This window comes from Dermacentor variabilis, chromosome 9 (assembly GCF_050947875.1).
Source record: "Dermacentor variabilis isolate Ectoservices chromosome 9, ASM5094787v1, whole genome shotgun sequence".
Taxonomy (NCBI): domain Eukaryota; kingdom Metazoa; phylum Arthropoda; class Arachnida; order Ixodida; family Ixodidae; genus Dermacentor; species Dermacentor variabilis.
Window position 1 is genome coordinate 68288227 of NC_134576.1, and position 72089 is coordinate 68360315.

Genomic DNA, 72089 nt, shown 5'->3' on the forward strand with positions numbered 1-72089 from the left:
CAGGCGCCAGCAGATGTCGCAGTGCGCGCCGATGGAAGCTAGACTGCACGCCTATTTAGAGTACGTGCTTTGGCGGTTGCATTTCTAAGTCTTACAACCTTTGCGATGCTTATTGCACGTACGGCCACGACATCCTACATCACATTAGTTGCATGAAATTTTTTTCAAAGCGAAGCTTTCATTGCCTCTTCAACTTTCCCACTGCTGGTGCTGGCCGTACTGCTTTCTGGCACAGCGCGTCGTGGTGTGGTTCAGAGCGTGTGCATACATGACAGGCGCGTGTCAGAAATGAAAGGCCACGCGAGAAACTCGTTTTGTCTCCACCGTGTCCAATGTGGTCAATGCCATCTGGAGCCCTCTGGTCGTCACCCCTTTAGCCGTCTTACAGCTGTAATTATCCGTGACCCCCCACAAACCTTTGCAGACACGGCAGCCCTCGCCTTTATACTAGCGTGCCAGTCGATAGGGAACGCAGCTATAATTGTAGAAAGCACGGAGAAAAGGCACTTCTCATCCGACGGCAAGAGGAGGTCACGTGGCAAAGCAGCGACACCTTAATATTATACAATAGCGATAGCGGGGAAACTGGATTAACTTCAGTTCAGGTACGGTGCACTAGGTTAATGCAATTTCTGAAAAATAAACGCTATGCACATATGCCTAGCGGCCAAATTTCGCACGGCGTGCAGAAGCACAGCAGCAACAATTATAGCGCATCGCAGGGTCCACGGAAAACGACGGAAGGGGTAAACCGAAAAATCACCACTTGTGTTTGCGCCGCGCTAGCTTGCTGGCTATGGAATTGCTAGAGGTCGTGGACATGATACTGACGGCGGCAGCCGCATTTCGACGGGGGCCAAATAAAAAGCACACACGCAGATATATTTTGGGACACGGTAAACAAGATTACGGCTTCAATACTTATACGGAGAGCACCGTTATGGCGCGTCTTGTAGTACGATTATGGTTTAAGAAGCACAGCCCTATAATCAAATTCAAGTTTTGTACTTCGGCAACGACGCAATGTGATACAATCACAACGCCAATCCCTATCACAAGTTCTGAAATATGGTGCACAACAACCCCTGAAACAAACACCTCTCCCTGTGTGTTCTGCGTGCTATACGCAAACAAGCAGCAGTGGTGCGCCCTAGGTAACGTTTAACAGCAACTCACCACTCCTGCTAGACTAAACGTAGAAGAAATTAAGCTTTCGCCGTCAACGTCACCGCTATTTATTGTGAGTCAAAATCACCCGTGCAGAATGCTTCGCTTACATTTATTATAACACTGCGTAAGATCCACGTCAGTTTTTTTTTACCTGCCATAATTCGTAAAATTTGGAGCGCCTCTATTTATTCTGTGTACTATACCTTTAGCAGATAACGCACCGCCTTCAAATATTCAGTAGTATTCAATGGCTGTTTTCCGTGTGATTATAGTCGTGGCAGCGATGGACAACGTTAGGTAAACCCAATCGCAGGTTGTCTTTTCATTTGTCTTTTGTGTGTGTCTATCTCAATCGAGTAAATCAGGCCTTAACCAGAAGGTTGCGCTCAATTTGCGCCCAAACATTGTTTGTTTTCTGTCGGTCTGTGTATTGCACTTATGCTAGCCAGTAAATTTACTTTTCGTGTTCTTGTTGCAACTATGCGTCTAAATTTAGGACTTGTTTTCGTGGAGTGTCGCCATCTGTGTAAATCATTTTTTACCACTTTGCTGTACATAGAGCAATAAACACTTTCATGCAACATTTGATACGAAGAACAAAAAATCAATGCAAACAACAGCATGCACCAAAAGTGATATCGCTATCAAAGAAGGACGTGTACTTTATTACCTAGAATACACTGGCAGTACTATAAACCTACATAAATCATTTGTTGTAGAAAACAATACCATGTGTAACGAAGCGTAGCTAAATATTACACTCCAAGCATGACACGAGACAAAAACACCTACAAAAAGCACTAGATATCAAGAAAAGACAGATCAGGGTCTTGCACCGGCTCATCCGACACCGTTCCTTCACTGTCGAGCCAGACTGGGAAAGGCGCAACCTTTATTGGGTAAGGGTCATACCCGTCTTGAAGCTGCGGTGAGCTGTAAATGTCCTGGTTACCGCTAGGCTCTAAAGAGGAATCAGAACATTCTTCCTCGTCCACTCTCGGGCGCTTGGACGGGCCAGGCTCTCCATCTGCAAAATTGGGCAAGACTCCTCCATGATCCGCTGAACATTTGTTCGAAAAATGTTTGTCCTCACCATCACAATCATTTCGCCCACGCTTCACGCCGGAGCCAGGGACAACAGGTAAAGAAGGCCCACAATCGTTGTCATCGCTGTCCTCTTCGTCGCTTGAGGTGCTTCTGTGAGAGTCGTCACGCCATGACCACTTTTTGAGCAACTGCTGCAGCAATACCTGACGGTGAAGGCTTACGGACTTCTTGCGGTCTTTTCGACTTTTTACGCCCTTCTTCATTTTCCAGATCTTCTCCGTCGCCTGCGAGAGAAGAGCAGTGACGTTAAGGCACCTGTCGAAACTCATCCTGGTATTTGAGGCGGTACTTACACCGTGTGGGCGCAGACAGCGTGCTCGGCGGCGTCCGATCGGCAGCGACGTCAGCGGACAACTGACCGCCCGACTCATCTGCGAGAGGCGACCTTTCCCCTTCCTAACTTTCCCTCTCCACTTCTTGAAGTGCGCCCCTTCAGGTGAGGGTGTTTTGTTCCGGTCGCTGACCTACAAAATGAATTGCGTTTCTATTCATTCGGAAAAAATTGGTAGCCAGACATTTATATTGAAAAGGCTCATATCAAAAATGCGGAATTTCATCTTCCCCAAAAGGCAATCATTATATTTTTTTAACGGCACCTCATACATTGTTAATTTTTCTTCCCCTGCGCTGGTTTCTTAAGCCTTCTGCTGTGGTACTTTTCTAGCCACACAGTCCTAGGTCTATTATCAAATTTTTCAAGCGAGACACACTTTCCACGTGTAATATATTGTCTTGTTCCTACGCGTCTTTTTTTCTCTCTTTCGAAACAAAGCCAAAATAACAATTTGACAATTTTTCTTTCTTCAAACGGAAAAGCCTATATCGCTCTTACCTCGCAATCTTTTAGGTTGCTATTGTTAAAACTATGCTTAGCCAAAGGCGTTACAAAGTGGTATACCTCTCCTGACGTTCACATTTAAAAGTGTCATGGTGCTTGTCTTGAACATTCTACGCGACTGCGATTTCTCCATAGCCTTTCCATTCTGCCTCGAGTCACAACACAGAACATATTCCTCATCGCCGACGCGAAGCCGCACCCCGCACACAATATTTTTTGGGCCGTTGCTGAACAAAGACTTCAAAGCCCACTCTCATGCTAACGACTTGTTGAATCGCCGAGAAGACAGGACTTTCTGTTGTTAGGTGTTACAGTGGGGCTGATATATACTCCGTGTACATGGCGAACGAAAATTCTAGAAACGCAAGCAAGAACACGTGTTTCCCTTGCCGGGAAGACGGAAGAAACTGTCCGTGACCTCACGTTCCGCGTAATGAGACATCCCCGCTGAACGCTAACGTCGTTAGTTCATTTCTATGGAAGCATTTATATTTTTTACGCCTACACTTCGCGCCGGCGCCAGCAGATGTCGCAGTGCGCGCCGATGGAAGCTAGACTGCACGCCTTTTAAGAGGACGTGCTTTGGCGTTTGCAATTCTAAGTCTTAGAACCTTTGCGATGCTTATTGCACGTACGCCCACGATATCCTACATCACATTAGTTGCATGAAATTTTTTTTCAAAGCGAAGCTTTCATTGCCTCCAACTTTCCCACTGCTCGTGCTCGCCGTACTGCTTTCTGGCACAGTGCGTCGTGGTGTAGTTCAGAGCGTGTGTATACATGACAGGCGCGTGTCAGAAAGGAAAGGCCACACGAGAAACTCGTTTTGTCCCCACCGTGTCCAATATGCTCAATGCCATCTGGAGCCCCCTGGTCGTCACCACTTTAGCCGTCTTACAGCTGTGATTATCCGTGACCCCCCACAAACCTTTGCAGACACGGCAGCCCTCGCCTTTATACTAGCGTGCCAGTCGATAGGGAACGCAGCTATAATTGTAGAAAGCACAGAGAAAAGGCACTTCTCATCCGACGGCAAGGGGAGGTGACGTGGCAAAGCAGCGACACCTTAATATTATACAACAGCGATAGCGGGGAAACTGGATTAACTTCAGTTGCAGGTACGGTAAACTAGGTTAATGCAATTTCTGAAAAATAAACGCTATGCACATATGTCTAGCGGAGAAATTTCGCACGGCGTGCAGAAGCACAGCCGCAACAATTATAGCGCATCGCAGGGTCCATGGAAAACGACGGAAGGGGTAAACCGAAAAATCACCACTTCTGTTTGCGCCGCGCTAGCTTGCTGGCTATGGAATTGCTAGAGGTCTTGGACATGATACTGACGGCGGCAGCCGCATTTCGACGGGGGCCAAATAAAAAGCACACGCAGATATATTTTGGGACACAGTAAACAAGAATACGGCTTCAATACTTATACGGAGTGCACCGTTATGGCGCGTCTTCTAGTACGATTATGGTTTAAGCAAGCACAGCCCTATAATCAAATTCAAGTTTTCTACTTCGGTGAGGACGCAATGTGCTATGTGGTACAATCACAACGCCAATCCCTATCACAAGTTCTGAAATATGGTGCACAACAACCCCTGAAAAAACACCTCTCCCTGTGTGTTCTGCGTGCTATACGCAAACAAGCAGCAGTGGTGCGCCCTAGGTAACGTTTAACAGCAACTCACCACTCCTGCTAGACTAAACGTAGAAGAAATTAGGCTTTCGCCGTCAACGTCACCGCTATTTATTGCGAGTCAAAATGACCCGTGCAGAATGCTTCGCTTACATTTATTATAACACTGCGTAAGATCCACGTCAGTTTTTTTTACCTGCCATAATTCGTAAAATTTGGAGCGCCTCTATTTATTCTGTGTACTATATCTCCAGCAGATAACGCACCGCCTTCAAATATTCAGTAGTATTCAATGGCTGTTTTCCGTGTGATTATAGTCGTGGCAGCGATGGACAACGTTAGGTAAACCCAATGGCAGGCTGTCTTTTCATTTGTCTTTTGTGTGTGTCTGTCACAATCGAGTACATAAGGCCTTAACAAGAAGGTTGCGCCCAAACATTGTTTGTTTTCTGTCGGTCTGTGTATTGCACCTATGCTAGCCAGTAAACTTACTTTTCGTGTTCTTGTTGCAACTATGCGTCTAAATTTAGGACTTGTTTTCGTGGAGTGTCGCCATCTGTGTAAATCATTTTTTACCACTTTGCTATACATAGAGCAATAAACACTTTCATGCAACATTTGATACGAAGAACAAAAAATCAATGCAGACAACAGCATACACCAAAAGTGATATCGCTATCAAAGAAGGACGTGTACTTTATTACCTAGAATACACTGGCAGTACTATAAACCTACATAAATCATTTGTTGTAGAAAACAATACCATGTGTAACGAAGCGTAGTTAAATATAACACTACAAGCATGACGCGAGACAAAAACACCTACAAAAAGCACTAGATATCAAGAAAAGACAGATCAGGGTCTTGCACCGGCTCATCCGACACCGTTCCTTCACTGTCGAGCCAGACTGGGAAAGGTGCAACTTTTATTGGGTAAGGGTCATACCCGTCTTCAAGCTGCGGTGAGCTGTAAATGTGCTGGTTACCGCTAGGCTCTAAAGAGGAATCAGAACATTCTTCCTCGTCCACTCTCGGGCGCTTGGACGGGCCAGGCTCTCCATCTGCAAAATTGGGCAGGACTCCTCCATGATCCGCTGAACATTTGTTCGAAAAATGTTTGTCCTCACCATCACAATCATTTCGCCCACGCTTCACGCCAGAGCCAGGGACAACGGGTAAAGAAGGCCCACAATCGTTGTCATCGCTGTCCTCTTCGTCGCTTGAGGTGCTTCTGTGAGAGTCGTCAAGCCATGACCACTTTTTGAGCAACTGCTGCAGCAATACCTGACGGTGAAGGCTTACGGACTTCTTGCGGCCTTTTCGACTTTTTACGCCCTTTTTCATTTTCCAGATCTTCTCCGTCGCCTGCGAGAGAAGAGCAGTGACGTTAAGGCACCTGTCGAAACTCATCCTGGTATTTGAGGCGGTACTTACACCGTGTGGGCGCAGACAGCGTGCTCGGCGGCGTCCGATCGGCAGCGACGTCAGCGGACAACTGACCGCCCGCCTCATCTGCGAGAGGCGACCTTTCCCCTTCCTAACTTTCCCTCTCCACTTTCCTTCTTGAAGTGCGCCCCTTCAGGTGAGGGTGTTGTGTTCCGGTCGCTGACCTACAAAATGAATTGCGTTTCTATTCATTCGGAAAAAATTGGTAGCCAGACATTTATATTGAAAAGGCTCATATCAAAAATGCGGAATTTCATCTTCCCCAACAGGCAATCATTATATTTTTTTAACGGCACCTCATACATTGTTAATTTTTCTTCCCCTGCGCTGGTTTCTTAAGCCTTCTGCTGTGGTACTTTTCTAGCCACACAGTCCTAGGTCTATTATCAAATTTTTCAAGCGAGACAACACACTTTCCACGTGTAATATATTGTCTTGTTCCTACGCGTTTTTTTTTCTCTTTCGAAACAAAGCCAAAATAACAATTTGACAATTTTTCTTTCTTCAAACGGAAAAGCCTATATCGCTCTTACCTCGCAATCTTTTAGGTTGCTATTGTTAAAACTATGCTTAGCCAAAGGCGTTACAAAGTGGTATACCTCTCCTGACGTTCACATTTAAAAGTGTCATGGTGCTTGTCTTGAACATTCTACGCGACTGCGATTTCTCCATAGCCTTTCCATTCTGCCTCGAGTCACAACACAGAACATATTCCTCATCGCCGACGCGAAGCCGCACCCCGCACACAATATTTTTTGGGCCGTTGCTGAACAAAGACTTCAAAGCCCACTCTCATGCTAACGACTTGTTGAATCGCCGAGAAGACAGGACTTTCTGTTGTGAGGTGTTACAGTGGGGCTGATATATACTCCGTGTACATGGCGAACGAAAATTCGAGAAACGCAAGCACGAAAACGTGTTTCCCTTGCCGGGAAGACGGAAGAAACTGTCCGTGACCTCACGTTCCGCGTAATGAGGCATCCCCGCTGAACGCTAACGTCGTTAGTTAATTTCTATGGAAGCATTTATAATTTTTACGCCTACACTTCGCGCCGGCGCCAGCAGATGTCGCAGTGCGCGCAGATGGAAGCTAGACTGCACGCCTTTTAAGAGGACGTGCTTTGGCGGTTGCAATTCTAAGTCTTACAACCTTTGCGATGCTTATTGCACGTACGCCCACGATATCCTACATCACATTAGTTGCATGAAATTTTTTTCAAAGCGAAGCTTTCATTGCCTCCAACTTTCCCACTGCTGGTGCTCGCCGTACTGCTTTCTGGCACAGTGCGTCGTGGTGTAGTTCAGAGCGTGTGTATACATGACAGGCGCGTGTCAGAAAGGAAAGGCCACGCGAGAAACTCGTTTTGTCCCCACCGTGTCCAATATGCTCAATGCCATCTGGAGCCCCCTGGTCGTCACCACTTTAGCCGTCTTACAGCTGTAATTATCCGTGACCCCCCACAAACCTTTGCAGACACGGCAGCCCTCGCCTTTATACTAGCGTGCCAGTCGATAGGGAACGCAGCTATAATTGTGGAAAGCACAGAGAAAAGGCACTTTTCATCCGACGGCAAGGGGAGGTCACGTGGCAAAGTAGCGACACCTTAATATTATACAACAGCGATAGCGGGGAAACTGGATTAACTTCAGTTGCACGTACGGTACACTAGGTTAATGCAATTTCTGAAAAATAAACGCTATGCACATATGTCTAGCGGAGAAATTTCGCACGGCGTGCAGAAGCACAACCGCAACAATTATAGCGCATCGCAGGGTCCATGGAAAACGACGGAAGGGGTAAACCGAAAAATCACCACTTCTGTTTGCGCCGCGCTAGCTTGGTGGCTATGGAATTGCTAGAGGTCTTGGACATGATACTGACGGCGGCAGCCGCATTTCGACGGGGGCCAAATAAAAAGCACACACGCAGATATATTTTGGGACACGGTAAACAAGAATACGGCTTCAATACTTATACGGAGTGCACCGTTATGGCGCGTCTTCTAGTACGATTATGGTTTAAGCAAGCACAGCCCTATAATCAAATTCAAGTTTTCTACTTCGGTGAGGAAGCAATGTGCTATGTGGTACAATCACAACGCCAATCCCTATCACAAGTTCTGAAATATGGTGCACAACAACCCCTGAAACAAACACCTCTCCCTGTGTGTTCTGCGTGCTATACGCAAACAAGCAGCAGTGGTGCGCCCTAGGTAACGTTTAACAGCAACTCACCACTCCTGCTAGACTAAACGTAGAAGAAATTAGGCTTTCGCCGTCAACGTCACCGCTATTTATTGTGAGTCAAAATCACCCGTGCAGAATGCTTCGCTTACATTTATTATAACACTGCGTAAGATCCACGTGAGTTTTTTTTACCTGCCATAATTCGTAAAATTTGGAGCGCCTCTATTTATTCTGTGTACTATACTTTTAGCAGATAACGCACCGCCTTCAAATATTCAGTAGTATTCAATGGCTGTTTTCCGTGTGATTATAGTCGTGGCAGCGATGGACAACGTTAGGTAAACCCAATGGCAGGCTGTCTTTTCATTTGTCTTTTGTGTGTGTCTGTCACAATCGAGTAAATCAGGCCTTAACCAGAAGGTTGCGCTCAAGTGGCGCCCCAACATTGTTTGTTTTCTGTCGGTCTGTGTATTGCACTTATGCTAGCCAGTAAATTTACTTTTCGTGTTCTTGTTGAAACTATGCGTCTAAATTTAGGACTTGTTTTCGTGGAGTGTGGCCATCTGTGTAAATCATTTTTTACCACTTTGCTATACATAGAGCAATAAACACTTTCATGCAACATTTGATACGAAGAACAAAAAATCAATGCAGACAACAGCATGCACCAAAAGTGATATCACTATCAAAGAAGGACGTTTACTTTATTACCTAGAATACACTGGCAGTACTATAAACCTACATAAATCATTTGTTGTAGAAAACAATACCATGTGTAACGAAGCGTAGTTAAATATAACACTACAAGCATGACGCGAGACAAAAACACCTACAAAAAGCACTAGATATCAAGACAGATCAGGGTCTTGCACCGGCTCATCCGACACCGTTCCTTCACTGTCGAGCCAGACTGGGAAAGGCGCAACCTTTATTGGGTAAGGGTCATACCCGTCTTGAAGCTGCGGTGAGCTGTAAATGTCCTGGTTACCGCTAGGCTCTAAAGAGGAATCAGAACATTCTTCCTCGTCCACTCTCGGGCGCTTGGACGGGCCAGGCTCTCCATCTGCAAAATTGGGCAAGACTCCTCCATGATCCGCTGAACATTTGTTCGAAAAATGTTTGTCCTCACCATCACAATCATTTCGCCCACGCTTCACGCCGGAGCCAGGGACAACGGGTAAAGAAGGCCCACAATCGTTGTCATCGCTGTCCTCTTCGTCGCTTGAGGTGCTTCTGTGAGAGTCGTCAAGCCATGACCACTTTTTGAGCAACTGCTGCAGCAATACCTGACGGTGAAGGCTTACGGACTTCTTGCGGCCTTTTCGACTTTTTACGCCCTTTTTCATTTTCCAGATCTTCTCCGTCGCCTGCGAGAGAAGAGCAGTGACGTTAAGGCACCTGTCGAAACTCATCCTGGTATTTGAGGCGGTACTTACACCGTGTGGGCGCAGACAGCGTGCTCGGCGGCGTCCGATCTTTAATGAAAGCTTGCAGGACCTTTCATTAAAGTTATTCCATTCATCCAATGCTAAATTCAAATACTTCTAACCTGAGGATCTGGGTGTGAATACATTGCTTAATATTACCTGAAATAATGAGCATGAGCCAGTTTCAAAAGTTATGTACTGAAGTGTAAGATGAGTAGGGTTTTAAATAAAAGGTAATGCACTTTATGCGGCTAAACGTATACGTGCAATACAACATAAGGTAAGTTAAAAAGCTGAAGTAACATTAATTTTATGAACACGCGTAGTGCTACGTGCTTTCAGTACAAGCGACATTTGCATTGCTGGAGTTGCAGTACCTCCTTTGATGAAAATAATGACTCCCAAGGTTTCTAGCAAAACTAATGCTGTGGATATGCAATATGCAGGCAGTACAAAAAAAATTACAGGAGGCCGCCTTTTCTGCGTACAAAAGCATGAAATCTACTCACGGATCCACTTCCAACGTCTCGCAGCCGTGGGTACTTGTCAAGGAGCAGAGACGTCATCTTGTTGTAGAACTGACGTGTTGCAAACTGTACGTGTGCATTGCATTTTCAGTGGTACACATAAAAAAGTTATGGAAGACAAAAAACTGAGACGCAAGCCAATATGCACTTACAATGTTATGGATGCCATTGCACCAAACAAGATGTCGGTGATCTGTCTAAAAGAAGGAGTGAGTGCTTCGCCACTGATGACTTTTTCATGGAGGGCACCAAGGCTGGGCATCACTAAATGGACCCCGTCATCATCTGAGCTGGATGGCCTACAAGAGATGACACTTTAAGTTACACATAAAAAAGCTATTATAGCGACGAGATTAGCTTAATGGCAATTAACCTTACGATTGAGTTCGCAAACATTAAACCGAATATTGCACTTAATAAGTCTTTTTGGATACAAACCTAAAATCATTTTTGGCACACATTCTATAAAACTGAAAGTGCCAGATAGCTGTAAACTTCCATGTTTGTGTACTCTTGTCAACAAAATGTCAACCTCATTTGCTTGGATTTATGGTACTGTCCAGGCTTCGACAGCTAAGTGGGAGTAAAAGCGATATTAACAGTGTCAGTTGAGTGCCGCGAGTGTGCTATGTTGCTGTAAAAAAGGTTCAGATGTATATGCCATCACACAAGTGGTTTGTAGAATTGAGGAAGCTGTAGCTGACGGGACTGAAAAATTCCTATGTCATTGCAGATATCCTTCTGAATGAGTACAGTTCGAGCTTCGTCAAGTGTAGCCTTGTAAGTGCAGCTTTGACAGCACCGTAGCTTCTACTGTGCTCCAAGCTAGAAGTATGAACTTGTACTGGTGATAACTCTAGAAGTATGAGCTAATGATTCACTAAACATGTAATCACTGCAGTAAAAATTATCAGAAGTGCAATAACAACTGTACCTAAACATGCACTTAAAGTTCAAGGTGATGAAGGGCTTCACTGGGTCTGCTCTGTTCACAAGTTTCCAAAGTGACCTCTGATGTGCACTGAAAGCAGGAACAAGCCATAAACTTATCGTTTACTCCAGGTAGGCCACATACTCTTGCGACCATTGGCTATAAAATCATGCAGCTTTTGTGAACTGTGGGAGTACGTGCAAGCAATGCTTTGGTGAGCTGGTAAGACGAAACCTGAAAACATGAACAGATGTCCCTCGAACCCATACACGCGCTGTCGCAACACAGGCGGGAAGAGCGCGAACCGAGCGGTCCAAATGTTTATGCTGCTTATGCCTTCAATGAGTCTCCAAAAACCTGAGGTCACTAGACCTCCAGTACTACGGGCGTGTGAAGGCGCACTGCAGATAATAGCCGAGTAGGCGCACCAAGCTTTGTACCTACCGCAGAATTTTAAGATAGGGTGCGGGCGTGCTGCTGGTGTACAAATAACGCGCGCTCACCTGGCCCTCCTAAGCATGCACTTTATTACGTAACCTCCAATATTGAGCGCGCATCAAGAATTCTTGGCTCACCTTGGCTCCCACAACCTACGGCGACAGAACTGCTTGTTGGCCTAGTTGGTGCTTGCTAAAAGACATGCTTTTTGCCGCAATTGAACAAACACAATATTTTTGCCGCATGTCTTTTAACCTACGGCGAGCAGGGCGCGATATGATCTGATGGCACAGAAGCGACAATGATAAAAATTCGCCTGTAGCTTCTATATAACTGCTACCACAATAACAGAGAAAGCGATGCGGACAGCAGTGGCGGAACATAAGAGCCCTCTCTGTGAGTCAGCTGGTGCTGACGCTATGTTGCAGGTACCATAGTGAACAATAGTTTCAGCCCCTCCAACTTTCCATTGCCATTTTCGAGCTTACAAAAGTTTTATTTGCTAATGACGAATTCGTTATTACACAAGCCGTATTTGCGAGCAACTAAAGCGACCATGGATATCACCGCACTACAACAGGATCGCGATTCCATCACAGTATGGCACGAGAATTTGTACATGCCGCTTAACCTTACTAAATGGAAAGCCTGTGCGATACTGGATGAATGTACGGAATAGCCACTACTCCTTTTTGCTCTATCAATCACCGGCAAGCACAGCTTAACCAGTCATACCTACACAATAAATTCTGCTCCTATCAATAATGCCCCGACTTACGACTATCTTTGCGTTCACATGACATCGACGCTATCACGGCAACTCATATTGGCGCCATCTGTTCTAATGCTTGACGCACCCTTGGATATTTAACACGCAACCTGAAAGCCGCATCACCAGAAATAAAAAAAGGCTAGCATATCTAACATTCGTACATCCGCAGTTAGAAGATGCGTCATCTATCTGGCACCCTTCCCAATCATATCTAACCTATGACTTAGAAATCCAGAGAAAAGACGGGGAATGCGGGAGATGGAAATTCAAGACGATGAGCAAATCGTGAACAAGGTGAATGCACGAGCCAAAGTTTCGACAAGTGGACTTGTCTTCTTCAAGGCGAGATACGCTTTCCTCGCCACAGTATATATAGGCGGGGTTTTTTCCTCGCCACAGTATATATGGGTGGCCTTTTTTCCTCGCCACAGTATATATAGGTGGGGTTTTTTTCCTCGCCACAGTATATATAGGTGGGGTTTTTCCTCGCCAAAGTATATATAGGTGGGGATTTTTCCTCGCCACAGTATATATAGGTGGGAATTTTTCCTCGTCACAGTATATATAGGTGGGGTTTTTCCTCGCCACAGTATATATAGGTGGGGATTTTTCCGCGCCACAGTATATATAAGTGGGGTTTTTTCCTCGCCACAGTGCATATAGGTGGGGTTTTTTCCTCGCCACAGTATATATAGGAAATACAGAGAATCATACCTTATCCTAGAAAATACAGAGAATCATACCTTATCCAGAAAATACAGAGAATCATACCTTATCCAGAAAATACAGAGAATCATACCTTATCCAGAAAATACAGAGAATCATACCTTATCCTAGAAAATGCAGAGAATCATACCTTATCCAAAAAATACAGAGAATCACACCTTATCCAGAAAATACAGCGAATCATACCTTATCCAGAAAATACAGAGAATCATACCTTATCCATAAGTTCAAGACACTGCAACCAATAGGCATAAACGTTTCAAAGGGAGCTTTAGAATCTATTCGCTATGTTGAACTTCAAGCTATAGGCAACAACACTTAGTTTGGTTTCTTTGGGTATCTCGCCCCATTTTTTTTCTTTCCCGCCTTTCCTTTCCTTCTTTTTATTTCAGCCGGCTTGTCAGACGCCCTTGACACGCCGGCTAACGCGCGTGTGTTGACAGACCGGGGGGGGGGGGGGGGGTGCCCAGGCTTTGACCTTGGACACAGTGTTCCTTTACTTTCAATTCGACACGCTAACACATTTTCCCTCGTTTCCGCGTCCTCCCCGCCTCACACCCTCTCCACTTTAGAAAACCCCCACCTATATATACTGTGGCGAGGAAAGCATATGTCGCCTTGAAGAAGGCAAGTCCACTTGTCGAAACGTTGGCTCCTGCATTATTCACCTTGTTCACGTTTTGCTCATCGTCTATGACATAGAAGCAACACAAAATCGCACTGCTCGGTTTATAACTTCCAATTACTCTCGTGGTACCACCATAACCGCACTGAAATGTACACTTGAACTACCATCACTTGCTTCCCGCCACATCATCTCACGTCTCTGCTTGCTTCACAACTTTTATTACCATCCACACTCCAGACATTCCCTGTTAAATCCACCCTTACGTACATCTTCTCGCTTAAGCCACAGTCGTCCCATAGCAAACATTAAGACCCGATCATCTGCCATGAGCACTTCATTCTTCCCCGACGCAATAACCCATTGGAACCACCTGCCAGAAGATATCGTGTCATGCACTGACCGTAAAACGTTCTGCGATTTGTTAAATAACCACACTGCTTAATTACCGATCCCACCTACCCTCACTTTAACACGATGTTCCCCTTTTCTTCACAATTGTTCCTGGCTTGTATTTGTTTATTGTTGTTTCTTTAATGTTCTGTACATTTGTTCTAACATTATTCCAAGGATTAAAGCCGTCCCTTATATAATGCCACCGAGCCTTTAAGATGAAAATAAATGAAATAATATAACGCGAAGGGATGCAGTAATGAATGAGGAAATGACGCATAAAATCGAATGGCCGCAGGGCGCTACATTCATCACTCCTGCGATCTACAGTCGCAAGATAATGTAAAAGTACGATTGACTATGTTTTTGTCACGGTTGGTGAGAAGACCTTCAACCTCCCTGGCGCATATCATGGTTATAAAACTTAAAGATACCTCAGATATGGAACACGGGAATGTCCTTCACGTATTACACAATGATGCGCCGCGGAACTTAATGAAGACCACTCACTTAACGTGCCTGAGGAACAGCCTCGATCGTCTTACTCAAGGTTGCAATTAATAGACCATAACCGCAATAAAGTGCTCGGTGGCAACTCCTACCGCGGCGCTCTTGCGCAAGGTGAAGTGCCAGCAAGCACGGCGAGCAGACGAAAATAAAATGGCTTTATATTCGTGTCACTAACCCGAATATTAACGAGGCCCTTTATATGACACTTAAAGAAGAAAGACGCCTCATATTCGCGCAAACACGGTAATCATTAAAACTAGCGCGAGCTCGCGAACGTGTGAAATATTAAAAAAAAATTAGTTAACTACAGTGACAACCTTCCACTAAGAAATTTACCTGTGATGATGAACATGATGGTGCTCTTTCAGCGACACTTTCCTGTCGGGCGTCAACAATGATTTTGGCCATATCAGGTATGTTGTCATCGGCAGCGAGGTCAACATAGTCGTTGAATGTCGGATCCAGCAGCTGAAACCAAGGTCCGCGTAGTCACTCAACCGGCGAACTGCTTAGGAGACCGCATTAAGAGGAAGCTTTAGCTCGGGCCCAACTCCGAGGCGGCCCATTCAAATACATTCAAAAACGCAAAAACGTTTTTCTGAGACAACCCCTGAAACGATTTTAGCCCTTTTTGGGTCAATGACGTAAATATACGGCGCCACAAACGAACTAAAAAATGGTCGATGTCGTACATTTACGGCACCGTCTGTATGTGTAAAAAGCGCGCCAATTTCCCAACTTTTCCTCTTCTGTAATGCGCTGCCACCATGTAGGAATACAGGGAATTTTTTTTTCGCGTCACCCTCTCTCATTTTCCGTTGCATGGTTTGTTTTAGCGCTGGTTCGATCCCGCGCGTCTATATAGTACCGTTCGCGCATTGGCGAGCGCGCAGGAGGCCGGCGGCGGCTCGGGTTTTGTTCCGCAGGCGGTTTCGGCTTCTTGCACTTGCAAAACTGATGGCTATTTGGTTACTAATCGCTCAAAGGGCGACCGCCTGTCTCTCACTCGTTTAGTGCTCACAGGGGCGCGCATAGGAAGGACGCCGCCGTGCATGCGTTTCCGGTGGTTTTTTTTTTTTTTGACACTCGCGGGAACTAATTGCCTCTAGTTGACGATGAGATGACGATTAGCGGAAGTTTGTCACGCGTTTTGCTTTTTTGATGGGCACACAACCACAGTTTTCTTGAGTGTGTTCACCTATGCAGTTCGACAACGCTATGGATGTACATATTCGTGAAAGAACAGGAATATTGGAGTCTTGCGAAATATTCTCGTGTGCGCCTTTTCAAAGCCTTGAACTATAACAATGCTTAAAAGTTTCAATTCTTATCTTTATTTCCTATTTCATTGTTGTTATTCATGAATGAAGGGTACATATATACCAACGCAAAATATGTTTTCCTCACTTTACGGTCACCCTAAAAAACGTTTTTCGAAATAACTCCCTAAAAAGAAAAGGCTTCTGCAATAAACAAAATCGACCCTGGGCGGTCGCATCTGGCGACAAAAAAAATCGACCCTCAGAGAGTTAATGAAATTTGTTGCATTTGAGAGAGCAAGTTAATTTCTAGTGACTGTTGGTCGCGGAATCTTTAGTTAGGTCCGGAATTTTGTTAAAAAGATTTTCAAAAATTTGAAAACTCGAAAAAAAATAGAACCACGAAGTTTACAGATTCATAGCTCTGCATAAAAAAGAGGTATCTCGTTTCCGTAAACAGAATCTATTAGATCATTCAAAGCGGACAAATTCGATACGCCATTTTATATCTTACGTGAATTTTTACGTTGTTTACAAGGGTTCTGTAAAAGCTTTATTTACATATTACTAAATTTTTTGAGATTCATGTGTAACATCAATTTTATCCGCTTTAGACGTACTATTAGATGCAATTCACAGAATTGTATTATCAATTTTAGTTGCGGAGTTACAGAGTTGTAGATTTGATAATTTCGTTTGTTGAAAATTTTCGATGTTTGCCAATTTTTAATAAAACACTGACAACCTAAATAAGCAATCAGAAAATAACATTCACCAGATTTTCAGTTTTTCTTTTAAATTCAACAAACCTTGTCATATCTGGTTCAGTGGTTGCCGAGAAAAACGAATTCTCCTTCCACATGTATTTAAATAGAGCACCTGAACTCCAACTCCAACGCGGCCTATTCAAATACATGTAAAACGCAAAAACGTTTTTCTGAGATAACCCCTGGACCGATTTTAATGAAATTTGTTGCACTTGAGAGAGAAAGGTAAATTTTAGTGACTGTTGGAAGCGAAATTTAGATTTAGGGCTTGATTTGCCTTAAAAATATTTTCAAATATTCGATCGATTGAAAAAGAATAGAAGCACGACGTTTACAACTTCATAGCTCTGCATCAAGAACAGATATCGCGGGTCTGTAAACGGCACCCATTCTATCATTAAAAGCGGAGAAATTCGGTATGTCATTTTACATCTTACGTGATTTTGTTACGTTGGTTTCAAGGGTTCAGCAAAAGCTGTATTTCGATATTACTAAACTTTTTATATTCATATGTAACATATCAATTTTGTCCGCTTTAGATTTACTATTAGACGCAATTCACAGAATTGTGGCATTACTTTTCGTTGTTGAGTTACAGAGTTGTAAACTTGATAGTATCGTTTCTTGAAAATATTCAATTTTTGCCAATTTTTAATAAAACATTAACGACTTAACTAAACAATTCTAAACGAACAGTCCCTAGATTTTAAGTTTTTCTTTTAAATGCAATAAACCTCGTCAAATTTGGTGGAGTGGTTGCCGAGAAAAACGAATCCTCCTTTTACATGTATTTAGATAGGAGCACCCGAGCTAAAGCTTCCTCGTCACATTTTTTTCTTAGTACAGTCACAACTCCGCATGTACTCGTATGAAAAACATCCAGGCAAAACATAAGGCAAAGTTCGGTCTGCTGTTGCAGAGGTAACGGAGCACTTTTATCGTCGCGACGATGGATATGATTTTTTTTTAAAGTGCTAGGAAGACACATGTAACCGACAAACGGAGGCCTCGGGAAAGCACCCGAAATTATAAGTGGATGGCGGAGGAACTCTAGAGCCCCCAACGCTCAGCGCGTAGGTCACAGCTGGAACCAGAACGATCTGTGTGTTCGAACGACCGAGGTCAGAGCGTGCCAAGGGTGCTCGCAACTGCGACATGCAGAAGTCTCGTCGAGCCCCGAACTATTGGGCCAGTCCGGGCTCCATCTTTGGTGCCCCAGTTGCCCCTTTGGTGCCCTAGAGGCGCCGCCAAGTATACTTAAATGGCCATTGTGAAAATAAACACGATTAGGCAAAGAAAATCACGCCGGCCGCGTGGCACGGGCTCGCGCAGCCGCCAGCTTGTAAGTCGATGTCCTGCGCTAGCGCGCACCTCAACTTCGCGAACACCAGCTATAACCTTGTCAGATATAAATGCACGGAGTTATCCACGGCAAGCTCGACCATAGTGCTCCATATATAAACAGAATGCTGCACCTGTCATTGGAACCGTCCTGAAATCGCCGTGTTGGCATATTTCTAAGCGCTTGAATTCGGAACTATGCTGCGAAGAGCTTTTAGAAAAAAAAAAGTGCCTCGCCCGACGTTTCTGTCATACACGCAATTCGACGTAATTCAAATACGTAAGTCCACAAACGAATGCAAAATCAACGTGCACATACCTGAAATTTGCTTGATGACAGTGCCACCAGGCTACCGAGAACTGGACAAGTGGCAACTGCTTGCATGAGCGCGTCCAAGGACCCATCTTGTAGCGTGCACGACCGCTTCGCACGGAGGTGCGGCGCAGTTAATAGGCAACGTACAGGCGGCATCTTCGTTGACACCGTGCACAAAACTAATCGCAAGTATAAATTTGTAGAGCAGAAAACGAACAAGCACGAAGAGACGCCAGCGAACAGCGCAAGTGGCGCAGCTAACGAAACAATGCCCAATGCACGCACTGGCGCGGCTGGCCTGTACAAAGTTTGAAGGAAAGGGGAGATCGAGAGCGAGAGAGCTAAAAAAGCGCCCGAAGGTGTGCGGCAGCTTGAAGGAAGGAGGTGGTGCGCGATGGAGACGGTTGCCAACAGACAGCTTGAGTCAGGAGATTTGGGATAGCATGGGGATAGCCGTCCGGAGCTTCGCGAGTTGTCAGGAGCGTGAACAGACAACAGAATTAGGCGTTATTTATTTCTAGGCAGGGTTGATAATCTGAATAAATTGCGTGGTATATATTTTGCGTTTCTTCTTGCTTATACATCAGCAAAATCACAAAACAAGACATAATAATTATGTTTTCCACAGCGAGGAATAAGAAGAACGTCTATGATAACAAAATTATGCAGATCCCACGCACTGTGGGAATCGGTGTAAGCGAAGCGTTCAGCGCTGGATGCTTTGATTGAGGATAATTAGCGGTGATGTTGACTGCTAGAGCCCAGTTTCTTCAACGTTTAGTCTAACACGAGAGTGGCGGGTTGATGTTAAACGTTACCTTACGGGCACCACTGCTTTTTGTCTGCGTAGTACACAGAACACGCAGAGAGAGGTGTTTTCTTGAAGCGTTGTTGTGCCCCATATTTCACAGCCTCTGAGAGGGTTGAGCACAGTCATTGCCTCGCATGGCACATAAATTGTGTGGTATAGATTTCGCTATACTTCTTGCTTATACATCAGCAAAATTACAAAACAAGACTTTTGTCTTTACAAACAGACATTCTTTACAAACAGACAGTAAATGTCTTTACAAACAGACATTTTGTTTTCTACAGCGAGGAATAAAACGAAAGTCCATGATAAAAAATTATGCAGATCCCACGGGAATCGGTGTAAGCGAAGCGTTCAGCGCTGGATGCTTTGATTGACGATAATTAACGGGGATGTTGACGGCTAGAGCCTAATTTCTTCAACGTTTAGTCTAACACGAGAGTGGCGGCTTGATGTTAAACGTTACCTTACGGGCACCACTGCTGTTTGTCTGCGTAGTACACAGAACACGCAGAGAGAGGTGTTTTCTTGAAGCGTTGTTGTGCCCCATATTTCACAGCTTCTGAGAGGGTTGAGCACAGTCATTGCCTCACATGGCACATCGCATTGCGGCAGAGGTATTAAACTTGAATTGGATTATGGGGCTGTACGTTCCAAAACCACAATCGGATGATGAGGCATGCCGCAGTGGCGCACTATGCATTATTTCTGAAACCGTGATCTTCTTTAACGTGTTCCTAAATCTAAGTGCACGTGAGTTCTCGATTTCGCCCCCATCGAAATGCAGCTGCCGCGGTTGGAATCAAATCCACGGACTCTAGCAATGTCATAGCCACAAAGCTAACGCGGCGGGCACAGAAGTGTTGATTTGACAGTCGACCGCTTCCGTAGTGTCGCGTGGACCGTGTGGTGCACTTTAATTAATGCGGCTCTGTTTTTGCACGCCCTGCGTATTTTGGCCGCTAGAAATATTTGCACGGTATTTATTTTTCAGAAATAGCAACAACGTACTGTACGGTACCTTGAACTTAAATTTATCCAGTTTCCCCGCAACCGCCGTCGTATAGTAGTAGGGTTTGCTTGCATTCTCAGGTCACCTCACCCCCCCCCCCCCTCTCTTGTATGGGAACTGCTTCTTCTCCTCCCTCCTTTCTACATCTCACCCTAGGAAAAAGGGAAGCGCTGCAGTTTCTGCAATGCTTCTGAGGGGAGCCGAAACTAATTTCTCATCGGAATCAGATCAAAAGAAAGAGAATGGTTCTTAATGAACTTAAAAGAAATGGCTACACAGAGGACTTCATTTGAAGAAGAACCAGACACAGACGACTGCTCCCCTACCCCAGAAATGAGTGTCAATCCCATACGTCAAAGTACCAGCGAAGGTCCAGCCGAATACTGAAAAAAGGCCTCAAAGTTGCGCACAAACCAATAAACACTTTCGATATCCTCCTCCCTAAACCAAATATATAGTCCAACAAAAGAAAAAAGTCAAAGCGTCGTCTACAAAATCAGCTGTGCCGACTGCTGGAATCGTACATCGGGGAAACCAAAAATCTCAAAGAAAGAATCAGACAACACGAGAACGACGTCAGAACAAATCGAACACGCAGCGCCGTCGCTGAACTTTCTGGACACGCCGACCACAAAATTGCTTTCCAAGAAACCCAAATCCTTCAAACAGAGACGAACTCGCGAAAAATACTACTGGAGTCATGGCACATTCAGAATATGGGGGGGGGGGGGCGGAGGGATGGGGGAGGTAACATAAACCGCGTGAAGGGCAACCTACCCTCGGTGTATATCCATGGCCTTGGCGACATGGCGAAAAGAAAAGGACGCCTAGCCAGGTAGATTACCGCTCGAGGTCACCAACACCAAAACGTCTGCGCTCCCCCGTGCCCGATCCTCCCCCCCCCCCCCCATCCCCCGCACTAATCCTGTCAACTGCACTCTCACGGGTCAAGCTTCCCCCAGCATCGGTCATCCCAGCCGACCAGCACCTCAGCAGCAACCGACCCTACCCCCCTCACCCTCTATTTCCGGATGTCAATTGTGTCCCTACGTTCCGTACTCTCCCCTCCTTTCTACGGAAGACCCTTTAAGGCTAAACCTCATTAGCGCGATTTTGTGCGCGACAGCGACGAGCGACGGGTTTGCGCGACGGATCAGGCCGTCGCTTGAACAGATCGCTCGGTCTTGTCGCGCGGTCGCTCGGTTTTGCAAATCTAGAATTCGTCGCTCGTCGCCCGGAAGTGCTATGAGCGACTAGCCAATAGCGCAAAGCCGGAACTGGATGTACGTAACTCCAGTACTTCCGATTGTCGCACGGAACGAGCAAACGATTGAATTTTTATAGGTGCAAGGATAAGAACCTACTGCAAGACTTTCAGAAATATTTTATGCTGCTTTTTACAGTAAAATACATCAACTTAAGTTAATAAAGCACGCGTCACGATAGTTTTGGCGCCTATATTGCTACCCTCATACCGGCAACACTGGGGAGACGTCGCTCGAAGACATCGCTCGCATGGGGTGCAACTTGTAGGCGACGAGCGAACGCGACAGCCATCTCCATCGCGTCGCCTGTCGCTGTCGCGTGCAAGATCGCTTGCATGGGGTTTATACTTTAAGCTGCACACCGCCACCTCCGACAAATACCCCCCGGAGAAGGAGCCGAACAGGCTCCGAAACTTTGGGCTAAAAAGTAAGCAGAACCCATGCACTGTGGGAATCGATGTAAGCGAAGCTTTCCGTGCTGGATTCTTTGTTTGACGATAATTAGCGGTGAAGTTGACGATTAAAGCTTAATTTATTCAACGTTTATGCTAACACGAGAGTGGTGAGTTGATGTTAACGGTTACAGTGCGTGCACCACTGCTCTTTGTCTGCGTAGTACATAGAACACGCAGGGAGAGGTGTTTTCTTGAGGCGTTCTTGTGCGCCATAATTTAACATCTCTGAAAGGGTTCAGCGTCGTCATTGCCTCACATGGCCCATTGCATTGCGGCAGACGTATTAAACTTGAACTGGATTATGGGGCTGTACGTGCCAAAACCACACTCTGATTATGAGGTACGCCGTAGCGGCGGACTCCGGATTAATTTTGTCACCGTGATGTCATTTAACGTGTTCCAAAATCTAAGTGCTTGCGCATTTTCTAGTTCGCCCCTGTCGAAATGCGGCTGCCGCGTATGGGCTCAAATCCACGACCTCTAGAAATCGCAAAGCCGCAAAGCTAACGCGGCGGGCACAGAAGTGTTGATTTGACGGTCGACCGCTTCCGTAGTGTCTCCTGGACCCTGCGGTGCGCTTTAATTAATGCGGCGCTGCTTCTACACGCCCTGCGTGAGTTGCCCGCTCGACATATTTGCATGGCGTTTATTTTCATAAATAGCAGCAACATCCTTTATCGTACCTTTAACTCAAGTTTATTCTGTGTCCCCGCAACCGTTGTCGTATAGTAGTGGGGTTACCTCGCCTTCTCACGCCTTCCTCCCCCCTCTCTTTTTGGGAACTGCCTTCTCCTCCCTCTCCTTCTCCTCTCTACAGTGCTATCTGCGTCCCCTCTGGCCTCTTACGTTACTAGAAAGGGAAGCGCTGCAATTTCTGCAATGCTTCTGAGGGGAGTCACCGGTAATTATAATTACCAAGCGGCTATATAATGTGGCGGCGGCCAGGTAGCTCCAGATGGCATTCTGCACATTCGACGCGGTGGGGTGAAAACGTGTTTCCAGCATCGCCTTTCCTCTGTGACTCGCTGCTGCCACGCAGGCTTCGCTTTAAAAAAGCAATCAAGTGTCCATGCTCTGCTGTCGCACGGTCGGACCAATTGTCACGGTGGAGATTCTGGAATTATAAGTCCTAAACGTGTCCATACCCTGCTGCCACACGGACGGATCGCTTGTCTCACTGGAGAATCTGGAACTATAAGCCCTGTATCAGCGCGCCATGCGTGGAACAGCTGTTTTATAATCAATCGTGTGTACCGCAATCGAGAAGCGTGAGATAGTCACAAAGGCGGCATTTAAGGTGCTCCCATTCTTTCTGCGACTCAGAGGTGAGTATATGTTACATACATATTGTTACGTAGGAAGACGCAGACGAAAAGCTATGTACAAGTATATTTACAAGAAAATACGCTGCACTTGACCAAGAGGCAACAGCCCGCTCTCTTCTAATCGCCGTCGTCGTCTTCACACTGCTCGCCTTTTCGTGATCGCACATATTGTTCCCTAGCACTACCCCCGGCTGCAAAAGCGCCGTCCTGGAGCGACTAAAGATCGGACTCGGAAGCAGTGTAGTAGGCCTTGAGCCTACTGACATGCACAACATCACTAGATGCCAGAGGAGAGGAGGAGGTTGAACCCACAGGAGCAATTTCGTAAGTCACAGGCGTCACCTGGCGCATCACGCGGTAGGGCCCTGTGTATCGCGAAAGGAGCTTCTCTGAAAGTCCGACGTGACGGGAGGGCGACCACAGTAGCACGAGCGCACCAGGCGAAAACTGTACGTCACGATGGTGGGCGGTGTACTGACACTGCTGAGTGGTTTCGGAGGCCGTCAGTCGAGCACGGGCAAGCTGGCGTGCATGGTCGGCGAGGGCGATGGCGTCGCGCGCATACTCGCCTGTTGAGATCGCAGCAGGAGGAAGTGCCGTGTCTAGGGGCAAGGTAGGTTCGCGACCGTACAGTAGATCAAATGGAGAAAATCCGGCGGTGTCGTGCCGGGAAGAATTGTACGCAAATGTTACGTAAGGAAGGGCAATGTCCCAGTCGTGGTGGTCTTTGGAAACGTACTTGGAGAGCATATCGGTAAGAGTACGGTTTAACCGCTCTGTCAGGCCATTGGTTTGAGGATGGTATGAGGTAGTCAGTTTGTGTTGAATGGAGCAGGACCGCACAATGTCAGCGATAACTTTCGAGAGGAAGTTTCGACCACGGTCAGTAAGCAGCTGTCGCGGGGCGCCATGAAGCAAGATATTGTCACGCAAGAGAAAGTCCGCGACGTCAGTGGCGCAACTGGCAGGGAGAGCCCGAGTGATAGCGTATCGGGTGGCGTAATCAGTCGCGACGGCTACCCATTTGATCCCAGAGGGTGACGTGGGAAAGGGACCGAGCAGGTCTAATCCAACACGAAAGAATGGTTCCACAGGGACGGTGATCGGCTGGAGATGACCGGCAGGTAGCACCTGAGGTGTTTTCCGACGCTGGCAGGGATCACAGGCAGCAACATAGCGTCGAACGGAGCGAGCGAGACCAGGCCAATAGAAGCGGCGGCGGACGCGGTCGTACGTGCGGGTTACCCCAAGATGTCCTGCAGTGGGTGCGTCATGCATCTCAAAGAGCACAGTCTGTCGTAGCTGTTTTGGCACGACAAGAAGATCAGAGCCGTCAGGGAGGAAGTTCCTTCGATACAGAATGCCGCCCTGGAGCACATATCGGCGAACGGATGCGTCGGTAGGTGTAGAGCGCAGGCGCTCGATGAGTACTCGCAGCGATAGGTCTCGGTACTGCTCATCGGCGATGTTAGCGAAGGCAGACACAGAGAAAATGCCGTTGGCGCTACTACTGTCGGCGTCGTCAGGCTCGTCGACAGGGTAGCGAGACAGGCAGTCAGCGTCCTTGTGTAGTCGGCCAGATTTATAGGTGACAGTATACGAATATTCTTGGAGGCGTAAGGCCCAGCGACCAAGTCTTCCTGTAGGATCTTTCAGTGAGAATAACCAGCAAAGCGCGTGATGGTCTGTGATAACGGAAAAGAGTCGGCCATATAAGTATGGGCGGCATTTCGCAACCGCCCAAACTAGGGCCAGACACTCACGCTCAGTGATGGAATAGTTGCGCTCCGCGGGTGAGAGAAGCCTGCTGGCGTAAGCGATAACACGGTCGTGGCCACGCTGGCGTTGTGCCAGTACTGCGCCAATTCCGTGACCGCTGGCATCAGTACGGACTTCGGTAGGCGCAGAAGGATCGAAATGGGCCAGAACTGGAGGCGTTGTGAGAATCTCGATTAGATGTAAGAATGCAGAGGCCTCGTTATCGCCCCACTGGAAAGGGGCGTCTTTTTTCAAAAGCTCGGTTAGTGGTCGTGCTATGGCGGCGAAATTTCTCACGAAACGGCGGAAGTACGAACAAAGGCCGATGAAGCTGCGCACATCCTTAACACACTTTGGAACAGGGAAGTGCGTAACAGCATGGATCTTGCCTGGGTCCGGTTGCACTCCGTTCGCGTCAACAAGATGTCCAAGGACGGTAACCTGGGGACGGCCGAAATGACACTTCGATGCGTTGAGTTGCAGACCGGCTCGACGAAAAACGTCCAGGACTGCTGAGAGGCGCTCGAGGTGCGTAGCGAACGTTGAGGAGAATACGATAACGTCGTCCAAGTAGCACAGGCACGTGGACCATTTGAAACCGTGAAGAAGGGAGTCCATCATGCGTTCAAAAGTGTCAGGGGCGTTACATAGACCGAACAGCATCACTTTGAATTGATAAAGACCGTCGGGTGTTACAAAAGCAGTCTTCTCGCGGTCGAGATCTTCCACGGCAATCTGGCAGTAGCCGGAGCGAAGGTCACTAGAGGAGAAATAGCGAGCACCGTGGAGGCAGTCAAGGGCGTCATTAATCCGAGGTAGGGGATACACGTCCTTTTTGGTAACCCTGTTAAGGTGCCGATAGTTCACGCAAAAGCGCCATGAGCCATCCTTCTTTTTGACCAGTACAACAGGTGACGCCCATGGACTATATGATGGTTCAATAATGTTCTTGGCAAGCATTTTGCGAACTTCTCCGTGAATAACTTGACGCTCAGCTGGTGACACTCGATACGGGCGGCGATGAATACGAGGGGCATCGCCGGTATTAATGCGATGTTTGACAGCTGTAGTTTGGGCCAAAGGACGATCGTTAAAGTAAAAAATATCGTGGTAGGAAAACAGAAGGCGGTAGAGCTCACGAGCGTGCTCGGACGGCAAGTCGGGCGCAATCATTTTCTGTAAGTCAGCGATGGTACAATTTGCCGACTGCAATGGTAGAGGAGCATCGGATAAAGTGTCGTCTACTGCAATGGATGCTACTGAGTGATCCTCGAATGAGCAAAGCTGGGCCAGAGCCATCCCGCGTGGCAGCACGGTTCAAGAAGGTTCAAGAAGGTTCAGATTAGTGGGCAACGTCAGTAGAGGATTTGGCGGCGTAGGGAGCAATGCAGCGTCACCTCGAGGCGCTGCATCGTCTAGTTTTCCGGCTGGGAGCGGCGTCCGAAGGGAGTCGGCGAATAGGAGCGACGGGGTTGGGGGGAGCGAGATTGCCGTCGTTGGGGAGAAGGCAAACGAGAATAGGGGCGGTTCGGTGCAGGAGAATGAACGGCGGCGTTATCGGAGCGTGCGGCATAGGGACGAGAAGGGCCACCTAGGGGGCGAGAGTAGGCAGTATATGTAGACCAGGTCGGGGAACTCCAGCGACTGCGACAGTGCCGAGAAATGTGCCCGATACGATGGCAGTGGAAACAAATAGGCTTGTCGTGAGCAGTGCGCCATTCAGATGGGTTGCGGAAACGTGCACGGTGGGTAAGAAGATGCGGGACGGGGCGGAATCGAACAAGCCGGGCGAGTATCAGGACGATGGGCCGAGCAGATGGTGTGAAGACCCATGTTTTCGAACTCTTGGCGGACAACTGCCTGGATCAGTGAGACCGTGACTGCAGATGTGTTGGTGGGACTGGAGTCGAAGGCAGCGGGATAGGCGGCCTCGATCTCACGCCGGACGATCCTGGTAACATCGGCAGTGTTGTTGGGACTAGGAGTGTCGGCACAGGAAGATGTCGCTGGGCTATTGGGCAGACGGGCAAACTGCTGGTCAATACGTCGGCTTTTAGCGAGTTCCAGGTGGCGGCACTCTTTTATAACAGCATCCACCGTCGCTACGTTGTTGCAAACGAGCAAGTTGAAGGCGTCATCGGCAATGCCTTTGAGTATGTGGGCAACCTTGTCTGACTCCGTCATGTGGGTGTCAACTTTGCGGCACAGAGCCAAGACGTCCTGAATGTACGTGACATAGGGCTCTGTTGACGTCTGCACACGGCCGGAAAGCGCCTTCTGCGCGGCAAGTTGGTGACCGTAGGGGTTGCCGAACAAGTCTCGAAGCTGTGTCTTAAGTGAATCCCAACTGGTGAGCTCATCTTCGTGCGTGCGATACCAAACTCTACGTGTGCCACCGAGGTACAAGACTACGTTGGCGAGCATAATAGTAGGGTCCCACCGGTTATTGCGGCTGACGTGTTCATACAGGCTGATCCAGTCATGTTCGTCTTCCCCATCTTTGCCCGAGAATACGCCAGGATCACGGGGAGCGGGGAGAGTGATGTAGGTCGTCGAAGTGGCAGCAGGTGTCGGAGCCGGCGGAGTCGGGTTGATGATGATGATGAAGCCTCAGGTAATGACACAAACCCACTAAGGGGGATAGGCCACGAATCGGGTGGTAATATGACTCAATAAATAAAATAAAATAAAATGGTTAATAAATAAATAACACGCAAGAAGAAAGGAAAACAAATAATCCAAGATGTAAAATAAACTATGAATACACGAGATGAAGTATTGATCAATACTATAGTAAGCCTTGCGTTGATAGGAATGTTAAAAAAAAGGATATACCTAAACTTGAGTAACGTAAATTATGAATAATAATAGTAAGATTCGAACTGTGAATTTGTGCTTTTAATTTTTGAATTTTCTAAACTGCAGTAGAAATAAATCAATTCTTGAAACTAAAAACTATTAACAAGGCATTCTTCTAGTGCCACATAGGAAATTATAAATGGCTAGGCAAACGTTCCTGTGGCTATATCCCAAAACTGTTTCCCCAAGGGAGAGTATAACAGTGCTGCTTAAAGGTAATCCTAAATTTTGAAGTGGAATTTCTAGACATAGTTTTCGATGATTAGAAAACCGCCGGCATGATAATAAAAATGATCTGTAGTTTCTGGTTCATTGCAGAGGTAGCATAGAGGGGATACCGCCAGACCACATCTGTGCAAACAAAAAATTAAGTGTTGGAATACGGCAACGCAGCCTAGTAAATGAAACTTCGAATTTCCGGTTAGGACACCATTGCCGGTTCCAAGAATAATTTAAGTGTAAAAAAACGTGAACATTTTGCTAATGACAGAGCTTTTTTGTCCTCGTTCAAAGAAAATTGCCGATATCTGGCTGCAGTAATGTGCGCAGTTGCCGGCAGCACAAATAGCACAGGACCTGCTAAAGAAGCTCTTGCTAAGGAATCGGCTTTTTCATTAATATGAATGTCTCGGTGGCCAGGGACCCATACTATATGCACTAAACTTAAGTGAGGTGGAGCTAATGAACAAAACGTGTTTCCGGTTGGCGACTTTGTAGACGCAGTAAGTGCACTGCATACAGATAGAGAATCTGTGACGATAATAACTCTTGTAATATGAATGGGTAATTTCCGCAAGGCAAGAACTATTGCCAGAAGTTCGGCATGAAAAATTGATGCGTAATCTGGTAGGCGAAGTGAAAAAGACCAATTGAGGGATGGTGAGTAGATACCCACACCTGCCTTCTCTTCACACAAAGAAGCATCGGTCGCTATTACGTTTATTTTGAAACGGGCCAAATAATCTTGTAAACGGTCATTCAAATATGTTGTGGGCAGAAATTTCGCATTGTGTGGAAAAATGTCTGCAAATTGAATTTTCAGTGACCCCGGAGACCTATGGAGCGGAATTATTTCTCTAAGGCGAACATTTAAATGTGCTAATTGCGCTTGCACAAATACAACTTGCGCGGTATGGAACCGTGACCACGTGGTCTCAAAAAATGGACCTGGTTCACTAATAAATGCATATTGTCCACGTCGTAGCGAAGAATCATAAGCTCTTAAGTAGGTTTGAACCGTAAGCATGCGGAATTGTGTGTGAAGTGTAGGTAGGCGCGCTTCCTGGTATAATACATTATTAGCAACGAATTTAGGAAGACCAAAACATAGTCGAAGAGCTTCTCTTTCTAACAGAACAAGGGGCCTTAATTTATATTTTGCACTTTCGGAGAACAAAACACAACCAAATTCTAGAATCGGTCGTACATACATACGATAAATCATAATTAATGTGTCACTTCGCATGCCAGAGTGTCGGTTACTGATTCTACATAGTAAACCTACGGCTCTTGTCGCCTTCGTTCCAATATTTTGTATGTAAGAACGCCAGTTCAGTTTTCCGTCATATGTGATACCCAAGTATTTAAGTGACTCTACCTGAGGAATGGTTCTCTGTTCATATACTAATGATAACTGTAACGGCCTGGAAAGCGGAAAAACAAGGACTGCACTTTTGTTTAAGCTTAGTGACAGGTGCAGGTTGTGAAGCTATGTCTGTAGAGTACAGAGGTACGTTAGCAAAGACAGGTGAAGGGAATTGATGTCTCTAACTATCGCGAAAAATGCAATGTCATCTGCATAGACATACAGATTCACATCCTGGTGAAGTGGTACTGAACTCGTCAACAGGTTAAATAGTATAGGAGACAGAACAGCCCCCTGGGGCACCCCTCTTGTCTGATCGAACATTCTTGAAGAAAAGCCGTTTTGAAAACAATGAAATTTTCTGTTTCTTAGAAATTCGAAAATCCATGCCGTTATATATTTCGGAAAATTGTAGGCCTGCAATGTGTCCAGCAGTAGAGAGTACTCAACGCTGTCATAATCTTTTGCTATGTCAAGTGCCACTAAAGCGCTAACTTCTTTTCTATGCTGAGCAAGTTGGATGCGGCGTTCCAAATTTACATGCGCACACCAAATGGAGAGACCGGGCCGGTAACCTATTTGACTTGGGCTTAGTAACGAATTTTCAGATATATGATCCATCATACGATCATATAAAACTCTTTCAATTAGTTTTACCATATTTGACCTAAGAGAGATAGGCCTAATGTTGTCAAGGTTGTAGCCAGCTCCTTGTTTTTTAAGCAGCGGAATAACTTTGGTTGTCCTCCATTCTGGTGGAATCCAAGCATTTTTAGAGAATAATTAACTGCCTTGAGAATGTCATCAGAAAACATTTCAAACAACATTTTGAGCATGGCATTGGAAATGCCGTCAGGACCTGGAGCTGAGGCAGGCAGAGATCTAAGGACATTAGAGAGCTTTGACACTGTGACTTCCACGAAGTCATCAGCGATGGGATGTCTTAGTGGCCCAATCGGCAAACGTGATGTTAAGCGTTGCGCTAAGCCCTTTCCTATGAATTCCAAACAAGCAGATAACTCGCGCGGTGAAAGTATTATCGATTCAGTATTCGCTGGTGTTGGCATGAATTTTCTATATCGAAGGAATCTGAACAGAGCTTTTTTGTTGCTGGGCTTAGAGAGGGATTCATGATGTTTTACGTCATACTCGTCTTTGGCATTCGAAATTCTTCTCTTGAAGGCAGCAGCTGCGAACCTATAGTCACTCCAGTTACTCGGGCACTGATTGTAAAGCAATTTCTTCCAGGCCGCTTTTCGTCTTCTATATTCCCGCGTGCAATCCGAATTCCACCAAGGAGAGGAAGTACTTTTGCTTATCTTAACATTAAATTGGGATTTTTTAAAGGAACCTTTTACTACTGCGCAAAGCCTCATGGCTTTGATGTCATTTGGTAGCGTTTTCTGGGAACTGAGTACCGTTTTCAAGATACTCTGAAATTTCTGGTAATTGACAAAAGTACGCGTCGGAGAATCCAGGGGAATAACAGGGCAGACAATGTCAAACCTAATAGGTAGATGGTCACTATTTGAAGCTGAGTCGACAGTAGACCAGGAAGTTACGGAAATTCCTGAACTGGCAAATGTTAGATCCAATGCCGATTTAGAAAGACCCTGAATAAAGGTAGCTGACTTCGTGTTTAAGCAACAAAAATTTTGATTAATTGCCCAGTCGGATAATCGCTTTCCACATGAGTCCGTTTTGAAACCCCAAGACACATGATGCGAATTAAAGTCTCCGCCTATCACAATTTCTTTCCTACAATAGTTGACAACGGTATCGAGGAAACGAGTATCATGCACGCCTGTGGGAAAATATGTATTAACTAAGGAAAATGGGGAACAACCAAGAATAGTTACATCTATTGCTAGTATCTCATACTCCGTAGACATATACTGGTAGGAAATTTTTACTTTGTGGCATATTTTAGTTGCTATCAAGAAAACAAGTCCTCCGCCTCTCGATGGACGGTCCAATCGAAATAAACGATAATTTTGTATATAAAAATCTTGCCCATTGGAGAGCCAAGTTTCCTGAAAAAGGATAATGTCGGGAGAAAGTTGTGAGCAAAAATATATTAAATCAGTAGCTGCAGAAATAATGGAACGGCAGTTCCACAGTAATACCTTTAAATAACCTATGATGAATTATTGCCTGCTTTAGAAACCGCTTGCTCTAAAATACTGTCTTTTAAAAAATAATTCTTCGAAAGACTGTCTTTACCGTACTTTGTTGGTTTTGATTGAGGGCCAGAGCTGGAAAAGTTAGGATTAGAATCTGACTTGGAAAGACTATCTTTCACAAACTTTTTGGTTTTTGAGTGCGGGACAGAGTTCGATGAGTTATCGTTCGGTGATCTTGTGCGTTTAAGAGTCGGGAGGTCCATTTCTACATCCTGGTTGTTTTCCGACACTGATCCAGAGAAGCATCCTTTGTCGGTCTGCTGAGTTGAAGTTGATGGCCTCGCATTGTCTGCGTCTTGTACAATAACAGATGAAGGATCCACTAGTTGTTCAACATTCGATGTTAGGGTCTGTGTAATAATCTGCGAGCTAGCATTGAAACTCGCTAAATAACTGAAAAGCTGAATCATTTGTGATGTCAACACTTGAGCTAGAGTCTCCGACAGGTTTGATGTTAGTCGTTCCATGGCTTTTGACAACGCCTTTTCGACCGATGTCGCAATAGAATCGGAAAGGGCGGAGTCTGCAACCATTTGCTGACGGGCTGTCACTCCTGCATATCCCTTAGACCTCCCCTGAACCTCAACAACAGCATCACGGCGTGAGCAACGTCTCCTTTCAATTAAATCTACAACTTGCATTTCCTGTGATCTTGCAGGACAGTTCGAGTAGTTGGCGGAATGACCACCACCACAGAGACAACATTTCTCTTCTTTGGAGGAACAATCACTAAAACTGTGGCTGTCTCCACAAGCACGGCAGCGGGGTGCAGATCTGCAGCCTCTGACGCTGTGGCCAAATCGCCAACACTTGTTACATTGCAGAATGCGTGGAGCTAGAGCTTCTACCTTGTAAATTATGGGCCAGACCTTAATTTCTGTTGGCCGCATCGTTCCAGCACATGTAACTATGACTGACTCTGTTGGTATCTTCTTATGATCAATCACTCGACTGCACCGGTAAACGGAGATGACGCCAGCTACCGAGAACATTTCTAAAATCTCCTCAGGGGTTAAAGTAACGTCCACCCCTCGTACAACGCCTCTGGAGCATGTGGGATGTGGTGTTACGAAACAGCTCACCGGATGGGAAGCGAATGTGGAACAATTCAGTAGTTCTTTGACACAGGTGTGGTCTGGCGAGCAGCATATTATGCCATCTCTGCCGAATTGACGGACCTCTGTGATCTGACGGAAGTGGGGTGAGGCCTTCTGCAATTCACCGTGAATTGTTTTTGGGTTTTTCATATTGATCGTCCCTCCGTCGGTCGGCACCATGGCCACAGGAACAGTGCCGGCTCCACTGCGAAGAAAAAACTCAAGCGGCAGCTCCTGAGGAGCTACCGAGGCTGACCACATGGAAGCCCCGTAGCCAGGTGATGCTACAGACATCAAGCAAGGCTAACAGAAAAACACATCAGAAAAAAAAAATATATATATATATATATATATATATATATATATATATATATATATATATATAAAGGTTATGTGAAATTAGAAGCTGACAAAAGAAAATACCACCCGATACTTGACCTCAGCCCCCAAAGCAGAAGCCAGAACCGATGAACGCGCGTCAACTGCACGAGGACGCGTCACCGGGAGGCATGAAGGAAGGCTCGACGTACCGTCCAATGCGAAGCTCCGTGACGAGGTACAGGGAACGTCCACCTCCACCAGATATGTTACGTAAGAAGACGCAGACGAAAAGCTATGAACAAGTATATTTACAAGAAAATACGCTGCACTTGGCCAAGAGGCAACAGCCCGCGCTAGCTTCTAATCGCCGTCGCCGTCTTCACACCTCTCGCATTTTCGCGATCGCACATATTGTTCCATAGCAATATGTTATATTTTAGCAGCGGTGCCATAATTCGGGCAGGAAAAGGCAAGCTTACACTGTACGGATACAAGGACAAGGAATACAACACAGACGCCGTCCTCTCGTTCTTACGCCCGTGTTTTGCACGTCTACCTTTCCGTGTCATGGATTCCTTACGTACTCGCTCATGAAGTTTTGTGCGGTGTGAGACCGGAAATAAACGGAGGCGACATACGAGCTCTTCGAGACGAAACAGAGGTGCGCTTGGGGTGCACAGGCCACAAGCGCAGGAGCGCGCTCAGTGCTGTTACAATTGATAAATGCACGGCCAAGTTATAAACCCAAGCAGAGCTGCACTAAACCAGTCTCCCTCCCTTCGGCACTGCTATGTGGCTACGTTATTTTACGACTTCTGCTTACCTGCCTATACTGTCAGGAAACTAAGCTTAGACACTGGATTATACTAAAATAGGCATGTTTTAATATATCGCTTGTCATTGTAATTTCACGATGCAGAAAATTTCTAAAAGATTACTTTTTTTCAGATGCCAGGTATTCGGTACTTCCGGTGCCCAAGATGCGGGTGTCCAAAGTTCTCACTTAAGGAACTCTTCAGACATCTCCGTATAGCTCATGGGCATGAAGATAACTGGATATGTGGCCTAGGAGGCTGCATGAAGGCATGTTAGACTTTCTTTCATACAAGAGGCATGTGTACCGGAATCACCCCGAACTGCTAACGGAAAGAGCACAGCCCATCGCAAGTATGCCATTGGAAATGGAGCAAAGGAGCGTGTTTGAGCCGCATAGTGAAGAGCGTACAGAAGCCCAAGAAGTTTTAGGTGATCCCGAGCCATCTAAGTCAGGTCCCAGTTTAAGCAAATACGTGAATCAGCTTTCAACACTGCTTCTGAAGTGCAAGGAAGAAAGGCGTCTTCCTGAGTCTACCTTGAATGAAATAGCAAACGATGTTATTTCCTTTATTAATATAATGCTTGAGGATGCACAGCTGTGCACAAATATTGGTGCTGTCGTTCATGCAGAGCAAGAATGGAAGCAGCAGCTGAACCTCGAAGTCGGGTCGGCTTAGATATTGGAAGACACATTTTCCAATTGTTGAGCCTCGTACCACAGTGCTGGGAACTGATGGCCACGGAAGATTTGACACCATGGAGGATGTGCCACTTTGTGATGTACTGAAGTGTATCTTGGAAAACACACACTTATCTGGTGATTTCAACAGCTACCCAAGAAAAGAAAACTACTTGTGTTCTGCTTTTGATGGTACTGAATTCCAAAATCATGCCTATTTTGCTGGGGACACTTCTAAATTATGCATTCTGCTTTATAGTGATGAATTCGAGGTGTGCAACCCATTGGGTAGCAAAAGAGGAAAACATAAAATGACTGCCGTGTATTTTTCAGTGTTGAATTTTGCTACAAAATTCCGTTCAGCACTCTCAGGAATCCATTTGGTTTTGCTCGTTAAAGACAAACATGCGGCTACCTACGGCTTTTCAAAGGTCCTGGCTCCCTTAATTACAGATGTAAATGAATTAGAATATGAAGCTATTATCGTAAATGGAACACTGCTAAAAGGTTCAGTTTTTATTTTCACAGGTGATAATTTGTCCAGCCATAGAGTAGGTGGCTTTAAATGCTCATTCAGTCATGGGAGAATTTGCAGGTTTTGTATGGCATTGCACCTTGAGCTCAATCACAAATTTCTAAAAAGTGATTTTCTCCTTCGCACACCACAAGGCCATCAGCACCATTTAAACATGTTAAGTGCTGGGCTTCCCACTGCATAATTGTATGGAGTTAGATAAGCGTGTGCCCTCACATTCAAAGGGTTTAATCCAACACAGCATCTACCTCCAGATGTGATGCATGACATTCATGAAGGTGTATTGCCATTTGCGTTGCAGCATATAATTTAATCGTTGATGAAACAGAATTTCTTTCCCTGATATGTGAATAGAATTACGATGCTCATAATGTGTGCAACAAACCAGAGCCTCTATCAAAAGAGTTTTTGAAAGGAAAAGCGAGTACAAAGGCCTCAGCAGCTCAAGTGTTCTGCTTGTTTCGTCATCTCACTTTTTTTGTTGGTGAATGCGTTCCAGCAGAAAATGGTGTGCGGCAGCTTTACCTTCTCTTACGTGAAGTTGTAGACATTATCATGAGCTACAGAATTCCTACTAAGTATGTTGCCTACCTGCAGAGAAAAATTCACTTCTTCTGTCTGGAATTCAAGTTATTGTTCCCATTTTCATCACTACCTTGCAAGTGCACTATCTAATACATTATCCTTCACTCATCACAAAGTTTGGGCCTCTAAATGCACTCTGGACAATGCGATTTGAAGGAAAACATTCATATTTTAAGGACATTTCACGCAAGATTCGCAATTGGAAGCATCTTTCGTATAGTCTGGCAGTCAGTCACCAGTTATTGCAAAGCTTTGCATTTATAGCTCCTCATGAGAGCAGTGTTCACACGACTGGTTGTTGCCCTGAGCTCTTTGAGCACCTTCCTGAATATGTACAGTAGTTCGTTTCTGAACACAGTCTTGAATGCTCAGATTAATTTACTGTAAGTTCTCTAACTGTGAATGGCAGGATGTACAAGGCAAGTTGTTGTCTTGTTGAAAACATTTCACTTGATGATATGCCAGAGTTTGTTCATGTATGTGGGCTATACTATGTAAGCAAGGTACTTTTGATTACGCCAAATGTGCTTGGGACTGTTTATTTTGATGAACATTTTCATGTTCATGTTGTGAGCATGACAGAAGAGTACAAGGTGCTGACATCAGTTTCAGAGTATCAGAACGAGCCATTGTACATGAGGCAGCACAAGAGACGCAGTGTGATAGGCACTCGTCAAAGTTTAGCGTAAACCAGCTGCCTAATGTGGAAGTGTGCATCTCAATTTTTGCCTAGTTGCTGTTTCTCTTGATGTAAAATTTGTGGCTGCACAGCCTGTACTTATAGTTTTCAATATTTACGTATATCTGTACAGTTTGGTTTGTAATCATGTGAGAAATTCAAGCTTCACTGAAATGATAAATAAAACTTGACTAAGAATGTTATACTTATCAGGCATGGCAAGCAACCCTTAGCTCTATTGTCTAGATGTGGCATCCCCAGTATATGTTTTCATGAATAATTCTGCAATATATTTGTCGTGCAGTAGCATAATACACACTCTCATAAAACAAGTGCCGGTGACTGTACACCTGGCAGCATAAGCATCACAAAAAAGATGGGATTTCTTATAGCAAGCTTAAGAATTCAAATGGGCATTGGCGATTTGTAATATTCTCTTACAAAATGCAAACAGGCAAGAGTGCTGAATAGGCCTTTTTCAATGTTCGAAGTTATTTGCTTTTTCCCTGGTTCCCTAAGCGAGCTCTTAACGAAAGTATTGACAGTACTATTAAGTTTGAGTCAATATTAGAACATTACAATGATAAAACTGTATGTTCAATAAAACTTGTATGTCAATTGCTTCTGCGTTTCTATGTGTCCTTACAGTTTGTACTCGAAAGTTTTTTCTGTATTTTGTGGAAAAGCTTTTAGGGGCATTTCAAGTTCTACCAAAATGTGTCTGTTGCTTTAACCGTAATGTTCCGCTTTTTAAGTTTTGTGTTAAGATGTATCACTGTTTTAAATGATGCTATATGAACGCAGTTTTTATTAATTGACACGTGTACTAGTGGCCATACCCATTTCAAATACCCATCATATCAATCACATCATCACATCATTATCTTAAAAATAGCAGTACACAAACGCATTGCGCAATATACAATTATTGAAATTCATGCATGTATATCAATGCAGAAATCTATTTACCACCCTTTACTTCATGCTTTCACACCCTTATTAATGGCAAATTCACACCCTATATGCGTCTGCACCCTTATTGCGGGGTGTTTTGAGCAGAAAGGGTGTTATACAGGGTGTAAACATCGAGAACACACTCTCCAACACCCTTAAGGGTGTAAAAATGTTTAATGTGTACGTAAATGCAATTTCTCAAAAATAAACGCTATGCACATATGTCTAGCGGAGAAATTTCGCACGGCGTGCAGAAGCACAACCGCAACAATTATAGCGCATCGCAGGGTCCATGCGAAACGACGGAAGGGTTAAACCGAAAGATCACCACTTCTATTTGCGCCGCGCTAGCTTGCTGGCTATGGAATTGCTTGAGGTAGCTGACATGATACTGACGGCTGCAGCCGCATTTCGACGGGGGCCAAATAAAAAGCACACACGCAGATATATTTTGGGACAAGGTAAACAAGATTACGGTTTCAATACTTCTACGGAGTGCACCGTTATGGCGCGTCTTATAGTACGACTGTGGTTTAGGCACGCACAGTCCTATAATCAAATTCAACCTTTGAACTTCGGCTACGACGCAATGTGCCATGTGGTACAATCACAACACCAATCCCTGAAACAAACACCCCTCCCTGTGTGTTCTGCGTACTAAACGCAAACAAGCAACAATGGTGCAACCTAGGTAACGCTTAACATCAACTCACCACTCCTGCTAGACTAAACGTAGAAGAAATTAAGCTTTCGCCGTCGACGTAACCGCTATTTATTGTGAGTCAAAGCAACCCGCACAGAATGCCTCGCTTACATCGATTATAACACTGCGTAAGATCCAGGTAAGTTTTTTTTACCAGCCATAATTCGTAAATTTTGCAGCGCCACTATTTATTCTGTGTACCATATCTTTAGCAGATAACCCACCGCCTTCAAATATTCAGGAGTATTCAACGGCTGTTTTCCGTGTGATTATAGTTGTGGCAGCGATGCACAGCGTTAGGTAAACCCAATGGCAGGCCGTCTTTTCATTTGTCTTTTGTGTGTGTCTGTCACAATTGAATAAATCAGGCCTTAACCAGAAGGCTGCGCTCAATTTGCGCCCAAAACATTGTTTGTTTTCTGTCGGTCTGTGTATTGCACTTATGCTAGCCAGTAAATTTACTTTTCGTGTTCTTGTTGCAATTATGCGTCTAAATTTAGGACTTGCTTTAGTGGAGTGTCGCCATCTGTGTAAATCATTTTTTACCACCACGTTAAAGAACCCCAGGTGGTCAAAATTTCCGGAGTCCTCCACTACGGCGTGCCTCATAATCAGAAAGTGGTTTTGGCACGTAAAACCCCAAATATTATTATTATTATTATTTTTTACCACTTTGCTATACATAGAGTAATAAACACTTTCATGCAACATTTGATACGAAGAACAAGAAATCAATGCCGACAACAGCATGCACCAAGGGCCCGATAACGTAAAGCTATTCCAATGTCCTGACGTCAAATTTGCGTAACCACCGACGCGAGCACCGGGCGGTCACCCGCAGGGTTGTCCGAACAGACCAATCAAACACTCTCCTCGTCCATAGGAGGTCACTTTTGTTTGCTTCAAAAACGAATAACATTGCCTACACTGAGCGGCTTGTCATATCGAATAGGCTGACAAGAGGGGAGGAGAACGCTCAAGTGGAGAGGGATCCGCTGGGGCAGAGCCAGTGCAGTAAAAATCGATAACCGGATGAAGAGGGTGGTGCCGGCGTCTACGATTGGTCGGTTTTCCCTTACTTAGCTTGTCGAAAATCGCGGCGGCATGCAACGGAAGCTTAAGAATGACGCCAAAACTGACCCTCAGCAAAGAAGAGTTGGCAGAATGAGGTGGTAAACGTGCCGAAAGTGCTCGAAGACGTTACACTGCCACGCAAGATGTTTTATTATACGCAAATACATCCATGCTCTCCGGCAGGTGAGGGTAGCTAGCGTCTCAGCGATCGGCGGCAGCCATCTTTTATTCCTTTCGGAACGGGGCAGCCTGCGGCTATTCCGAAGAAACTTCAGTTTTGTTCGGCATATTAATGCATCTTTATCGCGTACACGTCACTTTCACGCGGTGAGATTGTGCAGTTTTGTGACGTCGCGTGACAGGCTGGTGAAGTGGGTGCAGCCCGAAAACTTTTTACCAGTAGCCGAGGGCTAATGACGAAAAGGGGTCGAATCAGAAATAACTTTTTCTTTTTTCTGTCAAATCATGCATAATCAGTGTGTACACATCATATCAGATGGGGAGCTATCGCGGTTTTCGTGACGTCGTGTGACAGACATGTGAGGTGGGGGTGGTCGAAAAAAGTTTTTGACCAATCGTGCAGGGCTGATAGCAGAATTGGAATAGAAAAGTTTGGAATAGTTTTACGTTATAGCGCCCCAAGAGTGATATCGCTATCAAAAAAGGACGTGTACTTTATTACCTAGAATACACTGGCAGGACTGTAAACCTACATGAATCATTTCTTCTATAAAACGATAACATGTATGATAAAGTGTAGTTAAATATTACACTACAAGCATGAGACGAGACAAAAACACCTACAAAAAGCACTAGATATCAAGAAAAGACAGATCAGGGTCTTGAACCGGCTCATCCGACACCGTTCCTTCACTGTCGAGCCAGTCTGGGAAAGGCGCAACGTTTATTGGGTAAGGGCCATACCCGTCTTGAAGCTGCGGTGAGCTGTAAATGTCCTGGTTACCACTAGGCTCTAAAGAGGAATCAGAACATTCTTTCCCGTCCACTCTCGGGCGCTTGGACGCGCCAGGCTCTCCATCTGCAAAATTGGGCAAGACACCTCCATGATCCGCTGAAAATTTGTTCGAAAAATGTGTGTCCTCACCATCAGAATCATTTCGCCCACGCTTCACGCCGGAGCCAGGGACAACGGGTAAAGAAGGTCCACAATCGTTGTCATCACTGTCCTCTTCGTCGCTTGAGGTGCTTCTGTGAGAGTCGTCAAGCCGTGATCACTTCTTGAGCAACTGCTGCAGCAATACCTCGCGGTGAAGGCTTACGGACTTCTTGCGCCCTTTTCGACTTTTTACGCCCTTTTTCATTTTCCAGATCTTCTCCGTCGCCTGCGAGAGAAGAGCAGTGACGTTAAGGCACCTGTCGAAACTCATCCTGGTATTTGAGGCGGTACTTACACCGTGTGGGCGCAGACAGCGTGCTCGGCGGCGTCCGATCGGCAGCGACGTCAGCGGACAACTGACCGCCCGCCTCATCTGCGAGAGGCGACCTTTCCCCTTCCTAACTTTCCCTTTCCACTTTCCTTCTTGAAGTGCGCCCCTCCAGGTGAGGGTGTTGTGTTCCGGTCGCTGACCTTCAAATTGAATTGCGTTTCTATTCATTCGGAAAAAATTGGTAGCCAGACATTTATCTTGAAAAGGCTCATATCAAAAATGCGGAATTTCATCTTCCCCAACAGGCAATCCTTATATTTTTTTAACGGCACCTCATACATTGTTAATTTTTCTTCCCCTGCGCTGGATTCTTAAGCCTTCTGCTGTGGTACTTTTCTAGCCACACAGTCCTAGGTCTATTATCAAATTTATCAAGCGAGACAACACACTTTCCACGTGTAATATATTGTCTTGTTCCTACGCGTGTTTTTTTTCTCTCTTTCGAAACAAAGCCAAAATAACAATTTCACAATTTTTCTTTCTTCAAACCTAAAAGCCTATACTCCTTTTACCTCGCAATCTTTTAGGTTGCTATTGTTAAAACTATGCTTAACCAAAGACGTTACAAAGTAGTGGATTTCTCCTGTCGTTCATATTTAAAAGTTTCATGGTGCTTGTCTTGAACATTCTACGCGGCAGCGATTTCTGCATAGCCTTTCCATTCTGCCTCGAGTCCCAACACATAACATATTCCTTATGCCGATGCGAAGCCGCGTCCCGCACACATTATTTTTTGGGCCGTGGCTGAACAAAGACGTCAAGGAGCACCCTCATGCTTACGACTTGTAGATCAGGCGTGACAGCAAAGAAATCAAGACCAAAAACCTTATATTGACTTTCGGCTCAAGTATTCAGCCCGAGTCTGTAGAGGCCGGGTACATCAAGGTCCGTACGTGTTAGGCCATATGTGCCAAATCCCCTCAGATGTTTCAAATGCCAACGTTTCGGCCACAGTTCGCAAAGCTGCCGAGGCCGTCAAACCTGTGCGAAGTGCAGTGCCCACGAACATACTTCTGAAGCTTGCGTGAACACTCTCCATTGTGTAAACTGTGAAGGGGAGCACGCCGCATACTCGCGGTCGTGCCCGTCCTGGAAAAAAGAGAAAGAAATAGTCACATCAAAGTTAATGAAAACATACGTTTCAAAGAGGCACGCAGGCGGGTAGCATACCTGCCAAAGAAAAGCTTTGCCGATGTGGCGCGTCAGGGGGCAGCGCCACAACGGCATCCGGCGGCTGTCCGACCCACACCCAGTGAGGCGGCAGTGACGCCATCCGCCCTCTCCCCCAGGCGGCTGCAGCTGACGTTGCTACGCCAACACAGCAGACGGGGCCATCGACCCCGAAGGTGGGTGCAGCCGAGGCTGCCCCAACCTACCCGGCCCCTTCCAGCGCTGGCCACAGCCGGCGCAACCAAATCCCTCAGGGAGCCCCGTCGACCTCCGGGCTGGTGGACGCAGGGGTCTTGCCCTCCAAGGTGGGGCCCTCGCTGGTAACTTCTCGCTCGCAAGAGCACGTGTCCGGCGCCTCACTAGAGGCAATGGACACTACACCTACCCTTAAGGCGCACCAAGCGCCTAAGGAGCGGTGAGGCTCCCTCGAACGCTTCAGAAAAAGGAAAACCCCGGTTACAGGGCCTCGAAAGAGCTCTGTAACCTAATGCATCACTTGTGTTTCTGTTTACACAGCATCGATTTACTTCGAATATGGATTCGCAAATAAATAAATGGAACGTCAGAGGTCTTCTTAGGAACCTTAATGATGTGCAAGAGCTTATACAAAAACTTAATCCAAAAGTGCTGTGTCTACAGGAAACACACCTAAAACCACAACACACCAACTTTCTCCGACCGTATGTCACGTTTCGCAAAGATCGCGATGATGCTCTCGTATCATCAGGAGGTGTTGCCATTTTTATTCATAAAAGCATAACCTGCCAACCTTTACAGCTACGAACGCCCCTTGAAGCAGTGGCGGTTTGAGCTGTTCTCCGAAACAAGCTCATCACCATTAGCTCTCTTTACATACCCCCACATTACAAATTAACGAAACATGAATTTCAATCCTTTATAGATCAATTGCGCGAACCTTATGTTGTTCTTGGCGATTTCAATGCGCACAGCTCCCTGTGGGGCGACTATCGTATAGATGCGCGAGGTCGTCTTGTTGAACAGTTCCTTTTTTCTTCTGGTGCGTGCCTTCTGAATAAGAGAAACCCACATATTACTGTCTTGCGAACAACACCTATTCTTCAATTGATCTGAGCATAGTTTCCCCGTCCATACTGCCTGAACTCGAATGGGAAGTTACGAACAATCCTTACGGAAGCAACCACTTCCCCATACTATTAAGAACACTTAAAGAAAACGAATATCCACCACAGGCTGCTTGGTGGAAGATTGACACAGCAGATTGGGAGAAATTCCGAACCTTAACTAGCATATCATGGGATGACATGTCCTCGTTAGAAATTGATGCTGCTGTGGAGTACTTGACAGCCTTCATTATAGATGCCGCATCTAAATGCATACGTGAAGTAAGTGGCTCGGCATGCAAACGACATGTCCCGTGGTGGAACGATGAATGTAGAATCGCACGTAGGAATCACAACAAAGCGTGGGTGTCGCTACGCGCTTCGCCCACTGCCGAGAATCTTGTTAACTTTAATAAAGTTAAGTCTCAAGGCAGGAGAACCCGCCGACAGCCCAGAAGAGACAGTTGGAAAAGTTTTTATCCGGCATCAACTCGTTTACAGATGAGGCGAAAGTCTGGAACCGCGTAAATAGAATTAGAGGGCGACAAACATATTCACTCCCTCTGGTAAACACGCAGGGTGATACGCAGCAAGACCAGGCAGACTCACTTGGGGAGCACTTTGAGAGCGTGTCAAGTTCAAAACATTATTCGAAATCCTTTCTGAAATATAAGCAAATAGAAGAATGTAAGCCACTCAAAAGAAAATGTCTACAGAATGAATCGTACAACTGCCCTTTCAGTATTGCCGAGTTGAGAGCTGCCTTGAGCTCATGCAAGAGCTCTGCACCGGGAACTGACAGAATCATGTATGAAATGATCAAAAACCTGCACAATGACACCCAAGTTACACTAATCACAATTTTTAACACCATTTGGGCTGCAGCATACCTTCCAACTGCATGGGAAGAAGCCATTGTGGTTCCTGTTCTGAAACAAGGCAAAGATCCTTCCTCAGTGGCAAGTTACCGCCCGATAGCGCTCATAAGTTGCCTATGTAAGGTATTTGAAAAAATGATTAATCGGCGACTCATCCATTTCCTTGAACAGAGAAAAGTGCTTGATCCCTATCAGTGTGGCTTCCGGGAAGGGCGCTCCACAACTGATCATCTTGTACATATTGAAGCAAACATCCGTGACGCATTCGTACACAAACAGTTTTTCCTATCCATATTCCTCGATATGGAGAAGGCATACGACACAAAGTGGCGCTACGGAATCTTGAGAGACCTGTCAGAAATAGGAATCCATGGTAATATGCTAATCCTAATAGAAAACTATTTGTCCACTCGTACCTTCCGGGTAGAAGTCGGCAATGTCCTCTCACGTCCTTTTACACAAGAAACTGGTGTACCCCAAGGAGGCGTGCTCAGCTGCACGCTCTTCAACGTGAAGATGAACACGCTTCGAGCTTCATTACCACCGGCCGTCTTTTACTCTGTCTACGTGGACGACATTCAAATAGCTTTCAAATCTTGTAACCTCGCAGTCTGCGAGAGACAGATACAGCATGGCCCGAACAAAGCGTCAATGTGGGCAGACAAAAATGGATTTAAGATCAATCCTAACAAAAGTTCTTGTGTTCTTTTTACAAGTAAAAGAGGCCTGATCCCAGATCCTTGCTTAGAACTATGTGGACAACAGATACCTGTAAACAAAGAACACAAATTTCTAAGTATTACACTTGACTACAGACTCACTTTCGTCCCCCACATTAAACATCTTAAAGAAAAATGTCTGAAAACAATGAACCTAATGAAACTTCTATCCCAGACTACGTGGGGTAGTGATAGGAAGTGCTTAATGTATCTTTATAAGAGCTTGATTCGGTCACGATTAGATTATGGCGCCGTGATCTATCATTCTACCGCCCCGAGAGCGCTAAAGATGCTAGACCCTGTTCACTATCTAGGTATCCGCTTAGCCACGGGCGCTTTCAGGACAAGTTCCGTTGAAAGTTTATATGCAGAATCGAATGAGTGGTCACTTCATCTCCAGAGAACATACATCAGCCAAACATATTTTCTGAAAGTCCTCTCTAATCCTGAACATCCGTGATATAATGCCGTTAACGAGATGACATGTGCTACACTCTTTCATAATCGTCCCTCCGTAAGACAGCCTTTCTAGCTGCGTGTGAGGCAGCTTAGTCATGAAATGCGTGTTCCACTCCTTGAGCTTCGCCTAATGTATCCAGCCAAGCTGCTACCTCCTTGGGAGTGGCAGCTGATACAATGCGATATATCTTTCATGCAAGTTACAAATCACGCTCCAGAGATTGAAATCCTCATGCATTTCCGGGAACTCCAGCACGGAGTTCTACACAGACGCATCGAAGTCACACGACGGGGTGTCCTACGCAGCCGTCGGTCCATCCTTCTCGGAAACCGATGTAGTGCATCCGGAAACTAGTATCTTTACGGCTGAGGCCTACGCACTATTGTCGGCTGTGAAGCATATCAGGAAATCAAAACTCCAGAAATCAGTCATATGTACGGACTCCCTTAGTGTTGTGAAGGCCTTGATGTCATTCTCTAACCACAAAAATCCGGTAATTAATGAACTCTATTCCGTTCAGTGTAAAGCGTATATAGGTAACCAGCATGTCATCATATGCTGGGTACCAGGTCATAAGGGAATCGAAGGTAATGTTCTGGCGGACCAGATGGCCACGTCAGTTGCATGGCATTCTGGTAATCCCACCGCTGCAGTTCCTGTCACAGATCTGAAGCCCTTCTTACGGAGGAAACTACGGAACCACTGGCAGCGCCTATGGGACGCGGAAACAAATAATAAGCTCCACGTGATAAAGCCACAGTTAGGATTCTGGCCCTCTGTAACAAAATCACGCCGAACAGGCGTCCTATTCCGTCGTCTCAGAATAGGACACACATTCGACACCCATAATTTTCTACTCACCGGAAATGACCCTCCAACCTGCGGTAGATGCGAGGAGAGGCTTACCGTCCTCCACGTCCTCCTGGATCCGGAAAGCCGAATCTGAAAGAAAGAAACATTTTCCCTCAGCATACCGGCAGCACATTCCCCTTTATCCAGTAATGTTACTCGGCCCAGAACCGCTATTTGACACCAACGCAGTCCTAAGTTATCTGAAAGATGTGTTGCATGTTGTTAGCCCCACATGTTCGTAGCGTCTCCTCTCTTCAGAGGATGGCGCTGTGATAGTTCTTTCGTATAGCACGTGCCTCTAGGCCCTTGTGTTTCAAGGGCTCTGGCGAGGCAACAGTGCTCCAGGTATTTTTACCGTCTCATTTATTTTCTATTCTGCGTCATTCTTTTACGATGGATTTTAATGTTCATAGTATTCGTCATTTGTCATCGACCTAATCTTACTACAGAAAAATTTTACGCACTATACAGCGACTATTTTTAAGGCCCCTTTACAGCCACGCCACACCAACTTCATAGATCTCATACCTACATTGCAAACTCATCACCGTAGACCTGGCGCTCCTTGCCCATATCTGGCCCTTGCGCCAATAAAAACTATACATTCATTCAGAAGCACAGCCGCAACAATTATAGCGCATCGCAGGGTCCATGCAAAACGACGGAAGGGGTAAACCGACAACCCACCACTTCTGTTTGCGGCGCGCTAGCTTGCTGGCTATGGAATTGCTACAGGTCGCGGACATGATACTGACGGCGGCAGCCGCATTTCGATGGGGCCCAAATAAAAAGCACACACGCAGATATATTTTGGGACACGGTAAACAAGATTATGGTTTCAATACTTATACGTAGTGCACCGTTATGGCGCGTCTTGTAGTACGATTGTGGTTTAGGCAAGCACAGCCCTATAATCAAATTCAAGTTTTGTACTTCGGCGACGACACAATGTGCCATGTGGTACAATCACAACGCCAATATCTCTCAGAAGTTCTGAAATATGGTGCACGACAACCCCTGAAACAAACACATCTCCCTGTGTGTTCTGCGTACTATACGCAAACAAGCAGCAGTGGTGCACCCTGGGTAACGTTTAACATCAACTCACCACTCCTGCTAGACTAAACGTAGAAGAAATTAAGCTTTCCCTGTCAACGTCACCGCTATTTATTTTGAGTCAAAGCAACCCGCGCAGAATGCTTCGCTTACATTTATTATAACACTGCGTAAGATCCACGTCAATTTTTTTACCTGCCATAATTCGTAAAATTTGGAGCGCCTCTATTTATTCTGTGTACTATATCTTCAGCTGATAACGCACCGCCTTCAAATATTCAGTAGTATTTAATGGCTGTTTTCTGTGTAATTATAGTCGTGGCAGCGATGCACAACGTTAGGTAAACCCAATGGCAGGCTGTCTTTTCATTTGTATTTTGTGTGTGTCTGGCACAAGCGAATAAATCAGGCCTTTACCAGAACGTTGCGCTCAATTTGAGCCCAAACATTGTTTGTTTTCTGTCGGTCTGTGTATTGCACTTATGCTAGCCAGTAAATTTAGTTTTCGTGTTCTTGTTGCAATTATGCGTCTAAATTTAGAACTTGTTTTCGTGGAGTGTCGCCATCTGTGTAAATCATTTTTTACCACTTTGCTATACATGGAGTAATAAACACTTTCATGCAACATTTGATACGACGAACAAAAAATCAATGCCGACAACAGCATGCACCAAGAGTGATATCGCTATCAAAAAAGGACGTGTACTTTCTTACCTAGAATACGCTGGCAGTACTATAAACGTACATAAATCATTTGTTGTAGAAAACGATAACATGTGTAATGAAGCGTAGGTAAATATTACACTACAACCATGAGACGAGACAAAAACACCCACAAAAAGCACTAGATATCAAGAAAAGACAGATCAGGGTCTTGCACCGGCTCATCCGACACCGTTCCTTCACTGTCGAGCCAGTCTGGGAAAGGCGCAACGTTTATTGGGTAAGGGCCATACCCGTCTTGAAGCTGCGGTGAGCTGTAAATGTCCTGGTTACCACTAGGCTCTAAAGAGGAATCAGAACATTCTTCCTCGTCCACTCTCGGGTGCTTGGACGGGCCAGGCTCTCCATCTGCAAAATTGGGCGAGACACCTCCATGATCCGCCGAACATTTGTTCGAAAAATGTGTGTCCTCACCATCACAATCAGTTCGCCCACGCTTCACGCCGGAGCCAGGGACAACGGGTAAAGAAGGCCCACAATCGTTGTCATCGCTGTCCTCTTCGTCGCTTGAGGTGCTTCTGTGAGAGTCGTCAAGCCATGACCACTTTTTGAGCAAGTGCTGCAGCAATACCTCACGGTGAAGGCTTACGGACTTCTTGCGGCCTTTTCGACTTTTTACGCCCTTTTTCATTTTCCAGACCTTCTCCGTCGCCTGCGAGAGAAGAGTGACGTTGAGGCAGCTGTCGAAACTCATCCTGGTATTTGAGGCGGTACTTACACCGTGTGGGCGCAGACAGCGTGCTCGGCGGCGTCCGACGGCAGCGACGTCAGCGGACAACTGACCGCCCGCCTCATCTGCCAGAGGCGACCTTTCCCCTTCCTAACTTTCCCTCTCCACTTTCCTTCTTGAAGTGCGTCCCTCCAGGTGAGTGTGTTGTGTTCTGGTCGCTGACCTTCAACTTGAATTGCGGTTCCATTCATTCGGAAAAAATGGGTAGCCAGATATTTATATTGAAAAAGCTCATGTCAGAAAGGCGGAATTTCATCTTCCCGAACAGGCGCTCATTATATTGCTTTAACGGCACCTAATACATTGTTAATTTTTCTTCACCTGCGCAGGTTTCTTAAGCCTTCTGCTGTGGTACTTTTCTTACCACACAGTCCTAGGTCCATTATCAAATTTTTCAAGTGAGACAACACACTTTCCACGTGTAATATATTGTCTTGTTCCTACGCGTGTTCTTTTTTTTCTCTTTCGAAACTAAGCCAAAATAACAATTTTACAATTTTTCTTTCTTCAAACCAAAAAGCCTATACCCCTCTTACCTCGCAATCTTTTAGGTTGCTATTGTTAAAACTATGCTTAGCCAAAGGCGTTACAAAGTGGTGGACCTCTCCTGACGTTCACATTTAAAAGTGTCATGGTGCTTGTCTTGAACATTCTACGCGACTGCGATTTCTCCATAGCCTTTCCATTTTGCCTCGAGTCACAACACAGAACATATTTCTCATCGCCGACGCGAAGCCGCACCCCGCACACAATATTTTTTGGGCCGTTGCTGAACAAAGACGTCAATAACCACCCTCATGCTAACGACTTCTAGAATCGCCGAGAAGACAGACTTTCTGTTGTGAGGTGTTACAGTGGGGCTGATATATACTCCGTGTACATGGCGAACGAAAATTCTAGAAACGCAAGCACGAACACGTGTGTCCCTTGCCGGGAAGACGAAAGAAACTGACCGTGTCCTCATGTTCCGCGCAATGAGGCATCCCCGCTGAACGCTAACGTCGTTAGTTAATTTCTATGGAAGCATTTATATTTTTTACGTCTACACTTCGCGCCGGCGCCAGCAGATGTCGCAGTGCGCGCAGAGGGAAGCTAGACTGCACGCTTTCTTAGAGGACAGCCTTTGGCGGTTGCAATTCCGAGTCTTACAACTTATGCGATGCTTATTGCACGTACGTCCTCGACATCCTACATGACATGGGCTGCCTGAAATTTTTTTCCAAGCGAAGCTTTCATTGCCTCTTCAACTTTCCCACTGCTGGTGCTCGCCGTACTGCTTTCTGGCACAGCGCGTCGTGGGGTGGTTCAGAGCGCGTGTATACATGACAGGCGCGTGTCAGAAAGGAAAGGCGACGCGAGAAACTCGTTTTGTCCCCACCGTGTCCAATATGCTCAATGCCCTCTGGAGCCCCCTGGTCGTCTCCACTTTAGCCTTCTGACAGCGGTAATTATCCGTGACCTCCCACAAACCTTTGTAGATACGGCAGCCCTCGCTTTATACTAACGTGCCAGCCGATAGGGAACGCAGCTGTAATTGTAGAAAGCACGGAGAAAAGGCACTTCTCATACGACGGCAAGGGGAGGTGACGTGGCAAAGCAGCGAAACCTTAATATTATACAACAGCGGTAGCGGGGAAACTGGATTAACTTCAGTTCCAGGTACGGTACACTACGTTAATGCAATTTCTGAAATATAAACGCTCTGCACATATGTCTAGCGGACGAATTTCGCACGGCGTGTAGAAGCACAGCCGGAACAATTATAGCGCAACGCAGGGTCCAAGCAAAACGACGGAAGGGGTAAACCGAGAAATCACCACTTCTTTTTCCGCCGCGCTAGCTTGCTGGCTATGGAATTGCTAGAGGTCGCGAACATGATACTGACGGCGGCAGCCGCATTTCGCCGGGGGCCAAATAAAAAGCACACACGCAGACATATTTCGGGACACGGTAATCAAGATTACGGTTTCAATATTTATACGGAGTGCACTGTTATGGCGCGCCTCACACACGACGCCTTTGCTAGGTAGGGGTGCTCCTCGACAAATGAAACGAATATTTCGCGCTGCCTCGCTGAAACATGAGGACCCAGCCGCCTGTCCTTGTGCGACGACATCGTTTCGGTTTTCGCACGAACAAGTCCAAAACGTAAACAAAGCGAGGCAAGTTGTTTGCATAACGTATGGCGCACCACCTAGCGACTAAATAAGAAAACAACACAAATAATATTAGAACTCCCAGTAGCCATTGATTGGTTCCCCTCACGCCGCTCCGTTCCACTCTTTCTCCGACTGACGTAATCCACACGTAACAGCCAGACCAAACCGGTTCCAAAGCGGACCGCTACACAATTCGGCCCCAGCACAATACAAGTTGAAACGAAAGGCGTTGCCGTAACAGCACGTGGGCGAATTAGCGCGAACGTGAATTACATTCGAGGCAGGGATATTTTTGAACAGCATAGCGCGCCACCCACATGGACGGAAAAAACTTTAACGGAAAAAGGACCTGCGAGGTTGCCAGCCCGGGCTCAGGCCACCCGGGCATTGTGTGCGGTGAGGCATAGCCTTTCCACCGCTGCCCGGGCCCGCTGGATAGCCCATAATTGGTCGTGTAGTTCTGATAGTTCTGAGCTAGTCAGAGGGCTTAGCCATCGCTCCTCGAGAAGGTCCGGTTCTATCTTGTCCTCTACGTATACTGAACTGATCTGTGTGCACTTCCACAAGATGTGTGCCATGTCTGCGTGTTCGTGTTTGCAGAGCTTGCAGCTTGCGTCTGGATATTGTGTTGAATTTATTCTGTTTAAGTGTACTGGGTTTCGGAACGTTCTGGTTTGCAATCTTCTCCAATCTGTTTCTTGAGAACTGTCGAGTTGTTTGTGGGGTTGTGGGTATGCTTCTCTTTGTTTCGTGTAGTGTGCCAGTATGTCGTGGTACGTGACCAGTCTGTCCCTGTCGTCTTTTATCGCTTCTTCGTCGTCGTCGCCTCCTCCGTCTTCTCCACCGCCTCCGCCGCAGTCCTTCCTCCTTTCCCGGGGGTTGCGGGCTGTTGGGCCGTCACTGTCCGTGCCGCGGTGGGTTAATTTTCGCGCGACTCGGTGGGCATTCTCGTTGAGGTTGGGAGGGGCATTCAGGGTAACTTTTCCCATATGTGCTGGGATCCATTTGAGGTATTTGGGTGTAATTGTGCCGCTCTTAGAGTCTTCTGCTCTGTGGTTCAGGATTTTGGCCGCCTCGGTGGAGACCTAGCCCTTTGTGAAATTCCTAATAGCCGTCTTGGAGTCGCTGATTATTGTTCTGTATTGTTGCCGACAGCTGATTATAGCCAATGCGATTGCCGTTTCTTCCGCTGCCTCCGACGATCTAGTCCTTACGGAGCCCGCAGTCACGGTCTTTCCTTTCGTGCATACGACCGCCATTTCGAAGAGGGAGTTACCTTTGTCAGCGCCGACACCACCATTGTCGTCCCTGTTTCAGGGGTACCGTGCGGCGTCTACGAAGAGCACCCGCTCCCGCGCGCCGTGGTTTTTGAGAATCGTTTTCGTGCGGCATTTTCTTCTCTCGACATTGTGCACGGGGTGCATGTTCTTCGGGATATTTTCCGTGTTAATTGCGGTTCGGACGTCTGGGTGAATCTGCATCTTGGGGCCGTTCATTCCGTGGTAGTTTATGCCGATCTTTCCCATGATTTCTCTGCCCGCCTTGGTTCCGGAAAGTCTTTCGAGTTGCGCTATTCTCTGTGCTTCTGCGATCTCCTCCAGCGTGTTATGCACCCCGAGTTGTAGTAACATTTCGTTTCTTGTGTATTGGGGGAGACCCAGTGCTGTTCTGCACGCTTTTCTAATGAGCGCGTCGATCCTGTCTTTCTCGGCCTTGTTCCAGTGGACGAATGCCGCCACGTACGCGACGTGGCTGATCGCGAAGGCCTGAACGAGCCGTACGACGTTTCTTTCTTTAATGCCCCTCCTGTTGTTGGAGACTCACTGTGTTAGCTGAATGGCCGCCGTGACTTTCTTTTCCAGGCGTGTTATAGTTTCCGTGTTTGTTCCCCTGGCTTCGATCCAGAGACCCAGGACTCTAATCTTTTGGACCATGGGTATCTCCGTGGCTTTCCTCGTGGTTAATCTGATTCCCCTTTTGTGTAGTTCCGCTACGTCTCTGGACGGTTTGCCGAACCTCCTGGGGCGGTAGAGCAGCAGTTCCGATTTTTCCGGCGAGCATTCAAGTCCGGTGCCCTCTAGATGATTTTCGATTGCCTCCACCACCCCTTGAAGTCTGTTCTCCATATCGCCCTCGCTTGCGTCTTTCGTGGTCCCAAATCGTAATGTCGTCTGCATAAACGGTGTGATTAATGCCTTCTATTCGGTCCAGTTTTTCCGATAGTACGATCATGACGAGGTTGAAGAGCATCGGTGACACGACGGACCCTTGCGGCGTTCCAGCGCTGCCCATGTCCACCTGGATACTCTCCTCCTCGTCCAGTCTGATTCTGGCTGTTCTTCCCACCCAGATATTGTATAGTATACATGTCATACAAATTATTTCGGCTAGACCAGTTTGCCTGATCGCATACGTGATAGTCAATGCGTGAATTGCGGACCAGTAGAAGCGCCAGGAACGCAGCTCTATGTCGCCCATCGAGCAACACTGGTTGAATCCTTAGTTTCGGGATACATACAACACCCGCTTTGATATCATCATCATCATCATCAGCCTAGTTACGCCCACTGCAGGGCAAAGGCCTCTCCCATACTTCTCCAACTACCCCGGTCATGTACTAATTGTGGCCATGTTGTCCCTGCAAACGTCTTAATGTCATCCGCCCACCTAACTTTCTGCCGCCCCCTGCTACGCATCCCTTCCCTTGGAATCCAGTCCGTAACCCTTAGTGACCATCGGTTATCTTCCCTCCTCATTACATGTCCGGCCCATGCCCATTTCTTTTTCTTGATTTCAACTAAGATGTCGTTTACCCGCGTTTGTTGCCTCACCCAATCTGCTCTTTTCTTATCCCTTAACGTCACACCCATCATTCTTCTTTCCATAGCTCGTTGCGTCGTCCTCAATTTCAGCAGAACCCTTTTCGTAAGCCTCCAGGTTTCTGCCCCATATGTGAGTACTGGTAACACACAGCTGTTATACACTTTCCTTTTGAGGGACAGTGGCAACCTGCTGTTCATGATTTGAGAATGCCTGCCAAACGCACCCCAGCCCATTATTCTTCTGGTTATTTCAGTCTCATGATCCGGATCCGTGGTCACTACCTGCCCTAAGTAGATGTATTCCCTTACCCCTTCCAGTGCTTCGCTACCTATCGTAAACTGCTGTTCTCTTCCGAGCCTGTTAAACAATACTTCAGTTTTCTGCAGATTAATTTTCAGACCCACCCTTCTGCTTTGCCTCTCCAGGTCAGCGAGCATGCATTGCAATTGGTCTCCTGAGTTACTAAGCAAGGCAATATCATCAGCGAATCGCAAGTTGCTAAGGTATTCTCCATCAACTTTTATCCCCAATTCTTCCCACTCCAGGCCTCTGAATACCTCCTGTAAACATGCTGTGAATAGCATTGGAGATATCGTATCTCCCTGTCTGACGCCTTTCTTTATAGGGATTTTGTTGCTTTCTTTGTGGAGGACTACGGTGGCTGTGGAGCCGCTATAGGTATCTTCCAGTATCTTTACATATGGCTCATCTACACCCTGATTCCGTAATGCCTCCATGACTGCTGAGGTTTCGACTGAATCAAACGCTTTCTCGTAATCAATGAAAGCTAGATATAAGGGTTGGTTATATTCTGCACATTTCTCTATCACTTGATTGATAGTGTGAATATGGTCTATTGTTGAGTAGCCGTTACGGAATCCTGCCTGGTCCTTTGGTTGACAGAAGTCTAAGGTGTTCCTGATTCTATTTGCGATTACCTTAGTAAATACTTTGTAGGCAACGGACAGTAAGCTGATCGGTCTATAATTTTTCAGGTCTTTGGCGTCCCCTTTCTTATGGATTAGGATTATGTTAGCGTTCTTCCAAGATTCCGGTACGCTCGAGGTTATGAGGCATTGCGTATACAGCGTGGCCAGTTTCTCTAGAACAATCTGACCACCATCCTTCAACAAATCTGCTGTTACCTGATCCTCCCCAGCTGCCTTCCCCCTTTGCATATCTCCTAAGGCTTTCTTTACTTCTGGCGTTACCTGTGGGATTTCGAATTCGTCTAGGATATTCTCTCTTCCACTATCGTCGTGGGTGCCACTGGTACTGTATAAATCTCAATAGAACTCCTCAGCCACTTGAACTATCTCATCCATATTAGTAACGATATTGCCGGCTTTGTCTCGTAACGCACACATCTGATTCATGCCTATTCCTAGTTTCTTCTTCACTGTTTTTAGGCTTCCTCCGTTCCTGAGAGCCTGTTCAATTCTATCCATATTATAGTTCCTGATGTCCGCTGTCTTACGCTTGTTGATTAACTTAGAAAGTTCTGCCAGTTCTATTCTAGCTGTAGGGTTAGAGGCTTTCATACATTGGCGTTTCTTGATCAGATCTTTCGTCTCCTGCGATAGCTTACTGGTTTCCTGTCTAACGGAGTTACCACCGACTTCTATTGCGCACTCCTTAATGGTGCCCATGAGATAGTCGTTCATTGCTTCAACACTAAGGTCCTCTTCCTGAGTTAAAGCCGAATACCTGTTCTGTAGCTTGATCCGGAATTCCTCTAGTTTCCCTCGTAGACCGCTAACTCATTGATTGGCTTCTTGTGTACCAGTTTCTTCCGTTCCCTCCTCAAGTCTAGGCTAATTCGAGTTCTTACCATCCTATGGTCACTGCAGCGTACCTTGCCGAGCACGTCTACATCTTGTATGATGCCAGGGTTCGCGCAGAGTATGAAGTCGATTTCATTTCTAGTCTCACCATTCCGGCTCCTCCACGTCCACTTTCGACTAACCCGCTTGCGGAAAAAGGTGTTCATTATCCGCATATTATTCTGTTCTGCAAACTCTACTAATAATTCTCCTCTGCTATTCCTAGAGCCTATGCCATATTCCACCACTGACTTGTCTCCAGCCTGCTTCTTGCCTACCCTGGCATTGAAGTCGCCCATCAGTATAGTGTATTTTGTTTTGACTTTACCCATCGCCGATTCCACGTCTTCATAAAAGCTTTCGACTTCCTGGTCATCATGACTGCATGTAGGGGCATAGACTTGTACCACCTTCAATTTGTACCTCTTATTAAGTTCCACAACAAGACCTGCCACCCTCTCGTTAATGCTATAGAATTCCTGTATGTTACCAGCTATTTCCTTATTAATCAGGAATCCGACTCCTAGTTCTCGTCTCTCCGCTAAGCCCCGGTAACACAGTACATGCCCGCTTTTTAGCACTGTATATGCTTCTTTTGTCCTCCTAACCTCACTGACCCCTATTATATCCCATTTACTACCCTCTAATTCCTCCAATAACACTGCTAGACTCGCCTCACTAGATAGCGTTCTAACGTTAAATGTTGCCAGGTTCAGGTTCCAATGGCGGCCTGTCCGGAGCCAGGTATGCTTAGTACCCTCTGAAGCGTCACAGACCAGACCGCCGCCGCGGTCAGTTGCTTCGCGGCTGCTGGGGACTGAGGGCCGGGGTTTGATTGTTGTATTCATATAGGAGGTTGTGGCCAAGTACTGCACCAGGGTGGCCCATCCTGCTCTGGTGAGAGAGTGCGTTACCGGTTCTGGTCACCGGGATCAGGCCGCACTCCAGGCCTGTTTTGATAAGCCTGTCAGGCCTGTTTTGATAAGGCTTTGATAAGCCTGTCATTAATAATTAACTCTCCTTAATGTCCCTGTATAGACTGAGGTACTAACTCTCCCGTACATATTCCAAAAACCATGGATGGCTGTAATTAGAAAGCAAAGTTTGTGCGTTATCACTACACCTTGCACGCGTGTCAGGATCACGGAGAAAAACGTGAAGACGCGAGAAATAGGCGCTCGCAATGTGGACAAAAAGCAGTGATTTATCTGTGAAATTATGTGTCTTAAGGTTAGATTAGACACAACCCGAAGATCACGGTATACCTTTAGAACGCGTCGCGCAAGCGTGACATGTCCATGCAAAGCTAATTTCGAGGTAACAATGATCAGGAATAAGGCGCTTTGATGTGGTGGTCATTAAGGGTTACGGACTGGATTCCGAGGGAAGGGAAGCGCAGCAGGGGGCGACAGAAAGTTAGTTGGGCAGATGAGATTAGGAAGTTTGGAGGGTCAACATGGCCACAATTAGTACATGACCGGCGTAGTTGGAGAAGTATGGGAGAGGCCTTTGCCCTGCAGTGGGCGTAACCAGGCTGATCATGATGATGATGATGATGTGGTACTCACTTTTATTGTCGGCGAAACGCTGTCATCGACGTGGTTGGATCCGCTTTCTGAATCAAAGAAGCGATGTCGCGTACTCCGAGGGTCGTTGATCAACGTTGTCGAAAGCACAAAATGTTGATCTTGCTTTGAGAGTGTTCAAAATTTAAACAAAGGTGCGTGCCTGCACAGACGCCAACCCGAGCCAACCGACTCGACAGGGCAAGCGGCGCCGCTTCCCATGGCTTCCCGCCGGAAAATGGGAAAGTGCGAAAGATTTGAAGAGAGGGTTTGGAGACAAATCTTTAAAGCAGAGCGAGGGTGGGCTTAAGCAACGCCCTCTTTCGGGGCTTTCGGTCACGTGATTGCTCGAGGTCTCGAGATGGCGCCTGGGCCGTAGGGCGTGGGGGAAAGTAGAATACTCCAATAGACAGTTTTAGTTACACGTACGTAGAGGCTTCACGTACGTAAACGTGAAAAGCCTACGTACCTTACGTGCACGCCATCTGAAACGCTTTTAGCTACACGTACGCGACGCACACCAAGAGGGACCCCGTAGCTCCATCTATCGGGAAATGTGAACACGGCGGTAGCCAATGCAATCCTGTCGCCGTGTCTCGATGAGAGCCGTCCGCGCGCGCGCGGCCCGCTATCGCTTGTTCGTGATCTCGCGGAACTCCCGCGCGAAGCTGCCTACGTGCGCAAGAAACGCACGCAAAGAATTGAATCTCACGTCCGTGAGACGCGCGCGCGCCCGCTACGTTCTACGCATGCGCACTGCTCACACGTAGAAGCTCTACGTACGCAAAGCCTCTACGTACGTGTAACTAAAACTGTCTAATGTCTAAAACCCCTTAAACTTCGTAAAGTAGTGCCACGCTTTGAAGAATGCCGCCTCCTCCTCGCGCGCTCTGGCCGAGGCCGACGCGGCGTCGCTATTGGCCTAATAGCGTCACGTAGGCCCTCGCACCGTGCATCAGCGCCATTTTTGCTCGCGAAGCGTCTACGGAGTGGCGAGGAGCGCATTATGGCGCCGTTGCTACGCTCGAGCACTGTAGGCGGTGCCGCGGTCGAGGAGGGAGCGTGAAAGAGAGGAGAAACGAGGAGGAGCGAAGGCGGAGGAGGAGGAGGTGGTGGTGGTGGTGGTGAATTGTAGCAACAGGCGCGTTTAGCCTGGCGATCAAGGACGGCAATTGCTCCGCCCGAGCGTGTCGCACAATACCGCTGAAGGGTTTCACCATATGTCCATCAAACCAGTCTCTCAAGAATTCGATGAGGAGACGTGAAGTTGATTGTCACTGCTTTACGAAGTTTAAGGGGCTTTACCAATGTCATCCTTCTTCCCTTCTGCCAGGCACGGCGCCGTTTAGCACTGACGTGTACCCCCCTGACGGGTTCAGCTTCGCTCTCGCTTTTTCGGTTTTTTTATACCTATTTTTCGACACACCAGCGAAGCGACCGACGTGCTCGACGAATGTGCGTCTTGTGTGTCTGTAGAGGTGACCGTTCTTGCATTTTCTTTGAGGGATTGAATATGACAAACATCTCGAACGAGCAAGCGCCAAATTCTGTCATTTCGGAACGGCTGAGTATCGAAGAAAAGGGTACGTATTGGTGTTGCAGTTCAGAGAATTGCTCTGCTGCTGCGGACACCTTTGCGTTTACTGTGCGGTGTTAGATTGTCTGTACAGGTGTGTTGTACGGCATGCGCGCGTACAAATGGGCGTACGTATATGCATGTGCAGTTGCAAGTGACTCGTGCTTTTCTATGCGTTCTCTATTTTTCCTGTCGTCGCGAAACGATCAGCTAGATGAAAAGCGTATTCATATCTGTAATAGGATACCGAACAGTTAATTGTGCTTTAGAGTTTAGTTAGGCGAAAACTCGCCTATTCGTGGCCTCAGGATGCCATTTTTTGTGTTTGGACAGCTGTGCCTCGGTAAAGAAAGTGACTAAAGGCTGTTTCGCATGCTGCGACTGGAACGACGAAAATCGGTGCTGTCGCACGCGTCGCAATGCGATTCTTAGAGGGCTCATTTCACATGTTTGCGATTTCAACAATGCGACGGGTGCGACGCCTAGGGTTGCTTACTGCCAGGTTTTGTGGCACGCGCTGCATAATTCTTTTATTGTAAATAATGAAACGTTTGCGTTATAGTATTACTGACCTCTCTTGATTAGTAGCAAATAATATGTACGTTTACTAATTTAAAAACGTTAATTAAGATTTGTCTTGGAGTGCGCGACGGCGGTTCCTGTAGTTCAGTGCGACATGGCTCACGTAAATAGCTGTTCGCAGGTGGTTTAGCGCTGTGTGTTGTCTCATCTACATTCTATGACCATTTCGTTCTGTCTGCGCTACAACAATCTACAAGATGACCTATCGACCAGTTCATATAGCTACCCTCACCGCATATGCAGTATTCGGAATTCGGCTGCCACGAAGTCGTCGTGTCAGCCCAACAAGATCCTCGCGCTACCCGTGCTCGGCGCCAGCTTCTGGAGAAATGATGCGTGTATATTGCCCGTGATTGCGCATATGTGGTGCCTGCTCCTAGCCATATTCTTACGCAAAACGCAACAAGGAGCACCAACCCGAAAGCCCGCGTGCGCCTCTGAACGAAGCCTCAAATAATCTGTGTGATTACGACGTGGAATGAAAATTGTGTTGTGAAATTCAACCTTAACTCTAGCCTGGTTCGTCCATCGCCGTGCTTACGCTGCAAATATATATATGGGAGCCCTCGCTAAATGTTTCTAAAGGCGCAAAAGCCGACGCATCAAATGTTTCGAGCAGTTACCGTCACGTTTGTAGAAACCTGTACGTTGTAACATGGCATTCTAAAAGACACGCTTCTCGTCCACTTTGTTGTCCTGTGTCTCGCGCTGGTAGTATACTCGGAACTTCTAACAAGAAGACCATATCAATACGCGCTATCCATAATGCAGGATCGTAGGCCCACGGCAGGCGCACTTGCCGTAGAATGTTTCAGCTTTGTGCTCAGCCTCGCACGCCGCTCACGGTTAGCCTGTTTTATGGAAATAAATATTATTATTATATTATTAATGTTATTAAATCTTCTAGTTTCTTCACTGTAATTTATAGCAGTCATGCAGATTTCTTAAGCTAGTCATGCATTTAACCTGTATTAGATCAACATTGTTACGACATGCTTATGGGAGTCATTTCAAACTAGCTTGCTCAGCCAGCGAAAGTACAAATGCAAGTCTCAATGTTTATTCCAATTTAGTATTCCTAAACAGATTATATTGGCAGAATTTTATGCCTGCTTGCATTTCCTGCAATTCAATGTTCAGAGCAGGAAAAACTGATTCCTTTTCTTGCTGTCGAAAGGCTGCTTCAATGTCGATAGCAAGCTATAATTATTCATCTAGAAAGTGTTAAGCAATGGCTATATCTCTAAACTTATCAATGCGTTTTTGTTCCACGAACACAATTAAGTTTTCTTTGTCCCTCTCATTGACAGCCATGGAATTAAACTGTTCACTTTCATAAGTATCAGGATACAAACATTCTGGAGTTTGTCCTGAGCATTTGTCTGCATCCTATAGTGTGCATGTTTGTATAAGTTCTGGTGTTGGAATCGCAGTCATCTACGCATATTGTTATATTGCAACAAACAAATTTTTTTACTTTGTTTTCAAATCTACAATGTGGCCATGCAGTAATGACTACATTAATAAGCACAAAAAACTGCTGATTCCGTGTACGTGTTGGAATCTATGCGAAGTGAAGTTTTTGTCAAGTGGTCAATTAAATGCTGTTAAAGTAACTGCGATATATACAATTTGTCTTATTTGCAACAATCCAACATGTCATCTTTTGCAAGGTTTGCTTATGCCCCGCATAGGCCACAACCTTAATGCCATGTAATCTTTATGCATTACACTGTTCACAAACTATACCGAAATGCAAACGGCAGTTAATGTAGATGCACGCTGCGAGACATCAACACAGTGACGTTTGTTGAGCAAGGAATGGTGCGAGGTGTATGCAGAGGAATGCATGACGTTCTTATGTACATATTTATTTATATACCTCGCAGGCTGCGAGGTTGGAGTATTATGCGAGGGGGAATAACAAAGTTGTTACAAAAGGAAGAAGGACACAACATTAAAAAAACAGCAAAAAAGCAGTACCAATACATTGCACCAACTAGCCGAACGTGTTTTACTGGCACAACGTTATACAATACTTAACAAACAATAACAGAAAAAATTACTGCCCATGCACCCTGTACAGATGGTAAACCAGCGAAGCTGAAATGTGCGGCCCCGGTGTTTATCACTGGGTCAATTCCAATGATTTATTCAAGTCTTTCTATATTATTGGTTATGTCTGTGTTCCTTAATGAGGTTATGCACACGTTTGGCTTGGGTTTATCACATGGTTTATTTGGAATGCCACACATCGCACTTTGCAAGATCACCATCATGGAATGTGCAATGAATGGTTCATTGTGTTAACCCAGCGGGTCCATCAAAGTCATCCTGAATTATGTTACGCATTTGTGTTTTTTAATGCTTTAATCATAATGTTTATGACTCGCTTATGCACTGTAGTTACCAAGTGACACGCCGGGGCTGCACATTTCATTTAATTAAATACACGGACACATTTTTGAGCCTATTGCAAAGTCGGAGAGAGACTGCTGCACGCGCGCTCTGCTCCTAGAGATAAACGACGTCACTATCGGTCTAGCCAATGGCCCACCACACCTTTGCTGTGAGGAAATAATGACATCATGATCTTGTCTTAACCCCGTCCCCCTCTGTGTCCATTCCCTGCAATAATACTTAGGTAAATGTATGTTTGAAATGCATAAGCATTTCTATGTGTACCCAACAAGAAAGTTCTCCGTCCATCATGGAAGACGAATGCAATGGCTCACACCCCCTTAAACAATGGCTCATACCCCTACACTAGGGTTTTTGGGATCGGACCATGAGTGTTTTGCCTAGGCTTATACAGCTTCACAGTAAAACGAATGAACACCTTTCTGCTAGAGACCAAGGCATACTAACAAATGGAAGTTTATTGAACATGCCGAGTAAATGCTGCTTGACAAGCAATAGATTGAAGTTACACAAAAAGCAGAAGCAAAAACTGATGTGTGTCCATACAGATCCCAACAGAAAACCTATCCATCTCTGAAAGTGTAACAGAGGCCATGCTGACAAGATTCTCCCAGTCTATTTGCATCTGCAGCATCCATAATTTCTTTAGGCAGCCAATCTCCACAGAATGCTAGCTTCTTCCTCTACAATGCACTCTCCACATCTGAACGTGCATTGTAGAGGAAGAAGCTAGCATTCTCTGCAGATCGGCTGCCTAGAGAAATTACGGAAGCTATAGATCGAAAACTGCTGGGAGAACCTTGTCAGCACGGCCTCCATTAGAAATGGATGCATTTCCTGTCAGGAAACGCACATGAATTTTTGCTTCTCCTTTTTGTGTATGTTCGGTCTATTGCTTGTCAGCGACCATTTACTTGGTGTGTACATTAAACTTTTGGTTGTTAGATCATCTCGGTTTTCTTGTTCGTCCTATCTGTTCTCTGGTGCCATTTGCAGCCAGGCCATTCATCATTTTTTTAGACTGCAACAAGTCACTTTAATGGCCCTTATGATGCTTCTGTGTTCCTTATAAAATCTTTCATTTGGTCAATGTACCAAGAATGTATAGTGTGAAGCAGTAAGAACAGGGTACGCTAACTTCTAATTAAAAGGTTAGTGAAAATGCAGTGGTTACCAGAAAGTAGTACAGCAACAAAATTTGATAAAGACTAGTGCTTGATGAAACCAAACATAAAAGCGGGAAAGATAGCAAATACATATAGATACACAAGTCCAGGGAAAAAACATTGTGATCAAGTGTGGATGTGGCTACCTTCCAGGAAACTCATTTTTTCCCAATGGCATGGAACTGGAAGAATGTGCTTGCATAAGCAAGCTGTCAGTCTGTCTATTGGAATAACAACAGTGTTTCTTGAAAGCTGCTGGCATGCAGGATTGGCAATTGTAATGATTTTTTTCCTGCACTTGGAATTTTTCTGTATTTTCTTTCTGTAGCATTTTTATTTGTTTGGCTGCATCAAGCACAAATTTTTATCTATCCTTCAAAGATGTCTTTCTTTTTCTGGGGAAAACACGGGGAAGACGAGAGATGGAAATTCAAGACGATGAGCAACACGAGCACTAGGTGAAAGTAGGAGCCAACGTTTCCACAAGTGGACCTTGAATAAGACAAGTCCACTTGTCGAAATGTTGGCTCCTGCTTTCACCTTGTTCTCGTTTTGCTCATCGTCTTTTTTTTCTGGTAATTTGTATAACTCGTCACATTTTTTACAAATGAACCTCAGATGAAAGTTAGTCCTCATCCATCTCTAGTGTTATCCTGTTGGTACTGCTTCATGCTATGCACTCTTGCAACATATGTGTGTGTGTGTGTGTGTGTGTGTGTGTGTGTGTGTGTGTGTGTGTGTGTGTGTGTGTGTGTGTGTGTGTGTGTGTGTGTGTGTGTGTGTGTGTGCACAAGTCGATTTGGATGTGAAATCAGGCCCTTGAGTGGAGGTATCATTGTTCTCCTGTGCAACCTTATGAATTCATTAACTATAGGGCAACAGAAATACACACACAGCGCTTCGTTCTTGTCTGTTGTCTATCTGTTGCACCTGTTGTCTGTATCTGTTGTCTATCTCTTGTATATCTTTTCATTAGTTAAAATGAATACACACAAACTCATCCAGCTTTCAGTTATTATGTCGGGCTTACAAGCCCGCTTGTGTCCTGGAATATCTGCATGGCTATGTATCCTGTAATTTAGTTTCTGGCCATGTGATTACAAGTCGCGTGTCAATCTCCTGATTTTCCTGACAATCTTGTGTGATGTGCAGGCCCAGACAGTATCTGGTGAATCCATGCAGGATGTTGTGCAGGGTGTAATCTGCATTACAAGTGCTGCTTTGATTGCTTTCAATTCAGCTTTTCTAGGTGCAGGGTGACCTGGAATGGTACTCACTTATATGGGGTTTAGTTTTATGTAGTGTCATGCTACTGTTACACTGCTATTGCCACATCAGTGTACTATGTGTGCCTGATGTTTGCTTGCATATTCATGATTAGCAACCTCCTCTGTGTGTTTGGCAGTAGCATAGTCTTCTGGTCTAATTGTTTACCCCCATATTTCACGGTATGGGCCTGTTGTGCTTCAAGTTCAGGTGCTCTCGAGGCTGTTTCTGAAGGGAGAAGTAGTCGTCCTTGCATCTCATATGCTAGCTGGCATAGTATCTTGGGACCAGGTTCTGAGCTTTTGAGGCAAAGAATTTGTGTTGCAGGCTACAACTCTACTCTGTCTAGGCGCTTGTTCGTTTGCTCTTTCTCATAGAGGTCTTCAAGCATGGTAAAGTCTGAAATGCCTGTTGTTACCCGATACCTGTATTCGATGAGTTGTCTTTTTGTGTGCTGCTGGTAATTCATACCGTACCATACCTTGGACACAAGCACAGCATCTGCGATTTTCCACAGTATCCACTCGTCCAACCCCCTAGATTTCAAGATTATTCTTTTCACAAGGTATAGAATTTGCATCGAGGCATGGCATAATTGTTTCACCCACATGCTGGCTCTGCTGTCATGGTCTTAGGATTTGCTGAGGATTTGCGGATGTTGACTTGCAGGTATGTTTCTCCAACTATTGGGAGCACAATGTGCAATCTGGAGTAGTTCTTGATTCTAGTCTGTTTTTCCGACGTCGATGTAAGTCGACTTATCAGAAAGCGAGAGGCCAGACTGGCCAAGAAAGTCTGCAGTGTTGTCGAGGGCTTGTATCATTCTTGATTTCTGTATAAGATAGCTTTCCCATAGACTGTAATACACCATAGGCTGTAGTGTTTCTTGTAGTATGCCTGTGTTCTTGGTGTGGGTGGGCCAAATGTACCTCCAACTCTCACCTGGAATTTTCTGTTTTTCAGAAAGTTACTGTTTAAGTGCTCTACCAGAAATGTTTTTGCTCATCGTTCCTCTTAGAGTAGCATGAGTTACTGCTGTTAAAAGCCTCTTCACTCTCTTCATTCTTTCATAAGCGGTATTACACAATGTCCTGCAATAAAGTTTCTGCTGCTTATGGCCCACTCATATCTGCCAGAAGGGGGACAACTCTTGAAAAACGTTTTCTTTGTGCTATGTGTGCGACGTAGTATGAGCATTCATGCCTTGACATTTATCCATCTGTAGAACCAGCTTCCTGACAGAGTACTTGCTATACCTGATTATGCTTATTTGTGCAGGGCTGTTGAACAATACATATTGATGCAATGAATATTTACTCAGAGGAATTATCACGAAAGATGGTTGTTTTACAATTCTGCCCTTTGCTTTCTATTGGTGTTAGATTTTGCATTAGCATGCCCCCCTCTGCAATAGTATTTGGAAGTTTAAGGGTTCAATAAATCTTGATGAACTAAATCTAAGTGCAAGAGCTTTTTTTTTACCTATGACTCCCATCGAAATGCGACTTCCATGGCTGGCAAATCAACCCCTCGCCTTGTGTTAGCAGCAGAATGCTATAGCCACAGTGGCAGGTGAATAAATTGAAGAAAAATATTTTTGTCTATAGATGTTTTTTCTTGCCTGTATGTAAGTAAAATTTGGAATAAGTTCTGCAAGTAGCACGGTATTTCATTACATATAACGAGTAATCACAGCAGATATCGTTATATGGGTTTACACACTAAGATATGTGATCACGAACTTATTAGAAACATGTAAGGCATGAATGTTTCTGCATACTTGATCAGCTGTGAACGTGCAAGAACTGCTTGTACTGGCTGACTTAACTGCACAGTTTTGAGTTACTTTTCTTGAGCATGTCGTTTTATACTGTTTTATCCCCACAAGAACAGGCCCTTTGCCTGCTTTTCGCATTGTTGCACTAGTTTTACATGGCGGTGCAGGAGGGTACGTTGTCACTGTGCCATTATAGCAAGCAAGTAATTTACTTAATCTACTAGCTGTAGAGTTAATTACCTTTCAAAGCAAGTTTTAATACAGATGCAGTAAGGATACAAAGTCCGCAACATAGTCAATGTTTGTTGGTTTCTGTGCAAGAAAAAAAAATTCTCCAGAGAAGAGGTGCAACTTAACGTGCATGTAATATTTTATTCAAGCCACGGATTTAATGCTATTGTAGCAAATTCATTAGGATAGCCTGCACTTTTGCTCTGTCAAATTTAATAATAAATAAGCTTTCAAGATACATCGAGAAATTCACGCTTGAAAACCGACAAGAAAATGCAACTGAATGGTACCGCATTCAGCACAACGTTGAAACCTCGGGTACTTTGCTGTCTTGTCATTTGCCCTTACCGAGGTTGAAATAATTCAAGCTGCTCCGTAAGCGCGATTTTTGCATGCTACTGAACAAAAGAAAATTGTGACCACCTCATCGTCTGGTGGGGATCGAACAACTCCTAGTACTGACAACTCGCAAAGGCGTACAACGCAAACGTGAAAATGCACTTCATTTGCTGCGTAGCGAGTGAACAAACCCATAGAAACGGGAGAATGGAATCTGCAGGACAAGTTTTTTTATTCTCCCTTCCCGTACGTACCGAATTCGGCAATCCACGTCTCCGCGCATTGCACTTGTGCGAGACGCCATTTTCCAAAACAAATCGGCGAAATAGCTCCGCGATAGCTCTCCGCGCAATTTCGACGGAAAATCGCAGCGATCGCTGTGACGGTGCGACTGTGCAACCAACCGGTTGGTCGCAGCCGAAAATCAGCGGGTCGGCACTGCGACTGCGATTTTCATCGCAAACGATGGAAATCGCACTTCCGTTGCGAAGAAAATCGCATCATGTGAAACAGGCTTAAGTCAAACATCCACTGTGTTAGAGCGACTTACGCTAAGCTTGCTTTTCCTTTGTCTTATGATAAACCGTTTTTTCTAACATTCATATCACCTGTTTGTTGTAATGATGGTGACTTGCGCGCCGCAATTTGTTTCTTTATGAACACTGTAATCGAATGAAATTTGACAAATACCTGCCTTACCTTTTATATATGGCGCAAATATATTGCTAATTTTCACAGTGTACGTAGATGCGAGGTTGTAGCGCCTTTAAGCTGTCGGAGCTTCATGGTTAATTACAATCTGGCGCCGAATAGCGCACTTCAAAAAATTTAGTTTCTGCTTGCCAGTCACATTGCCTAATTAGTAATCTAAAAATCTTCTCCAAGGTAAAAAAAAATCCTACGTGGCTGTGCACTGAAATTTTCATTTATAATCTTATTTTATGTGCTTATTACTTATGCCGATTTTCAGTGGCTGATCTATAGTCTTTTGCGGTCGGTCGTACTGTTGTCATGCTGCTTCTTTGAACCGCATTCTGTTCTTGGGTAAATGTCTTCAAATTGTTGTTTCTTGGCTGTTAGGATGCATTAAATATGCTGTGTTTCTAAAGTATTTGTTGCGATCTTTTCCGAATTTATAGAATATTTTACTATCTATTTTTCACGTGATCGGTTATAGTTTTTGATACCACGAGTCGTAATCAAGCAGGAGTGCCCTGCTCCACTCAAAGATTACTTTTTCGTTGAAGTTGAAGCGGGCGGATTTATACGATTGTATGTATTTTTATGTTCGCGAATAAGTGCACCATGTTCAATATCCGAGTAGTAGCACCACATTTGCTTAAATGCTTCTTCTACATAAACCAATAAATTGTTATTGTATCTTGTCATTTGTTTGGTGGCATGCAGAATGTTTATACTGCGCTTTCAGACGATCGACTTTTCCACTCCGACCAACCTTCGTATTTTCTGTTGCCACTGAGAAAAATAGCGTACAGTGCAAAGGACAAGGACAGCGATAGACGACATACACAGCGCTGACTTCCAACAAGATTTTATTGCGTTGCCACATCGTGTGTATATACACAAGACGAGGCATGCGCAGAAAATGTACGACAGTCACAGGGGCTGTGGCAACGCAATAAAATCTTGTTGGAAGTCAGCGCTGTGTATGTCGTCTATCGCTGTCCTTGTCCTTTGCGCTGTACGTTATTTTTGATCATGAATTACCAACTAGCCCAAGCAACCACCCTAGGCCACTGAGAAAGCTATGGCAAAGGCAAAGCGCATACCTGGACACTATGTGCGCGTAGCTCGCCACTATGAGTTGGCGCAATGCTCGTGCTGTCGCCACTTTGGGCGACAGTAATAAAACGCTGCGATATATATATCCGGGTGTCCGGCTGTTCTGCTTTGTGCAGCAAGAGCTGTAGTGTCAACAAATAGTCGTATAGCATCGAGATAGAATTATTTCCCGTTCTTATGAAAAAGGACAAACTCTCTCTTTAAAAAAACATTGAAACACTGTGAAAGTTGTGCGTCGAACAGTGTACAGCGCGTTATTTGCGCCCACGTGTGTGTTTCACGTGCGTTTACGCATGTCCTTGTATTTATTCTGAAGCAAATCGCTTGTTCACTAAAGTTTCGATTCATATTGGCCTATGCATATACGCGTTCTCACTCGAGTTTAGCGCTATTCATTTTACGTTGGATCGATTCTGTTTTTTCGTTATGTACGTATAGACTCAATGATAGGGTACCAAGAAGTGCACGTACAAGCTATACAAGCTATAGTAACTTGGTGTGGTAGATATTGCTACGGAACAATATGTGCGATCACGAAAAGGCGACCAGTGTGAAGACGACGACGACGATTAGAAGCTAGCGCGGGCTGTTACCTCTTGGCCAAGCGCAACGTATTTTCTTGTAAATATACTTGTACATAGCTTTTTGTCTGCGTCCTCCTCCGTAACATATCTGGTGGAGGTGGACGTTCCCTGTACCTCGTCACGGAGCTTCGCAGTGGACGGTACGTCGAGCCTTCCTTCATGGCTCCCGCGACGACAACCCGACTCCGCCGGCTCCGACACCTGCTGCCACTTCGACGACCTACATCACTCTCCCCGCTCCCTGTGATCCTGGCGTATTCTCGGGCAAAGATGGGGAAGACGTCGATGACTGGATCAGCCTGTATGAACACGTCAGCCGCAATAACCGGTGGGACCCTACTATTATGCTCGCCAACGTAGTCTTTTACCTCGGTGGCACACCTAGAGTTTGGTATCGCACGCACGAAGATGAACTCACCAGTTGGGATTCACTTAAGACACAGCTTCGAGACTTGTTCGGCAACCCCTACGGTCACCAACTTGCCTGCCGCGCAGAAGGCGCTTTCCGGCCGTGTGCAGACGTCAACAGAGCCCTATGTCACGTACATTCAGGACGTCTTGGCTCTGTGCCGCAAAGTTGACACCCACATGACTGAGTCAGACAAGGTTGCCCACATCCTCAAATGCATTGCTGATGACGCCTTCAACTTGCTCGTTTGCAACAACGTAGCGACGGTGGATGCTGTTATAAAGGAGTGCCGCCGCCTGGAACTCGCTAAAAGCCGACGTATTGACCAGCAGTTTGCCCGCCTGCCCAACACCCTAGCGACATCTTCATCTGCCGACACTCCTCGTCCCAAAACACTGCCGATGTTACCAGGATCGTCCGGCGTGATATCGAGGCCGCCTATCCGGCTGCCTTCGACTCCAGTCCCACCAACACATCTGCAGTCACGGTCTCACTGATCCAGGCAGTTGTCCGCCAAGAGTTCGAAAACATGGGTCTTCACACCATCTGCTCGGCCCATCGTCCTGATACTCGCCCGGCGTCTTCGATTCCGCCCCGTCCCGCATCTTCTTACCCACCGTGCACGTTTCCGCAACCCATCTGAATGGCGCACTGCTCACGACAAGCCAATTTGTTTCCACTGCCATCCAATCGGGCACATTTCTCGGCACTGTCGCAGTCGCTGGAGTTCCCCGACCCGGTCTACTTATACTGCCTACTCTCGCCCCCCAGGTGGCCCTTCTCGTCCCTATGCCGCACGCTCCGATAACGCCGCCGCTGATTCTCGTGCACCGAACCGCTCCTATTCTCGTTCGCCTTCGCCCCAACGACGACAATCTCGCTTTCCCCAGCCCCGTCGCTCCTATTCGCCGACTCCCTTCGCACGCCGCTCCCAGCCAGAAAACTAGACGATGCAGCGCCTCGAGGTGACGCTGCATTGCTCCCTACGCCGCCAAATCCTCTACTGACTTTGCCGACTCATCTGATCCTTCTTGATGCGCAAGTCGACGGTGTTTCTGTGTCTGCACTCATAGACACTGGGGCGCATTTGTCCGTAATGAGCGCTGACCTTCGTAACCGGCTCAAGAAAATTATCACGCCCGCCACGACGCCTGTTGTCCGTGTCGCCGATGGCGGAACAGCCCCCGTAATTGGTATGTGTACCGCCCGCGTCTCCTTCGCCGATCGCTCAACAATCGTGCTATTCACAGTCATCGCCCACTGTCCCCACGACATCATCCTCGGCTTAGACTTTCTCTCCGCACATTCTGCTCTCATCGATTGTTCCGCCAGTACTCTCCGCCTTGACCTGCCTGTTCTGGATCCTGCTGAACCACACCCCAGTCGCCTCAGTTCCGTCGACTTCGTTCGCTTGCCACTTTCGGCACTGACCTAACGTTGACCTAGTGTCATCCCCACCAGTCCCCGACGGTCACTACATCGCGGCTCCTATGCAAGACGTCGTCCTTACACACGGGATCACAGTACCTCATACAGTTTTATCTATTACGGCGAATTGCGTCTGCCTGCCAGTGGTCAACTTTGGCTTGACGACACAAGTTCTGCCACGCGGTATGTCTCTGGCCCAGCTTTGCTCATTCGAGGATCACTCAGTAGCATCCATTGCAGTAGACGACACGTCATCCGATACTCCTCTACCATCGCAGTCGGCAAATTGTGCCATCGCTGACTTACAGAAAATGATTGCGCCCGACTTGCCGTCCGAGCACGCTCGTGAACTCTAACGCCTTCTCTTTTCCTACCACGATATTTTTGACTTTAACGATCGTCCTATGGCCGAAACTACAGCTGTAAAACATCGCATTAATACCAGCGATGCCCCTCCTATTCATCGCCGCCCGTATCGAGTGTCACCAGCTGAGCGTCAAGTTATTCACGCAGAAGTTCGCAAAATGCTTGCCACGAACATTATTGAACCATCATATAGTCCATGGGCGTCACCTGTAGTACTGGTCAAAAAGGATGGCTCATGGCGCTTTTGCGTGAACTATCGGCACCTTAACAGGGTTACCAAAAAGGACGTGTATCCCCTACCTCGGATTGATGACGCCCTTGACTGCCTCCACGGTGCTCGCTATTTCTCCTCTATTGACCTTCGCTCCGGCTACTGGCATATTGCCGTGGCCGATCTCGACCGCGAGAAGACAGCTTTTGTAACACCCGACGGTCTTTATCAATTCAAAGTGATGCCGTTCGTTCTAGGTAACGCCCCTGCCACTTTTGAACGCATGATAGACACCCTTCTTAACGGTTTCAAATGGTCCACCTGCCTCTGCTACTTGGACGACGTTATCGTATTCTCCCCAACGTTCGCTACGCACCTCGAGCGCCTCTCAGCAGTCCTGGACGTTTTTCGTCGAGCCGGTCTGCAACTCAACGCATCGAAGTGTCAATTCGGCCGTCACCAGATTACCGTCATTGGACATCTCGTTGACGCGAACGGAGTGCAACCGGACCCGTGACATTATCGTGCGTGACATTATCTTGCTTCATGGCGCCCCGCGACAGCTGCTTACTGACCGTGGTCGAAACTTCCTCTCGAAAGTTATCGCTGACATCGTGCGTTCCTGCTCCATTCAACACAAACTGACTACCTCGTACCATCCTCAAACCAATGGCCTGACAGAGCGGTTAAACCGTACTCTTACCGATATGCTCTCCAAGTACGTTTCCAACGACCACCACGACTGGGACATTGCCGTTCCTTACGTAACATTTGCGTACAATTATTCCCGGCACGACACCGCCAAATTTTCTCCATTTTATCCACTGTACGGTCGCGAACCTACCTTGCCCCTAGACACGGCACTTGCTCCTGCTGCGATCTCAACAAGCGAGTATGCGCGCGACGCCATCGCCCTCGCCGACCATGCACGCCAGCCCGTGCTCGACTGACGGCCTCACAAACCACTCAGCAGTGTCACTACAACGCCCGCCATCGTGACGTAGTTTTCGCCTGGTGCGCTCGTGCTCCTGTGGTCGCCCTCTCGTCACGTCGGACTTTCAGAGAAGCTCCTTTCGCGATACACAGGGCCCTACCGCGTGATGCGCCAGGTGACGCCTGTGACTTACGAAATTTCTCCTGTGGGTTCAACCTTGTCCTGTCCTCTGGCGTCTAGTGATGTCGTGCATGTCAGTAGGATCAAGGCCTACTGCACTGTTTCCGAGTCCGATCTTTAGTCGCTCCGGGACGGCGCTTTTGCAGCCGGGGGTAGTGCTACGGAACAATATGTGCGATCACGAAAAGGCGAGCAGTGTGAAGAGGACGA

At 46.2% G+C, this 72089-nt stretch overlaps 1 pseudogene; it reads left to right on the top strand.

Moving 5' to 3' along the window:
• The first annotated feature begins 34041 nt into the window (after positions 1–34041).
• On the top strand, positions 34042–35466 carry LOC142558398 (uncharacterized; annotated as a pseudogene).
• The last annotated feature ends 36623 nt before the right edge of the window (positions 35467–72089 follow it).